The sequence below is a fragment of the Girardinichthys multiradiatus genome, chromosome 12 (genome assembly GCF_021462225.1).
Source record: "Girardinichthys multiradiatus isolate DD_20200921_A chromosome 12, DD_fGirMul_XY1, whole genome shotgun sequence".
Lineage (NCBI taxonomy): Eukaryota > Metazoa > Chordata > Actinopteri > Cyprinodontiformes > Goodeidae > Girardinichthys > Girardinichthys multiradiatus.
Window position 1 is genome coordinate 1,441,278 of NC_061805.1, and position 63,928 is coordinate 1,505,205.

Sequence of the window (63,928 nt, forward strand, 5' to 3'; positions counted from 1 at the left end):
CTGAGAAGGAGATGTCAGCTGTTTTTTTTTAAAATAATTAACAACATCAATGTGCAATTAGAAAAAGGTTAATAAAATAAGTCTGATTTCTTAACTTCCCAGTGTTAACTGATGTGAGGTTAAGAGCACAACTGTGCAGTCAGACAGACCTCTTCATGAGCAAAACAAGTCTCATCATTGAACTGAGGGGAAAGTACGGTTTAGGCATTTAGGTGAGGCAGGGGTAACATTTCTTGTGAGATGCACATTGACAGTAGAACAAACTAACTCCAGGTTAGTCTGCAGTTTAGCTTGAACCTCCAAGAAACAACTGCACCACCTCTTTCTCCTGCTATTTTTTTTAACCTTTGAATAACTGACCGGGGCATTAAAACCTGCAACTTAGCATCTGCTGTGTTTCGATTCGTCATCATAGGGACATTTCTTAATCTACTGGACTGGGATCCATCATCCTGCCATCCAACTGACATCACGGTGTGTCTGCTGGGAAACCTTAATCCTGATGCTGTGGTGCACAACCAAGTTGAAATCTGATGCAATAATAAAATTAGTGAAGACTACCACCACCAATAGGGTGGTACAACAGCTGGTCAACATAGAGACTAAATCCATAATAATGGATGGACATTGATGCTGACCAAGGACTCACACTGACCTAAGGTCTGCACATATGTTTTCCTAACAGAAAACACGAGGAAGATTTTTCCTACAGATTAAGACTGAACCTGACATAATATCCCTTGTGTGTCTTTTAATATTTTTTTTTCTATAATAGAAAAAAAACATTGCTTGCCAACATTAAATAAGAGTATATAGGATATGGGTAGTATTGGCCTTAAATGGTAGTAAATTAAAGGAAGGTCCAGTCTAGTAAGTGCCAACTGTTAAGCTCTCAGTTCTAAGGTGTTGATTTGTTCCTCTCTCTGCTGTGGAGACCATGTTTCCCTGCACAATCTGTCATTGCCATGATGACCTCCAGCCCATGGTGGATGCATCGGTTTAAACAACCTCTCTACGAGATGGTAGAGAGGCTATAGAGGAACCCCCCTTTGTCATATATTTGTTTCGCCACTGGGTCAAGGACATAAGTCACTGAGGGGTAATCTGCACCTTCTTGCACCTGAGTGTGGCTCAGGTTGGGTCCAGTCTTGGACTATTAAGACACAGTTGTAGAGGTGCAGAGACAACAACCCTGGAGGAGCCACTGTGGATGCAGCGGTCAGCTTGCCCAGCAGGTGAAGATTCGCAATCAGAGGGGATGCTCTGGCACGTAGGAATGTGGGTAGTATCTGTAAAATTCCAGTGATGCACTGTGGTGAAGGGCAAGCAGTCATGATTGTGTTCATTGTAATGCAGATAAATTGCTTTCTGTGATGGAACCAGGTTGCTCCTCTGTCCATTTACACAAAGACCCAATAACTATATGTGATTGAGCTCTGTCAGCATGTGGGCAAAAGTCTGATCGCTGGCATAGATCAGCCATTGTCCAGTTCAGAATTTTCAAGCCTCTGGCTGGCAGTGGAGACAAGGCTGCTGCCACACACACACACACACACACAGGGAGACAGAGACAATGGGAGGGAGAGAGGGAGAACCCTGAAATGAAAACACCTCCTTTGAAAGGAAAATCAGAGAAATCACCAATGTGGGGTGCAATAGGCACTTAATAATTCTCGTCCTTTAGGTCAATCGAAATTAACCAGTCACCCTGGGAAACCAACTGAAGCACATCCCTGATGCTCAACATATGAAAAGGGATAGTTTTCAAAAAAACATTCAGACCCCTCAGGTCCAAAATGAGCATAGGCTTGCAGTCTTTTTTGGAACTAAAGAATATTTTGAGTAAAAGCCCCCTGAATCTGGCAGGGGGTCAAAAGGCACCATTGCACCCTTGACCGATTCGTCCCAGGGGAGCCCAAGTCATAAGCCCTACAGTGTAGGTCATCTGTAATTTGACACTGAGGAGGAGGATTCCTGGCATTGGTTTTCAAGGACCGCCTTCATTTGGGCCAACTCTAAAGTGAGATGGTCCAGATTTAAAGACAGCCCATCAAAGCTTCTCTTGGACCTCTTTCTTTGGGCCCCTAGTGCTTCTGATGTTTCATTGCCTGGCCTACATGTTCAACCTCTGCCAAACATGCAGTCATGAAGGACAAGGGCAAAATGTTGAAGCAGGATGCTTTTGTGAGAAGCTCCCACAGATGATCCATCCCCAGACCAGAGGGGCACAGATCATGCACATCCTTAAGCTGGAGAGAAGCCAAACAGGCTCTGCAGCACAGAGTTTTTAGCAATCCTCTGCTCCAATGACTTAAAGCATCAGGTTAAGCTAAAATCACCTCTCTTGACACAGCAGTCAACAAGCAATGGATTAATGGACCAGGTTGAGTAGAGGCGTCACTATTGGTTTAACACAAAAAAAAAAAGCTGCCAGTTAGATGCTACGGCAAAAATTTAAAAATGAAGGCAAGTTGCACACTGAAACAAATCAGACTTAGGGCAAACCACACTGGCACCTGCCAGTCAAACCAAATACAACCTCTGTGAACGTGACACCAAAGAGTGAACGGAAATAGATATAACGACTCACTAGGCGTAGAACACACGTTTTAAAGAGAGACACAACCTGCAAGAAGGTTAGCAGGTGCAGCCTCTAGTAGGTTAGATGACCCTGCAGTTCTGACCGTAGTTAAGAGGCTAATGGCACCAAGCAAAATATTGGTATAAATAGGGATTAAAGCACTCAAGACTCACACCACCTGCACTTAGCAAATCTGTGCACAAGAAGATGAAAATGGACTGAGCAGTCAGTGTGATGTGACTATGTAGACTCACTGGTTGGCATAAAAAACTCGACCTGCACATGCGCAAGAATGATCATTCAGTACTTCAAGCACCACCTCGGCTTTTAGTAGATGGTGCTGGAACACAAAAGAGGTGGTAAGATGCAGCAAATTTTGTATTCAGCAGGATACTAATGGGAGCTTTAGCTGATAAAGTAATCAAATGGATGAAAGAAGTAGAGGTTATGTAAATCTTGAGGAAATTGTTGTTTTTGTCATAGAAAAACTCTGAATACTTGCTTCAGTTTATTTGTTGATTTCAGAACAGAACCTAGCACTGAGAACAGTGCTGTCCTCGGACTAAACTGTTTGACTTCTTTAGAAAAGCTGAATTGTACGCTACTGAAACAAAGCTGTTGAGCCCACCCATCTTACATCAACAACCCAGAATGAAATAGACACTTAAATGAATTGTGGCCACTGAGATTCAAAATTAGATTCCATCTGCATTTTATGGGAAGGATGCTCTTCAGCTGCCGCTACTGCAGGGAGGAGGATTACCAACTGGATCCCGTCTGCTCTGTGTTGTGGTTTGAAAATACCGCTTTTACATTTGGAGCTGTATAATTAAGTGTTCGGCTAAAACCATTAGTTATCTCCATGTAATTATAAATGATTGGCTGAAGAATGGGATCGCTGAGAATTTCAGGGAATTATCAGTAAGTGCAAGACAGGACGCTGTAGGAAAGTTGTAAAGTCGTTTTGTGCTTCACAGCATGCATTGAGGTCAATATAATGAAAACTAAACTCATTTCTTTTTTTTTAACTTTGCATCAGTGCTGTTGAATGTATGCTTCAGGCACAGAGTTGTGGAAAAGCACAAGGTTATTGTTTTCTGTATAACTGACCCTTTGGACAGGAAGCCATAAAAACAATGTAATTCTTATCTTAAAAAAAGTAAGAAAGCACATTTTACTGTGAGTTTTTTTAAGGGGTGGGGGAGCTCCACACATTTGTTATTTTTATTCCAGGGATTTGTTTGCACTGGTATTTTTTGTATGGGTATGCTTGTTATATGCAATCAGACCTAATTACTTAGATATACTGGAGTTGTTGAAAATATAATGCATTGTATTGTCAAAAGTATTTGCTCATGGTTCAACGTTGGAGCTCATATTTTTGGAAACTTTGAACTAAATGATGCAGTTTTCTTTTAAGTCTGGAACATTGAGGAAAATTAAGGTTTTTATCGGGGCAAACTTTGGCCATTCAAGTAGAAAAGCCCCAAACCCTCTTAGTGGGTTCTCAGTGTCTGCTGAGTGTGTGTATACATGGGCAGCAGAGTACAATCGACACTAGGCAATTGAATAATCAATGTGTCTAGCTAGCTAGATAGATAGAGTCTAGAGAGATCGAAGTCATTACATCATTGTGATATTCACTATTGTTTAATGTTTTCCTACTATTGTGAAATCCTGACCGTTGGTTCTTTAAAGCCATTTTCTTCAGCTCTCCTAATTTATGTAAAGTGATTTGATTTGCTACTGTATGAAAGGAACTAAACTTCCCTTTACATTTGTAAAGATAAAAGACTGAGTAGAGTGTAGGTCTGTTCTGGGCCCTCTCCATTTAAGGTATTCTATATAGTTAACAGACCAGCACCCCTTTGAGGCTGCTGTTAACTGTAGTATATCTGAGAAGAATGCTGACGTTCAACAGAGCCAAACAACCATATGGATACAGGGGACTATGTGTTGGTGATGTTTAGGGGCAAGTATGTTGAGAAAGAGAGCTTCATTTTTATACTGACAATACACCCGCCCCCAATTTTCAGAAGAAAAAGCTGTGACAAGAAAAGTGGCAACACTTTAACCATCCAGGCATCTGTGTTGCCAAGTAATCACCCACATGAACAGCAGCCCCCACTGAGCTGGGTAACATTCTGGGGGAGGCAGGAGTTTGTCACCAGGGCCAGAAAGTAGCTGACACATTTCAAACAGGCTGGGAGTAACAATGCAGTCATCCCTGACACAGTCACACAACACTAATTTCCACATGATGATGACTACATGGCAACACTAGGAGTGAGAAGAAAAAACTGACTTGACTGCTTTCAACTTTCCATCAGTGGCAGAATTTGACTGAAACTAACTAGACAGAAACACACTAGGACAAGATCACAGTAATATTTACTCCCTGCAGTCACATCAAAACTAGAACAAAAACCAGCAGTTACTGTATTTTGGGAGAAAGAGAGAGAGTGGTGCACTGGTTCATTTCATTGAATTACTTTAGTTGGCGACTTCAGGGAGAGGAGGGGCTAAGTATCTCTGATACTGCAGCGCTGCTACCAGAAGTATGACAATTTGGGCAAATATGAATGGGTCACTTTATCTTAATTTTGACGCAAATAAGTATATGTGAATATTTCTTTTCTTTTTAGTATCAATTACATCAAAATGTCTATTATATTGACAACCCTAGATTATTAAAAAATAGAAAGGTCTGACTGGTGACTCTGTGGCCTCAAAGCTGCAGTGGGAAGTTCTAAGAAAACTGTGGACTTAGCCTGAAAGTCTGAACAAGTACACCTTACAGGTCCCTCCCCATTGCTCTCTGCTGTGCTACAGCCCTCCCTGCACAGCTCCTCCCCCACAGCGGTGCCTGCCATGAATGCACAGGCTAGTAAGCAGGGCCACCGATGATTGCAGATAAACAGCTATGGCACATTCATTTTGAGGAAGTAACATAAATGATATGCTTAACATTGACTATGACCTGCCCATACTTTGACTACAAACTTGGTCTTCAAATCATTAGCACAGCGCTGTTAGCACAGCTGCAGCATGCAAGCAACCCTGAGCACATGGGGGAGGGTGTGAGAGTGCTCCAAGTTTTTACAGAATTAATTGCTGCACGATATCTGTGGAGTCCAAACTAATTGTCCTGTTCTTAAAGTAGAGCTCAAACACAACATTTGAATAGTTCTTAGTTATTAAAAAACACTGATGACAGTAATATCCCCTAACAGAGTAATAGCCTCTTTATCTACCATTATTCATGGACTAGGAACATATTGTCAGGCTTGTTCCTGTTCAAATGGAATCTAAAGTCAATTTATTTCAGTACTTCTAGTCGTAACAATTCAAGAACTTGGTGGAAAAAGTTAGAGAGGGGCAAGAGGTGAAAGTTTAAATCCCAGTGATCAGGATAATATGAGTCATGCTGGTTTCTTTTTTTTTTTTTTTACCGTGTCCTGTCCAGCAGAGTAGTGCTCAGAATTGTTGTCTGAGTGCCAAGAAATTACCCAACAGATTTACTTTCACAAGCGGAGCATCACAGCTAATGCTTTAAAGCTCTGCTTGATATTTATAAAATAAACTTTATAATAAACTTATTTCAATTGTTACGGACACGGAGACTGAAATGAAAAGGAAAAAAGAAGCTCAAAAAAGACAGAGATGGGGGGAAAAGGGGAGAAAAGGAGTAAAGAGTGGAGGAGAGAAAGAAGGATGAAGAGAATACAAGATTACACCCTGCTTGCTTATACATCTGCAGCTGTTTTTTTTTTTTCTTAACAAAATAGTACACGGTAATTCTGAATGTTAAATGTACTTAGTGAGAGGTGCAGCCCAATATAGAACATCTATGTATCTGTCGACATCTGAAGCTTAACACCTGTGAGTATGAGTGTGGACGCTCTTTTGTATACAAGGTTTCTCCACAAAAATATGCAATAGCGAGTGTGAGGACCCACAGACCTGCCCCATGGTCCCTGGACAGACACTGAGGAGATCCGAGCCACAGACATCTAAAGGCCCCCCCAAAGCACAGGAACCCCAGGAGAACCACCGCCGGGACTACCGCAACCCCCCCAGAGAAGAGCAGTGGAGAGTCCCAGGGGAACCACCCAGCAGTGACAGTGCAGAAGCCCCAGGGAGCCGCAGCGACAAGCCCACAGGCCCTGCCGGCAGCCGTCCACGCCCGAGCAGATCCAGCCATGGACCCAGAGGCCCAAGACCCCGGGACACACCACCCCCCAAGCAGAGGCCCGACAGACCCCAGGGGGCCAGGCCCCGGCAAGCAGCCACCGGGAGTGAGCCAGCACACACCAAAGCACCAGGCCCCAGACACCGAGAACCACAAGTACACCAGCGGTACAACCACTGGCAGGCGGTGTGGCGGGGAGGAAGCTGATCCAGGAGAGGGAGCAGTCCAAGATCCAACCTGTTGCAAAAAAACAAACAAAACAAAAAAACAGGCACACACAGTCACAATCACCCACTCCCACCCTCATGCATACACATAAAATCACTCACACCCAACCTAAGGATAAACAACAATGGACGTCATACACTCACTCACACTCCTCATGCATACTCTATACTCCCAGGTCCAGGTGCCGGTAGCCCCTAGGGGCAACCAGCCCCCGGACCCAGGAGGTGGTCCCCTTCCCTCCTGGGGCAGAGGCGCCAGTACTGCCCAGACCTAGGTGACCCCAGCCCAGCTCCCGCCCCCCTGCCCCGAACCCAGTCCCCAACAACCCCCATCCACCTCTGGAGAGGGGGCTATGTAAAAAAGAGGGGTCCACATGGCCCAAAGCAACCCGCCAACCGGAGCCGCCCCAGGACAGAGCAGTCACGACCCCCCAACGAGCTCCGATCCCAACCCCATGAGTCTCCCACCCCCAGTGAACCCCAACATGAACCTCCCCACACAGGGCCACCCCCAACAAGGACACCGATATCGAACAAATCCCCCCGAACCCAAACGCCACGAATCCCCACCCCCACAGGGGCACACCCCCACAGGTGAACTCCGTGGCCGAGAAGCCGATGAAGCCACACACACACAGCGCAAGCTCCACACACAGCCACGTTCTAAGAACCCCCACGCACCCCGCTCCCCCACAACACAGCGCACCGCAACGGCAAGGCAAGGGCCCCGCGCAACGCCACCCCCGCCCACTGGCGCAACAGGGCAGACCCCACCCAGCACCGCACCCACAACCGGACCCCCGACCCGCACCATGATGGGACAAACTCCTCCACCAAGAGGTCCCCGGCCAGCGGCAGGCACCCAGGGCCAGCGGCAGGCACCCAGGGCCAGCGGCAGGCACCCAGGGCCAGCGGCAGGCACCCAGGGCCAGCGGCAGGCACCCAGGGCCAGCGGCAGGCACCCAGGGCCAGCGGCAGGCACCCAGGGCCAGCGGCAGGCACCCAGAGCCAGTGACCCCATCACGCCCCCATCAGCAACAAAAAACACTACATCACTGCCACTGCAACGACCGCCCAGGGAGAAACACTATCCAGCTCAGCTCAACCATCGCCGCCCAGCCGATCCAAACGCCAGTGACCCCACGCCCTAGAAGTGGACACAACCCCTCCACCCCACAGGCCGCAGCCCCTCCATGCCACCCCCCCAGCCCACCGCCCCGATCCCCCCTCGGACAAGACAGCCAGCAGAGCAGCACACCAAATTCACAAAATGAAAGATTTTGTCTCAGAGGTTAAATACCGTATTTTCCGCACTATAAGGCACACCGGATTATGAGGCGCACCTTCAATGAATGGCCTATTTTAGAACTTTTTTCATATATAGGGCGCACCGGATTATAAGTCACATAGAATACAAGCTACTGCAGTCAAACGTTTGACTGGGGTTGCGTTATGCATCTACTAGATGGAGCTGTGCTAAAGAGAATGTCAACAAAACAGTCAGATAAGTCAGTCAGTCAAACTTTATTAATACACTACAAACCAGCGTTCTGATAACTCCATTCACTCTCATGGTAAGGTCTCCTCTACATAGAATTCTATTGAATAGAGCCAACCGCACGTTAGAAATGCATTGGAGTCTATGAAGTTGAAGTTGAAATCAAACGTTAGTTAAAACGTGAAAGGGAACTTTTCCCTGATTCAGTAAACACGTAAAAGAAACAGTTTGATGCACTAAATCAAATGTTAGTACTGTTAACCTTTCCTGTTTCTGTCCCCTGACCGTAGTCTGATGACACAGGGGAGACGCTTTCTCCAGGGCCGAAGTTACTAGTTTCCTCGGGGTTAACTCCCTCACTCATACGTTGCTGAGTTGAGCATGAAGAAACAGCATCAAAACACTGAGTTGTTGACGAGATTCGGGGTTCTTTTTAATGACTTTGCAGCACGTAAAAACACAGGGCTTACACACTCATACACCGCTGCTCCGGTCGCTGTCTCTACCCACCCCACACTCACAATAATACCGACGTCACTCCTTCACTCTTGATTCTCAGCTACGGCAGCACACAGCGCCACCTCTGTCCGGAGGAGTAATGTCAACATCTTCCATACACACACACGAAACATACACCCCACACACTGAGCTTCTAATCACATATAGTTCAGGCAATTCCTGCAACAGTACATTCAAACGTTATACACACACAAGTGGTGTTGGACTAGGAGTAAGCACAGTACAGGTGTTTACCGCTATTACTTCGGCGACACCCCTGACTACGGTAGCCGTAATGCTGCAAGCGGTGCGGCTTTGTAGTTTACCAGTCGTACTGAAACATTTTGACAGAGCGCCGTGTACAACCAGTATGGATCAACCAATTGACCAATTGATCCATATATAAGGCGCTCCGGATTACAAGGCGCACTGTCATTTTTGGAAAAAATTAAAGGTTTTTAAGTGCGCCTTATAGTGCGGAAAATACGGTAACAGATAAACATATCATTCAGTTCCCAGTTCATGTCTCCACATACGGTAAATACTACACAAATTATATCTCCCCCACCCCCAACTGTGTACTTCAGCCCCAGAGCAGAACATTTCAAGGAACAGTTTAAGCTGCTGCTGTGCATCTAGCTAACTCTTTGTTGTGCTGCAGCCAGCTGCCAGATTAATTGTCCCAGGGGCCTCCATGGTGCTGAGGTCAGCTACAGTGCCATCTTCCATCACTGAGGTAACCTGATCATACCAATAAGGTGTTCCCATGGCACCTACTCATACAGCTTAACATTTATTTAGTAATTTCAGAGTATTGTGATGACAAAAAATCAAAATTCCTCTTACAGACTAACAAGAAACACTCAACTCCATTTTTCCATGTTCCGCCCCATTTTCTCCACAGTGCCCTAACAAAAACATTCCACTGAGATAGACCCACAGACTGACTCATAAATAAAGGCGGCGTTCCCACAGTGCTGGGAGCATCAAATGAAATGAGTTCAGTTAAACTTCAAGGCGAAAATGGACACAGAAGAACAAGGAACATAAGAAAGGATATGAAAAATATGTTCATGCTATGGCTTGGGCTTAGCAGTGCTGTTGTTACAACGCTGGTAAAGAGTACAATCCAGTGATTGTGAAATACCAGAATATTCTAAATCACTGTACATACAGCTGGACCAAACAATATGCTGATGTTGAAGCAGAAGTAACTGGATCAGTACAGTGTGGTGAGTGTTCCCTGTAGCAGAACTATAGCTATAAAACACAGAATTAAATAGTCAATGACTAGTGACACTGGACACTTAAAATGTCTTGGACCTAATAAAACTAAACAGTATACTCGAGTTTCTCGGGGCTCCACCCTCCCCCTTGTCCTTATTCTTTGAGTTTCTTTATGATGCAACGTTCTTAAAACAGTCCTGTTTTCAGAGGTTACTTCATGAGATCACTCACCCAGACCTGCACTGTCACTTAAAGAAGTTATACATGTTTGTTGGTGTGGGGGTCTGAGCGGCGGGTGTGTCATGCCTCTCAATAAGCCTTTGTGGATTAAAGGTGAGAGCCACACCTCATCAGTGCAACTGCAGAACCACCAGATTTCTTAAAGCCAGAGAAAAACACTCCACACAAGGATTTCCTGTTTCCTTTCCCCTCACCCACTGATTGCCAGAATGATTGTATGTCTGTCTTGGGCAACTCTTTATGAATGTTGTTACACATGTGCCTTTATAATTTTTCAGAATGCCCCCTGACTATAACACGTGGACAAAAAACATGCAAGTTCAACTGCATGCTTTAAAACAATTGTTTAAACAGTGACCAAATGACACTAGGACCACATAGGACGATTCACTTCTCTCAGTTCAAATTATACCACATGCCCTCTAAAAGGCAATGCGTAAGAGAAACATGCTCATATCAAGCTGTATAGAATCAAAAGTGTTTAAATCAACACTCAAATTCAAGTAATTACAATCTAGGTCTTCACAATATCCGGCAACATAACTGATACTATTGCTAAATATTGCAGTAATATCAATTACAGTATGATAAACTCAGATTTTACCAGCTCTTTTCCTTCATCACAATGTCTCCACCACAAGCATCTCAGCCACTATAACCCTACATTCTGTGTGGGCATCAAAGCCTGCTAGAGTCCATCCAATGGGCCAAATATTTTATTGGAATGTACAATGTACATAGCATTTGAAATATACTATGCTACCCAATATTACTTCCAAGCAGCCCTTTGCTGTAATGCACATATGGATGTTGCAAAGCCAGTTGAGATTCTATACCTTATGTCATACAATACGATCAAAATCAGCTAACAATATAAGACTAATTGGTAAAATTAAAGCCCAGCTGACTGCATCGAGTCATTGACTTTGCAACTATCCCTTTCTTTCACTAGGACTGCACAATACTAGGAAAACATGACTTTAAAAATACTGTTGAATTTTGCAATGACAAATTAATTGCAAATGACCAACTTTACCTCACTAATGATTTTCTTTTCCATGGTCATGGCATTCCCACCACTTGTATGAGGTTCCTGGTCTTGCTCACTAAGGTTTAGGTGTTAAGCACAGTGAAAGTTCATCCAGGAAGACACAGTTTAATGAGTGAAATATTACAGCCTACCAGATATTACAGCCAAACAGCCCTTTGTGATTGTTATATTGCACTTATTGAAATGACACTGATGATTTTGAATTGAAATATTGAGGAGCTTCATGAATCACTGATCTCCATTGGCTCCCCATAGCTGCTAAAATAATAACCCAAGCCCCTTGTGCCTCTGCAGCAAGATGTGGATTCAATCATACAGGCCTACGCTCCATGCTTAGGGAATGTCATCTGGTATTGCCATACCTCAGAGTTTAGTCAGGATTGCTGTGAATTGTCAAAATGCTGAAGATAGCAGGCATATCATCTCCTCTCCTAAAACCTGTATCTGAATTTCAACTCAGTTTCTTGCAGTATAGAACCTTGAAACTTCTAACTCACTTTAGACAAAAGTTGCTGAATAAAAATACAGACATCAATCCCCTCTGTGGGTTGTTTATAATGCTTTTGTGCCATTTTTTCCCATGCCAGTCCTCTTATTATTACATCCATGACCCTTTTCCATGGGTTTCCTATTTTCATCCTTCTTATCAGCTCTACATTCAACAACTTTTGGTCAATATATCCACTATCCATCCTCTGCATATATCCAACCAATCTAATCATTCCCTCTCTAACTGTATCTCCAACCTGTTCAACCTGGCCTGATAAATTCTAATTCTGTCCAAATTTTTTATCAAAATCTAAATATCTTCAGATATTTTTGTTGCCACCACCATCTCCAAACCATCCCCCATGGCAGGTCTCACTAATACAGGTCCTTCTCAAAATATTAGCATATTGTGATAAAGTTAATTATTTTCCATAATGTCATGATGAAAATTTAACATTCATATATTTTAGATTCATTGCACACTAACTGAAATATTTCAGGTCTTTTATTGTCTTAATACGGATGATTTTGGCATACAGCTCATGAAAACCCAAAATTCTTATCTCACAAAATTAGCATATCATTAAAAGGGTCTCTAAACGAGCTATGAACCTAATCATCTGAATCAACGAGTTAACTCTAAACACCTGCAAAGGATTCCTGAGGCCTTTAAAACTCCCAGCCTGGTTCATCACTCAAAACCCCAATCATGGGTAAGACTGCCGACCTGACTGCTGTCCAGAAGGCCACTATTGACACCCTCAAGCAAGAGGGTAAGACACAGAAAGAAATTTCTGAACGAATAGGCTGTTCCCAGAGTGCTGTATCAAGGCACCTCAGTGGGAAGTCTGTGGGAAGGAAAAAGTGTGGCAGAAAACGCTGCACAACGAGAAGAGGTGACCGGACCCTAAGGAAGATTGTGGAGAAGGGCCGATTCCAGACTTTGGTGGACCTGCGGAAGCAGTGGACTGAGTCTGGAGTAGAAACATCCAGAGCCACCGTGCACAGGCGTGTGCAGGAAATGGGCTACAGGTCAAGCCACTTTTGAACCAGAAACAGCGGCAGAAGAGCCTGATCTGGGCTACAGATAAGCAGCACTGGACTGTTGCTCAGTGGTCCAAAGTACTTTTTTCGGATGAAAGCAAATTCTGCATGTCATTCGGAAATCAAGGTGCCAGAGTCTGGAGGAAGACTGGGGAGAAGGAAATGCCAAAATGCCAGAAGTCCAGTGTCAAGTACCCACAGTCAGTGATGGTCTGGGGTGCCGTGTCAGCTGCTGGTGTTGGTCCACTGTGTTTTATCAAGGGCAGGGTCAATGCAGCTAGCTATCAGGAGATTTTGGAGCACTTCACGCTTCCATCTGCTGAAAAGCTTTATGGAGATGAAGATTTCATTTTTCAGCACGACCTGGCACCTGCTCACAGTGACAAAACCACTGGTAAATGGTTTACTGACCATGGTATCACTGTGCTCAATTGGTCTGCCAACTCTCCTGACCTGAACCCCATAGAGAATCTGTGGGATATTGTGAAGAGAACGTTGAGAGACTCAAGACCCAACACTCTGGATGAGCTAAAGGCCGCTATCGAAGCATCCTGGGCCTCCATAAGACCTCAGCAGTGCCACAGGCTGATTGCCTCCATGCCACGCCGCATTGAAGCAGTCATTTCTGCCAAAGGATTCCCGACCAAGTATTGAGTGCATAACTGTACATGATTATTTGAAGGTTGACGTTTTTTGTATTAAAAACACTTTTCTTTTATTGGTCGGATGAAATATGCTAATTTTGTGAGATAGGAATTTTGGGTTTTCATGAGCTGTATGCCAAAATCATCCGTATTAAGATAATAAAAGACCTGAAATATTTCAGTTAGTGTGCAATGAATCTAAAATATATGAATGTTAAATTTTCATCAATACATTATGGAAAATAATTAACTTTATCACAATATGCTAATATTTTGAGAAGGACCTGTATGTTGTAAACCTTTCCCCTACTCTTGCAGGTATCTTTTTGTGACAAATCATCAGCACCTCTCATTTCCATCCACTCCACCATACCACCACTCTGTTCTTTGCCTCTTATATCCACTGCACGAAGCCATGGATTATTGACCACAGGCACTTTGAACTCAGCCACGCTCAATTCAAGTATAAATCATAAATAGTTCAATTACTACAAATTTTTAAAAAGTTGACTATACAACAAGTCTGACTCTCTCAGTGTTATGCACACATACATTCGATTTATGTAGAGTAACAGCTTCACCCAAGAAATCCAAACATAATTTAAGCATAGAGGTGCAATAGAGATTGAAGAAAAATAGCATTTTCTATTGATTACTTTTAATAGGTAGGTCTTGTTTGATGTGTTGTCATTGTGACTGTAAGACAGTCTGAAACTTTTTTGTAATGGCACAATTTGACTGACAGGAAATGGGGTTGAGAGAAAGGAGAAGAGATGCAGTAAAGGTCAAGGGGCTGGGACTCGAACCCGTGATGGCTGCATTGAGAACTGTAGCCTCTGTACATGGGTCACATGCTTTACCTCTGCGCCACCGCCACGCCCTAATCTAAAACTTAAATTGTAAATTATGTTTTACTCTGATGGTTCAAAAGATGCAATGTCTCAATAGTGTGGTTTTTGGGGCTTCTGCATTGATCACTGTTGTAAATTATTCATATAAAAAGAATCTGGGAGACAACAGACCTCCACAGCTCAAACACTTCTTCCCTAAACACTGAAGGGCAAAACACAAAGGCATACGTATTTTTATTAAAATGCTTGAAAGACTCTTTGTTTGCATCTGTATTGAAGCCCCTGACTTCAACACATGCTTGCTCACCATGCCAGTTTCCAAAAAGGAAATGAGAGGTTAGTCATGTGACACTGGGTCAGGTCCATACTACTACAAAAACCCTCCTCTCCCGCTGAAGCAGACCACGCCCTACAGTGTATGAGGGAAGTTGAGTACAACTGCTGATTGCTCAAACACACAAATCTCCTCCAGGACTCCCACGGTTACCCTTATCGGCAAGGAGCAAGGTTCCCTACAGTGAGATGACAGATAAGCCCAGCTCATCCATCTGCACAGTGGGGAGACATTTTCTTTGCAAATTATGTAAGGAAGTTGCTTTAGTTTATAAGAAATTGTTCAGACAACAGATTTGTGAATCTGGAACCAGTATACCACACCATTTTGTATCAACATTAGAAACATGATCAAACATGATTCCTGGAACAATGTTTGCAATGATCCCTCAGCAGGTTTAGATTTTACAACTTATTCTTGCTGATCAGGATAAACATCCTCCAGAGAGAAAGCTAACTTTAAAAGGTAGATTCTTAAGGCAAAACATACCTTTTAATCATTCTATGTTTTGATTACAATTACTTCAGCTGTGGAGGTCTTGCCATAAAATGTGCAATAATAAGTATTAATGTGACAAATGCATAGATTTCTTCATAGGTATTTGGAAATTGGTTACAGCTTTGTGTGTGTGTGTGTGTGTGTGTGTGTGTGTGTGTGTGTGTGTGTGTGTATGCATGTGTGTTTAATGACAAATCCAGGCTGGCACTCAGCTTGTCTCGGCTGCAGAGACCATGTGGCGCAGGCTGTACAACTCAAGGCCAGGAAGTTTCCATCCAACCCTGCACAAACGCATGCTCACGCAGACTTTGTCAAGCATTCCTCAAATTCCACATCTGATACATTTTTCTGGGTCTCACTTTAAACAGGCTACTAAAGGCAGACATAAAAATTGATTTGTAACATAGCTTCTGCTGTCCATATCTCTGTGAAAAGTGAGCTGGATCTGTTCCTCAAATGCATGCAGAGATGGGGAAGTCATTGTAGTGAAGAAAAGTAATACTTAAAAGCATCAGCAAGTCAACCGTAGCTTCAAAGATGTTAAGTCTGCACTGAGAGGATAACCTTTCATTTGGTTTTAGGCTCCTTTTGCAAACAAGTTAACTCTTGTTCTCTTTAATCTGGACATGTATGTGTTCACTTCTTTTCTTTCCAGCTCACAAGGGAGCCCATGAAATTGATGTCATGGACGTGAATTTAATATACCAAAACATTTCTTATCAAGCTAGAATTTGCTATTTTCGGTGCTTTACCTCATCTGGATCCAAAAAAATGGTTGGAAGCTTTGCCCTGTTAAAGCATAAAGCATAGAAATGAAAAGCCTTCATCCGTGTCCTGGCCTTATTTACCAGATTCAGTTTTAACTCTATCCAGCAGAGGGAGGGGTGTGCCCATCACCCATTCTGTTCTCACAGTTGATGTGTTGGAAGTTTAACACGGACTGATAGCCAGACATCAGAGTGAAAAATCGTATGAGTCAATGTCCTTCAGTGTATGTGAATGGTTGAGTCAATATATGTCTGGATTATGGGAAGAAAATGAACGGTTGGGGTACTAAGATGTTTTGTATAATGTTTTGCTGATAAAGTTTGGACTTGGCATTTGTTTGATCTGTAAAATGGCTGCTGGTGCTATTTCAGCTACCTGCCTGCCAACAACATGTTTCATAGTTATTTATCTTCCTAGTTTAAGACAATTTTTTTTTAAAGACACTGAAGTTCACATGAATAGCACAAGCTGGTGGTCTCTTATTTTCACAGTTTATTTTGATATCACCCATCAGAGGTAAGGTCGGTCATTGTACCACATGTAATCTGCAGTTACTTTTCCATTAAATAGAATAAAACAGAGAGAGGATCAAACATTTACAGAGTGAAACATTTGATATACAAATGTGGCACTGAGATAGCTTTCCCATTTGTGGAAAATCTAACTGCTTGTTAAGAATTGGCTCTAGCACCAGCCGTGGTCTAACGCTGGAACTGCTTTAGTGGAAAAGGAAAAATATATTTAGGCTTTTAATATCTACTGAAACATTGTATCTAACTACCAAGTGCACTGTTTTATACAAACAATCTTTAAAAGGCTTTAACAACAGTACACAACACTGATGGGAGTCAACTTGGTTTCCAGATTCTCCAAACCCACGTTCAATTGAGCTGGACAAACAGATCTGCTCAATCTCAGTTCCATCCCATGATTTAGTGCTATGGGATGCTTGGTGCCAGTTTTTACAGCAGACCCTTAGATAGATGAAGCAGTTGTTGTAGGGTCAAAGACAGAGGCACACTAAGTATTAGGGGTGTGTTCATAATGTTATGGCTCTTCCACACATACTGTTCAGGAAGTTTATCTGCAAAGATGGACTGTGCTGAAGCTGACTTCACCATGACAAGTTCCAACAGGCCCCACGAGGAGTCAGTCTTCATTATTCTTTTTAGTTTCAAGGTTAATTAGTGGAAATCTTCAGGCAGCTATTCATTGTCACTAATAAATACAGCAGCAGCCATCGTTACCCTGAAGAAAACAACAGTGAACAAGACTAAAACTGTGACAGGGTTTGGCCTTGAAAGTCTGACTCATTTCCACAGACTACAGCCTTTCTGTGAAGCCAACCTTGGTTAATGAACTGATAAACTCAACAGATAGAGCGGCACTGGCTCTTCCATAGCACAGAAGGTCACTTTCACCGGCCTGCATGACTGGAACTCAAACACTGAAACCTAAACTGTGCTGGAAGCTCAGCAGAGTATTGTTGACTTTTAGTTGTCTTGTTTTTTTCCAAATGAAATTGCTGTTGCTGCCTGAAAATTATGATTCAAATCCCTTTAAATGATCATTGTTTTTTGCTCTGATCTCTAAACGCATTTATCTAGCCTAAATTCAAATCTTTAAATGCTATACCCTTTATCAGTGAAAATAAGATATGTGCGGATGGACTTCCAGAAATTTTGTCAGAAACTGGGATTAAATGCATTTTACAGACCAATCTTTCCCGAGAAAAATCAAGAAAGAACAGATCCAGGCATGTTGGCCGTGTCTTTAAAAACATTTACAATGTGAAAGACGTGGGCCAAAAATGCATGTTGGAATAATTGGGGGGAGGGGGGGGGGTTCTACTGGATTAATTAAAACGTTTTTTTTTTTGTACAGTTTTTAAAGCAGAGGCGCAGTTTAGGTATTCACGCGTATCTGTCTACACTTCCCTGTTTCTTCCACGCTTCAAACGTGCTCGTAAAACGAACCTAATCCGTTCAAACAGAATGCATCTCTAATGAAATACTACACTAACATTTCACACTGAGCCTTTGAGGCGTTAAAGCGCACATGTACCAAAACGCCAGAGCCGAGCGCTCCACGCAGTCTGACTCCACGCTCCTCACCTGAGATAATATCCCGCTTGGCTTCATCCAGGTGACTGGAAACAACGTCCCCCATTGTAGAAGCGAGTCAATCGCAATCCGACTCTAAGGCAGGTCAACACGAATACTTCAAGGCAAACGCTCTTCTCCACCACAACGTCCCAGAGAGACTGTAACAGGCTCTAATGCTGTGGGTGGCACGGCAAAGAAAAATGCAAAAGAAAAACAAACTTCAAGACTTATTTGCAAACCTTCAGAGGATTTTTTTTCCTTCTGAAGAGACACACCCTCCGTTAAAGTAGGAGGGAACTCCCACCCTCCGACCTAACTGGGTGCGTTGAAGTCTTATAGGGCAGCAGCGGTCCTCATCCGGGTTTGAAGAGTTACCATCCGTACAGTTAATGGTTTCATTAATTCAGAAAAACTAATAGGTAAAATGTGCTTAGATTTTTTTTTCCCAGGAAACTTACTTTTTATGTCAAAGATTTTGTTCAAATTATTTTGCAGTTGCATCTGTTGAATTACACAATGTTCATAGTGTTTATTCTTGTTCATTTTGATTATTATGGATTACAGCACACAAACTTATCAGAAATGTAAAATATGACATAACACTGCTAAATATGTATAAGGTACAATACAGTGACTAGTAAAAGTATTCACCCCCCTTTGCATTTTTTTGTTTTTTGCCTCACAACTTGGAATTAAACTGGATTTTTTGAGCGTTTGTACAAGTTCCTTTACAGGACATGCTCACAACTTTAAAGTGGTATTATATTTTTCATTGTGAAGCAAACATCAAATGGGAAAAATAACAGAAAACGTCAGCGTGCATTACTGTTCAACACCCCCCTTATAGTCAATACTTTATAGTGCCACATTTTGCAGCAATTCCAGCTGCAAGTCACTTTGCGTGAGTCTCTATGAGCTTGCCACATCTTGCCACTGGGATTTTTGCCCATTCCTCAAGGCTAAACTGCTCCAGCTCTTTAATTTTGGATGGTTTTTGCATGTGAACAGCCATCCTCAGGTCTAACCACAGATTCTCAATTGGATTGAGATCTGGACTTTGATTAGGCCATTCTAACACATTTAATGACTGTTGCTTAAGCATTATGCTTCGGGCCATTATTCTGCTGAAAGATGGAACTCCATCCTAGTTTCAGATCACAGGCAGACTGACAGATTTTGTTCAAGAATGATCCCTGCATTTAGCACCATCCATATTTCCCTCCATTCAGACCAGTTTCCCAGTTCCTGCTGCTGAAAAACATCCCCACAGCATGATGCTGCCACCACCATTTTTAATTGTGGGGACGATGCTCTTGGGGTGATGGGATGCCTTTCCTTGGTGGCTGAAAAGTTCAATTTTAGTCTCATCTGACCAGAGGACCTTCCTCCACACATTTGGCGAGTCGCCCACGTGCCTTTTGGCAAACTCAAAACATTCTTTCTTATTTTTAACACTAAGTAAGGGCTTTTTTCTTTGACCTCTTTCATAAAGCCCAACTCAATGGAGTTTATGGCTTATTGCGGTCTTATAGACAGATATTCCAGTCTCTGCTGTGGAACTCTGCAACTCCCCCAGGGTGACCTTTGGTCTCTGTGCTGTCTCTCTGATTAATACCCTCCTTGCCCGGTTTGTGAGTTCTGGAGGGGAACCCTGTCTTGGCAGGTTTGTTGTGCTACCATCTGCTCTCCATTTAAAGGTGATGGATTTGATGGACCTCTGGGTGGAACATCAAAGTTTTGGATATTTTTTAAAACCCCACCCTGACTTGTACTCCAACTTTGTCCCTGACTTTGTTGGAGAGCTCCTTGGTGTTCATGGTGTGATGTTTCCTGCTTAATGGTGTTTCAGCCTCTGGCGCCTTTCAGAAAAGGTGTGTTTATACTCAGATCATGTGGCACTTACATTTATACCAGCATTTTTGAACAGCTCTTCTGAAGTTCCACATCAGAATTTCAGAAAGTCATATTAATGACTGGGATTTGAGCCATTGCAACACCTTGAATCTTCTCTTTTTCTGTCATTCAGTTGTAGATTTGCTGCTGTGTTTGGCAGAGTTCATTGTTGACAAAATTATGGCATGATCCCCAGGTCCTGTTGACATAATAACCAACATCCCATTTCTGTGGTTCTACTGTTGGTAGAACATTGTTACGGATGTCTTGTAGTTTATTCAGGCTAAAGTGTACAAACTTAAGTCTTTATTGCTGTCCAAAGCGATGGGCAGGAACAAAGTTGTCTCTAAGATAATTGGACTACTATTCCCTCGTTGGCATTGTTTTAACACACACCTGAATGCTCTAAAGCAGAAATCTTCTGCTCTGGCAAAGCTGGTTATCCTTGCTTTGATCAGGTAAACAATGCATTTGATAACAGATGGGTTAGTATGCCTTGAAATGCAAAAACTCTTGTTAAAGAGCAACCTGGATACACATACTTAACATTCATGACAGATCTAACTGCTGTCATAAGATAAAAACATCAGTTGGAATAAATGGGGCAGACCAATGTTTTCAGCTGCGAGGTAACACAAGTCACTGAAATTTGTTAAGAAAAAGTTAAAATATTTTTTATTCCAGAAATGAAATGCAGTTTGTCTTTGTTCCTATTAGCTCTTTGGATCATCCTAATCTTTTATGGTAGACATCTGGAATGCTTTAGAGGGACCCATTAAAGCTCCAGTTTGTAGGTACACACAGTTCAGCACTGGCTGCTAACGCCCCTGTAATAGCAAGCAAATGTTTCTGTTTTGGTCTTTTTTCAATTCAATTCAGTATATTTATATAGCGCCAATTCACAACACATGTCGTCTCAAGGCTCTTCACAAAAGTCAGGTTCATACATTCTAATTAATCCTAATCATTGAACAGTTCAGTCAGATTCAGTTATTTATTAAAATTGGATAAAAAGTTTTTCTATCTAAGGAAACCCAGCAGATTGCATCCAGTCAGTGACTTGCATCATTCACTCCTCCTGGATGAGCATGTAGAGACAGAGGACAGTCACTGGTGTTGACTTTGCAGCAATCCCTCATACTGAGCATGCATGTAGCGACAGTGGAGAGGAAAAACTCCCTTTTAACAGGAAGAAACCTCCAGCAGAACCAGAACCAGACTCAGTGTGAGCGGCCATCTGACACGACCGACTGGGAGTTTCAGAGAACAAAGCAGAGACACAAAGAGAACAAAGAAGCACTGATCCAGGAGTCCTTTCTATGGGAAAGAAAAGTAAATGTTAATGGATGTAGCTCCTTTAGTCCTTTCACCTAGAAAGAAAGAACAGATAAACTCTGAGCCAGTTTTCAAGGTTAGAGTCTGAAAGAGAGCACATAGAGTTAGTCACAGTAAAAGCTCAGTCAATTGCCTTGTCTAGAAGAGAGAAAGGGCTAAACACTGAAAGACAGGGCCATGTGGCTCATCGGTAGAAGGTGAGCATTAAGTTGTTGCCAGCAGAAGCTTGGACGATTCCCCTCTCCAGAAAGGTATCACAGGCAGACACAGAGTCAGGCCAGGTGTAGCTTCTAGGAAGAGAAAAGAGAGAGAACATAAAGTGAAAAACTGGAATAACAGCAAATAATGCAAAATTGGAGAGTAGTGTGAGAATGTAGCGAAGAGAGGGAAAGTGGTCGTTATGTCCTCCAGCAGCCTAAGCCTATAGCAGCATAACTACAGAGATAGCTCAGGATAACCTAAGAAACTCCAACTATAAGCTTTATCAAAAAGGAAAGTTTTAGGCCTTCCTTAAAAGTAGATCGTTTGTCCATCTAGAGCCCACTGATGGCCATTGTTATTCTAAAAACCACAACGATTGGGATACCTCTCTCTGTCAGATTGACCATAACCATTGGAATAGAGAGGGGGTCATACAGGTAGCAGAAATGGAGGGTGTGTTTGCACCTCAACCATAACTGAGCCGGTTTAGGCTAAACCTGACTCCCCCTTATTCCATCCAACAGGGAGGGAAGAAGACAGATGTAAAAAATAAGGAAGATAGCTCAGGATAAACTAAGCCACTCTAATTATAAGCTTTATCAAAAAGGAAAGTTTTAAGCCTAGCCTTAATAGTAGACAGGGTGTCTGCCTCACGGACTAAAACTGGGAGCTGGTTCCACAGGAGAGGAGCCTGATAACTAAAGGATCTGCCTCCCATTCTACTTCTAGAGACTCTAGGAACCACCAGTAAACCTGCAGTCTGAGAACGAAGTGCTCTGTTAGGAACATATGGACCAATCAGATCTCTGATGTATGATGGAGCTAGATCATTAAGGGCTTTATATGTGAGGAGGAGTATTTTAAATTCTATTCTGGATTTAACAGGGAGCCAATGAAGGGACGCTAAAATAGGAGAAATATGATCTCTCTTTTTAATTTTCATCAGAATTCTTGCTGCAGCAATTTGGATCAGCTGAAGGCTTTTAACTGCATTTTGTGGACATCCTGATAGTAACGAATTACAATAGTCCAGCCTTGAAGTAACAAATGCATGGACTAGTTTTTCAGCGTCACTCCTGGACAGGATATTTCTAATTTTGGCAATGTTCTGGAGATGAAAGAAGGAAAGAAGTGATTGACTAAGCAGTTTCTTTTTTAAAGACTATGGTCCAAAGACAACAACTTCTGTCTTGTCTGAATATAGAGGCAAGAAATGTAAAGTCATCCAAGTTTTTATGTCTTCAAGACATGATTGTAGTTTATCTGACTGTTTGGGTTCATCAGGATTCATGGATAAGTAAAGCTGAGTATCATCAGGGTAACAGTGAAAATCTATTCTATGCTGACTGATAATTTTACCTATAGGGAGCATTTATATAGTAAAGAGAATTGGCCCAAGTACTGAACCCTGTGGTACTCCACAATTAACCCTGGAGTTTAAAGATGATTTATCATTTACATGATCAAACTGGAATCTGTCAGACAAATAAGATTTAAACCAGCCTAGCAATGTTTCCCTATGAACAAGAGAATCAATTTGTGAAGGGGAAGAAACAAAATTATAGCCCTCCACTGTGTTTTTCTGTGATAATGAGGAAATCAAAAGTAGAACACATTCTTTAAAGGTCGTTACAGCATTGACTGATAATGATCTACTATAATGAAATTTTCTTTCGGGTGTGGAGTACTCGGTTAAATTAAACTCAAAGGTTATTAAAAAATGGTCAGACAGGACAGGGTTATGAGAAAATATTATGTCTTTACACTCCATATGTCTTTACATGCCATATGTCAGCACAAGGTCCAGAGAATGAAGACAAAGGTGGGTAGGTTTGTTAATGTTTTGTGCAAAGCAAATTGAGTCTAAGATGGCATTAAACGTTATATTTAGGCTATCACTTTCAGTATCAACATGAATGTTAAAATCCCCCATTATAATAACCTTATCTGTACAGGTCCTTCTCAAAATATTAGCATATTGTGATAAAGTTCATTATTTTCCATAATGTCATGATGAAAATTTAACATTCATATATTTTAGATTCATTGCACACTAACTGAAATATTTCAGGTCTTTTATTGTCTTAATACAGATGATTTTGGCATACAGCTCATGAAAACCCAAAATTCCTATCTCACAAAATTAGCATATTTCATCCGACCAATAAAAGAAAAGTGTTTTTAATACAAAAAACGTCAACCTTCAAATAATCATGTACAGTTATGCACTCAATACTTGGTCGGGAATCCTTTTGCAGAAATGACTGCTTCAATGCGGCGTGGCGTGGAGGCAATCAGCCTGTGGCACTGCTGAGGTCTTATGGAGGCCCAGGATGCTTCGATAGCGGCCTTTAGCTCATCCAGAGTGTTGGGTCTTGAGTCTCTCAACGTTCTCTTCACAATATCCCACAGATTCTCTATGGGGTTCAGGTCAGGAGAGTTGGCAGGCCAATTGAGCACAGTGATACCATGGTCAGTAAACCATTTACCAGTGGTTTTGGCACTGTGAGCAGGTGCCAGGTCGTGCTGAAAAATGAAATCGTCATCTCCATAAAGCTTTTCAGCAGATGGAAGCATGAAGTGCTCCAAAATCTCCTGATAGCTAGCTGCATTGACCCTGCCCTTGATAAAACACAGTGGACCAACACCAGCAGCTGACACGGCAACCCAGACCATCACTGACTGTGGGTACTTGACACTGGACTTCTGGCATTTTGGCATTTCCTTCTCCCCAGTCTTCCTCCAGACTCTGGCACCTTGATTTCCGAATGACATGCAGAATTTGCTTTCATCCGAAAAAAGTACTTTGGACCACTGAGCAACAGTCCAGTGCTGCTTCTCTGTAGCCCAGGTCAGGCGCTTCTGCCGCTGTTTCTGGTTCAAAAGTGGCTTGACCTGGGGAATGCGGCACCTGTAGCCCATTTCCTGCACACGCCTGTGCACGGTGGCTCTGGATGTTTCTACTCCAGACTCAGTCCACTGCTTCTGCAGGTCCCCCAAGGTCTGGAATCGGCCCTTCTCCACAATCTTCCTCAGGGTCCGGTCACCTCTTCTCGTTGTGCAGCGTTTTCTGCCACACTTTTTCCTTCCCACAGACTTCCCACTGAGGTGCCTTGATACAGCACTCTGGGAACAGCCTATTCGTTCAGAAATTCTTTCTGTGTCTTACCCTCTTGCTTGAGGGTGTCAATAGTGGCCTTCTGGACAGCAGTCAGGTCGGCAGTCTTACCCATGATTGGGGTTTTGAGTGATGAACCAGGCTGGGAGTTTTAAAGGCCTCAGGAATCTTTTGCAGGTGTTTAGAGTTAACTCGTTGATTCAGATGATTAGGTTCATAGCTCGTTTAGAGACCCTTTTAATGATATGCTAATTTTGTGAGATAGGAATTTTGGGTTTTCATGAGCTGTATGCCAAAATCATCCGTATTAAGACAATAAAAGACCTGAAATATTTCAGTTAGTGTGCAATGAATCTAAAATATATGAATGTTAAATTTTCATCATGACATTATGGAAAATAATGAACTTTATCACAATATGCTAATATTTTGAGAAGGACCTGTATTTAACACCAAATCATATAAAAGGTCTGAAAACGAATCTACAAATTGAGAGTAAGGACCTGGTGGACGGTACAAAACAACAAACAGAAGTGGTTTTAGTGCTTTACAATTTGGATGAGGAAAACTAAGCATTAAATATTCAAAAGAGTTGTAGCTATTGATTGGTCTGGGACTAATCAATATATCAGACTGAAAGATGGTTGCTACTCCTCCTCCTCGCCCAGTATTTCGAGGAATGTGAAAATTTAAATAATTAGTAGGAGTTGACTCATTTATAGTAACATAATCCTCTTGCTGCAGCCAGGTTTCTGTGAGGCAAAATAAATCAATCTGATTGTCACAAATCAAGTCATTAACTAGCAAAGTCTTTGAAGAGAGAGATCTTATGTTCAGTAAGCCACATTTAATTGTTTTATTTTTCTTTTTAGTCTGAGTTGTGTTTATTTTTATGAGATTTTGCTGATTTCCTAGTTTTAGATAATTTTTTAATCTATTCAATATTGGCCGTGGGCGAGACACTGTCTTAATAGGGTAATGGGTGGGTAGCAGTACAGAAGCTGCAGAGAGGAGTGTTAAACTACGACCCTGCTTCCTGGTCTGAACCCTGGGTTGTCAGAGTTTTTGAAAACTAATAAATTCGACCAGATTCCTAGAAAGAAGAGCTGCGGGGATATGTCGCCAGTAGTTGGTGTCCCGGAGAACGATTCGTCTCCCAACGCGGGACAGCAGATCTTCGAACTGGGTCCTGGATAGATGGAAGTACCGCTGAAATCGACCGTCATCCAGACGCAGCTCCTGGAGTAGGTGGTGGTAATCTCCGAACTGTTCCTGTCCCTGAAGAATCTGATGAACGCAGGTCTGTTGACGTCGGCGGCGTTTTTTGGCTCTCCACAGGTAAAACACCGTATTTATCCGTGAAATCCATGTCCGCCATGTTCAGTTGATACCAGCAAGCAGCAGATGGAAGCTCCTCCTATTTGATGGCGAAGTGTTGCTGCTTGTTGCCAAATGGCAACGCGGAGTTCACGCAGAATGTCAAGCGGGCAAAAGCACACAAATGACGCGAAATATTTGCAGAATCCGCGTTCGGTGTGAACGCACCATTACGCAGCATAAACGCAGACGGGTTGGTGGTGACCTGTGGGCTGGGATCTAGGACTATGTTTTCTACGTACCGTCACCCAGCCAGCCTGAGGCCCCGGCTGCACGGGCTCTGCTGGAGGACTGCTACGGGGAGCTACCCTCGGTGGCCCCGCGCTGGTTAAGGGGCCTCGGCTATCTGCTGGTTTTTCAACAGTGCGGAGCCGGGCCTCCAATTCCGACACACTCGCCTCCAAAGCTACAAAAATGCTACATTTATTACACATACCATTATCACTAAAGGAGGCAGAGGAGTAACTGAACATCTGACACAGAGAGCAGGAGAGAGAAGGAGACAGAAGAGAGAGAAACAGCAGAACGGGTGGCCATGGTGGAGCTAAAACTAACGCTAAGCTGGCAACCCTTTACCACTACTAGAAAAAATCATGTAAAACACGGAGAGTCCCCAAACGTTAAAAGCAGCAACAGAAAGTATGTTTTAACGTCCTTATGTATTAGAACAAGTAAGAGGTATCACAGTAGAGAGAAATCAGATCAAACAAGAGAGCTTCACACACCAAACAATCCACCGAGTGCAACAGCGAAAACAGGAAATGACGAATACGCCTTACTGTCCAGCAGAGGCAGTCTGAACACTACCATTTCTTTAGCAGTTAGTCAGCCGTTTCAGTGGTGAACAACTAACTGAAGCTCACTTTCTCATGTTAAATCCTGGATTTTGTGTCTAGTTGGTCAGCAGCAGATTGTAGCTGCTGGGGCTTCATGTTGGGGTCAGTTTGATCCAGTTTAATTTGAATCAGTTAAGTTCATTTTAGGTTCAGGATATTGATGTTTAAATGAAATCAATTTTAAAATGATTCTTTTCACAATTCATCGAGTGTTTATATGACACAGAACAGTGGAGAGGAACACTCAGCTCTTAACAGAGACACCTCTAACAGAACCAGGTTTAGGATGGAGGGTGGGTTGTTTGGAACATCTACTGTCCTGGCTGAGGTTCCCTGCTATATTTTCTAGTAGCTAAGGCTTTTGTTCTTTGAACCTTCATGTTCATCCAACATGACCTAGAAATCAAACACCTTTGGTCTTTCATGCATTACAGAAGAGGACAGGCGATGTGACAAAGCCAATGAAGCCCGTCCAGGCTGGTGGAAAAAGGAAGGACTCTGAGGTAGGAGCTAAAGGAGTATGGACACTATTGCAAGAAGAACTTGGACCCACTCCGACTAAAGCACCTGCTGCGAGTGTTAACTAAAGTGATGAAGGACACAAGAAAACAGATCAAGCATTCAGACTGATGCATATAAAGAACCACAATGTAAATCCTTATGTGCACCATTTCAGATAACAACGTTGCATTCTATTAAATGTGATGAGAATTATTTCTTGATTTGATGCAGCATGTTCATGGATGGCTTTATCATCTTTGGCCCGCTTTTAATTTGGAACGGAAGCCTGTTTGTCCCGATAAGCGCTGCAGCAGTCGGAGCTGCGCGCAGTGCGGACAGGACGCGTCATGGCACCGCTCGGACTGAAAGCAATTGCTGGAGAAAGTAAGAACAGTTTTTTGTCTTTATTTTTAGGAATACATTTAAGTCATGAGACAAATAATAACCGCGTTTTGTTAGAACAAAGCTCTGATGCTTCTGTGAGGTGTGTGGGGCGCACAGCCACATAGTCCAGAAGTGTTCGGATTATTGTCGATGAAGCGTCATCTTGAAACATTTCTGTGCTGGCTGAGCTGTCGTTGTCTCTGGCATCTTTGGGCCGGTTTTATCGGACTGCAGCGTACACGGAGCCCTTATTCTGGTGTTTGTTCGGAGAATAAACGCATTGAGACCTTGGTCGGTGTAAATCCTGCCGCTCTAATCTTTGTGGGATTAACTGCTGTGACGGCTTTCTCAGAGGAAGAGGAGGACAGGTCTGATTCTGTCAATCCCAAAAACAGATTAAAAAAGGCGTTCGGTCTCATTTTACTCAAATCCATTTTACTCTGTTTTAAAATTAAATACCAAAGATGTGTTAGTGTTCATTTACTTTTAGATTCAATCTTGAGACGCTGAAAATGTGTTAGAGTTTTAGGATGTTGGAAAAATGATCTGATATAGCAGCACGTTAACATCCTATATGAACCCCAAACTTTAAATTGAAATACAAATTGATTTCATTATCTCCTAAGTAGGATGCAACAAAATGAGACAGCATTTCTTTGGAATCTACAACCTACTCTCAAAAATTTATTTTGATTAATAGATATTGGAGAACACACAACAACAACAAAAGAAAAAAAAAAACAACAACAAACATTAAAAAATATAGAACCAGTGCAATAATGTAAAGTGTGTAATAGTGTGTAATCCTTGCAGCAGTTCAGCAGCTTTCCAGCCTGTGGCAGAAAACTGAGTAGCAGCCGAACAGCTCTGGTTTTGCATGATGGCAGCGGTGGGCCAAGGGTTGAAATACTCCCAACAACCAGCTCGGCTCTCTTCACCATCTTCTGCAGAGCTATCTGGTCTGCCAGACTGCAGCTGGAGTAACATGCTGAGATGTAGTACACTCTGCACCACAGCTCTGTAGAATGCTGTGAGGATGCATGATCTCTGTGGTGTTCTTTGACCAGGTGAAGTCATCAGAGATCTACACTCTGAGAGTAGCATTGCTTCCATATATTTTTATTCAAGTAGAAGTAAAAATTTGTCAACCAAAACATTACTAATGTAAGAGTATACATGTTTGTGGTAAAAAGGCTACTCAAATACTGAGTAACTGTTAAATCATAACATCTGATTTATTTTGAGTAAATTATTTAACCAGACGGATAAAATGATGTACAAATTCTAGGAATTACAAAAATAAAATAAATAGTACAAATAAATTGCATCATTACAAAATAACTAATTCAGGCAGAAGAAACACACATTCTCAAATCCCACTTTTCCACAAGATTAAGCTTTTGAAAGCAGTACTTAAATTAGCTAATTTATCTATGTTGAACAGTATATCGCACTTCCATTGGCAACATATACTTTTTACTGTATACACACTCGGCCTCCAAATGTGAGAGAGGCTCAGCAGACAGAACATAACAGAGCAATAAAGCTTGTGTACGAACAAGGAGTCTCACTTTACCATAAGCTGTATGTGTGTGGATGTGTCTGGTGGATCTTTGGTTAAAACATGTTTGTTTTTCTTTTAGTCATTAAAAGTGACGTAAATTACTTGCATCAAGGCTCACCTCTGCTGTGAGCCTTAATGCAATCCATTGTCTGCAATCTTTAAATGTATTAAAGGATAACTAGCTTTTTCTTGGTTGAGTATTTGTTGGTTGAACTTGACTGCTACAGAAATGATGGTTGAACATCCAAATCAAGAAATATAAAAGCTTCATGTGTTTATGGATATGTGATGCTAAAGGTTTTGTTCAGGAGGTGTCTGGCCTCTCTTTATGGACTTTTTGCAAAACCATAAAAGATGATCTAGATCTGTTGAGAAATCGAACAACCACTTAGGAAGTCAAGTCCCATTTTTTCTTTTTGGAAAACAATTGGATGAAAACCCTGCACATCATGTTATGTGATAGAACAACATCAAAGAGCATTCTTTCACTCTTTGACTATACTGAAAAAAAACACTTCCATAATTGTGCAACATACAATACAGTAATGTGTGGTTCACTATCAGATGACTGTGGTGTCAGGACTGTGTTTATCAGTGTGTGTGTGTGTGTGAGCTAGAATAATACTGTTTACATGTGAGGTCACATCCGCTGACACAGAAAGAGAACAGAAATAGCGGCAGGGAGCGGTAAGAGGATTGGGAGCAGATTAGTGGAATGATTGCAGTGGGTCTTCATTCTCCGTCTGACAGATTGAACAGACGCTGAAACACAGTGATGGAAACTGATGCATTGACTAAAGTTGTCTCCCGCTGGTGAAAGCCTTTCAGCATCAGTCTCACCGCTGGATGTGAGGGGAATTGTTTAGCAAAGTAAAAGACTGCCACAGTTCGAACTGTTAATTCAGTTTCTGCTCTGGAGGTTCTGCTGTGAAACAATTTAAAGATGTGGCCATAGTGTACATTATTAGCATAAAATAGCCCATCCTCTCATAAAACCACATGGTCACAAGCAAACGAGTTTGAATCGTTAACACAGAGATGAAGCAAATTGGCTATCTACTGTAACAAACATGACATACAGTGCCTGGCAAAAATATGTATTGTCTTAAAATGATCTGAAATAATGTGTAGACTGAAATGTGTTTGATAGCTGAAATATTAACATACCTTGGTTGCAGCTCCTGAGAGCATAATAATGTAAAATAATGAAAAATAAGGTCCCTCATGTTGGAGGGTCCTGGGAAAATCAAATCAAATCTTTAGAGCCTACACAAATAGTTTCTCTTTAAAAACAAGACCACCACCAGAGGTTGTTAGAAGTCTGCTGATCCAGACTAAAGCAGAACTATCGCTTCAGTTCTTCAGGTTAGACTTAGAACTAGCAGCTCCAGATGGCCTTTTGATGTGGTAGTGGGGGTCAAGCCAGTCCACTGCTTGTCCAGTTAAACTGGCTTCCCATCCATTAATGAGTCCAGATAAGAAATTCTGATCTTGGCTTACAGAGCGTTACATGAACAGCAGCAGCTTACCTTATATGACTTTAACATCATTAAATTCCTACCAGGTCCCTGAGGTTCCTAAGGTTCCTGAGGTTTCTGAGGTACTGTGATCCGGGCCCATTAACTGTTCATTCCTACTAGTCCAAAGAATAAAGGAGGAGTAACGTTTTCATCCGTTACTGTGACCATAACTCTGAAACTCTGTACCCCTGAACATGAGATCTGTGAACTCTCGAGTTCTAAACTGATCTCCTCACACTTACTTTTATATCATTTTGTCTTCTTTTTTCACCTCTGTTTTCTTGCTTTATTGTTTTAAAAATGTTTACAATTAAATCTGAAATAGAAATAAACTTTACTTACCACTATGTAGATGTTACACTGCCTTCTGTCATCCATCCTGAGTCTGACGTCTTGACCCAACAGAACTAGTTGCGCTAGCAGGTGCTTACAGAATGGTTTGGAATCACTTTGAGAAGAATTTTCTCCACAGCTCGCATTCTTGTCCAAATTGTCAGCCTAAGACAGAAAAGCTGCAGCTGGAGGTAAAAAATACTTGACATGTATCCTGACCTTTACCTCATCCATCCATTACCCAGACAGCTGGAATGTCATTTCCATCCCACAGCCATTTTAGATGGTGATATTACTAAAACACTGATCATGTTTACTTTGTTCACTTTCATTTTATAGTAATTATAAGTGTATAAAGATGTTAAATCTTATTTTGACTTGGTTTATTTTGGGTTGGCTTTCTAATGTTAGTCAAAACAGGAATATTTAAAAACAGGTTTTTGAAGAAGTGTAGATTTTTCAAACCTTACTATGTGGTGTGTTTTTGTGGACTGATGTCTGGAGATGACATCATAAATGCCAACCACTAGAACATTTCCCCCTCATCTATCTCTGCATTTTGTTTTCATACAATTGCAAATATATCGGGGCTGCACGGTGGCACAGTTGGTAGCACTGTTGCCTTGCAGCAAGAAAGTCCTGGGTTCGATTCCCGACCAGGGGTCTTTCTGCATGGAGTTTGCATGTTCTCCCTGTGCATGCGTGGGTTCTCACCGGGTACTCCGGCATCCTCCCACAGTCCAAAGACATGCCTGTTAGGTTAATTGGTCACTCTAAATTGTCCTTAGGTGTATGAATGAGTGTGTGCATGGTTGTTTGTGTGTTGCCCTGCAATGGACTGGCGACATGTCCAGGGTGTACCCTGCCTCTCGCCCATAGACTGCTGGAGATAGGCACCAGCTCCCCCGCGACCCACTATGGAATAAGCGGTAGAAAATGACTGACTGACTGACAATTGCAAATATTTCAAATATATCTGGAGTATTGTAGCCTGGGCCTGAAAAGGAGAGAAGAGAGCTGTTCAATCTGTACTTTTAGAGGTGGATACTACATTAAACTGTTCATGATAATTTACTCAGCATCTGTTCTTTATTTACTAGAAACCAAATGAAATAATTATAAATTTATTGTATGAAAATATACAAAAAACGATAGAATAGAAATCCATAGTGCAAAACAAAAGAAAGAAATGTTTGAATTTGTTATATATTACATGGATTGATTGATTTTTAGTTGCATGTATTGATGATTAAATGTGGACATAACTAGGAAACTCTACATTTTGTATGCTTTGGTATTTATGCTGTTATTTCTTTGATTTTTGTAAATGCCGACCACTGAAAAAGGGAACAAAACCAAGCTGTAAGAGCGCATGGTAAATTTAGATATTAACAACGCAGGTTGAGTCTAAAACAGAAACCCTGAAATGTTTGTTGTTTCTATTATTATTATGTCTGCTGTAATACTATTTTATTACACTCCTCATCATGTAATTCTGGGGCCCAACATGTCTCTGGAACTTTAGGTCTTGTTTCTGTCCAACTTTATTTGATTATCAGTTTGCACCTAAATGAACATTACCACCAGAACTATGCCGTGCATGCAACTTTACAAAAACACAGTGTTTCAAAAGTGAAACATAAATGTAATGTTGTGATGCATTTATTAATAATCTTGTCCTGAGGCTCTGCAGTTGCCAGTGATGCATTCAGTGTAATTGATGGTAACTCAGTATTGGTAACTCCTGCTGCTGTTTTGACCTTTTGCCTATCAACTTTACAGAGATAATGAACAATGTGATTAAGAAGGCAAGAGAAAAAGGAATGTGGAAGGTATTAGTTCTGTTCCTCTTATCACATTTTCAATCAAATATTGTTCTTCAGTCTGACCTTAAGTGAAATGCTGACCTCCTCCATGCCATGTGCTATGCTGTAGGTCCTGGTGGTGGACAAGCTGACCATGAGAATGGTTTCCTCCTGCTGTAGGATGACAGACATCATGTCAGAGGGAATCACCAGTAAGTAAGATGATCTCTGTCTGATTCCCTCTAACTGTTAATTCAGCTGTTTTATTAATTTAGGCCTTTAATGATTTATTAGAACTGTCTTTTTTCAGTGTGGAATTATTATACAACAATCAACTTCAATGATTTTTAAGAACAAAAATTAAATGGAAGGGTTTAAAATGTATTGCTGCTTTTCTCCTATCCCTACAGGGTGGGCTTTTACTGCCCTTTTCTGACCTGACTATGATGATGAGTGTTTTATCCTAAGCCATGTGGCCTGGTTACATACTGTAGTCTCTTACTGTGTTAAAAAAACTATCGATTACAATTCCTTTCTTGGCAAGGAAAGGCTAAACAGATTACTTATAGGTTTGTTGCATCACTGTACATAGTAAAAAGTTGTTTGTAAATACAGAAATCATGTCAGTTAATATTAGTGATGTGTAATGAGTCTTGAGCATTAGTGCCTTTGCTCTTCAGTTGTAGAAGACATAACCAAGAGGCGGGAGCCTCTGCCCAGCATGGAGGCCATCTACTTAATCACACCATCAGATGAGGTAATAATGTAGGACCAGTCAATTTTTGAAGCTCTCATCTCTATGTTTTGGAAGGTTAGAAAATAACTGGCAACTTATTCTTTGTTTTCATTTGTTTCAGTCTGTTGAGGGTCTAATTGAGGACTTCAGAGACCCTCAGTCTCCGAGGTACCGAGCGGCCCATGTCTTCTTCACCGACAGTGAGTAAATTTAACCCAGTCAAAAAAGACTTGTTGCAATTTGAACATTCAGATCTTCTTCTTTAACATAATAATTTAATAAGCGAATTTATTCAGGTAAAGTTTTAGTTCAAAGCAACTGGTGGTACCTGCTAAAAGGAAACACTGATACCATGATACTGTTACTGGACTTTGTTTCCATTTCATCTGATATGGTAAATAAGTGGCTGAGAGTTTTTAGAAAAAACAATTTACAACAATTAAAATAACAAGAAATCTTGTATGTTTTGCGAAGGTTGTTTTCATTCTTTAATTCATGCTGTGAGAACTGGAAAAACAAAAATATTTAAAGGTCCATAATAAAGCTTCATTCTAGCCCATTAACTGGGGGAGTGAAACTAACACGAAAACTACAGTCAGGAAGGATATTGGCAAAAAAATTACTTGATCTCCATAGCAACATAAAGAAAAAATTAATTATTCAAATACAAACTCATATTCAGGGTTAACCCAAATAAATCATCTGATTGATATTTGATTTCATAGAGTACATTCTATGATTTATTTTGGTGGATTTCTTTCTCATAAGTTCCTGATCCTGCCTACATTTCATCCAGAGTCACAGAAGTATACAACTGTATACTCACAGTGGACTGTATACTGTATTTATGTGCATGTATTCTTATTCAATATATCTCGATCCAACTTCAACCTAGTTAAGTACAGTAGAATCAAATAAATTAGTAATTAAACCTTGTACAAGAAATGCTTCCTTTCTCACAGGATTTAGGTAGGAATAACAGATTGAAATGTGATACTTTGCAGCAATCCCAGACTCCTTGTTTGGACTGCTGACCAAATCTCGCGCCTCCAAAGCCATGAAGGCCTTGACTGAGATCCACATAGCCTTTCTACCCTACGAGTCTCAGGTAAGAGAAAGACTGAGATAAACTATGGCAGGTGAAAACTCAGCCACAGCATCATCAGTGATGGATGGTGTTATGAGAGTTGGAATTTTCATTACCAAAAAAGGGTTTTCCACAACTTATTTAAAACATTTCTGTAGGTGTGTTCAATATTTATTTCCTGTGTCATTCCAGTTTACTACTCATAACTTAATTAGTGGACACAGTTACTTTGATCGGCTGTGTGCGTGGATCACTTTGTGAATTTAAACAAATCGCACAATGAAAAACTGGTTCAGCTCAAAAGTAGCAGAAGAAGAGCAGACATATGGATTTTCTGATTAAATCTGCACCCAGAAAATAACCAGTTTGCCTCTGCGTGTTCGCAGTCCTTCGGTCTAATCCCTTTATCTTATTGGCTTAACAAAACATCCCTCATAGTATGCAGCCAATGAGAGCACTAATAAAACTTCATACAACAAAAGCTAGGCTGTTCTTATTGTGTGACGGAGTGAAAAACAGCAGGACAAATGTGTAACAGTTGAAAAAAATGTTATTATCAGTATTTTTTTATTTGGACCAAAACCATCATCAAATTAAATAAAAAAATATTTGTTTTATTAAATGATCTAAATACTAAATAGTTAGGGTCTGTGTCACACAGTTAATTCAGGTTCAGATCACTTTAAATAAAACATGCATTCTCTCTATTTTCTGTACTCATTCTGTACTCCCAACATGCATGTCTTTGGGCCGTTGGAGGAAGCCAAAGTCTCACACATGAATGGGTAGAACAAACAAACTCCACGCAAAAAGGCCCCAGCCAGGATTCAAACCCAGGACCATCCTGGTCCATATAGACTGAGGAATAAAAGAAAGTTGTTCCTGAGTAAGAAACCGGGGTATAAAGTAAAGACAAGGCAAAAAATCTTATTTAACTTTTTCTTTAACAAACTAAGAATTTCAACTCATAACTAGTTGCTAAAGTCTAGTGCCACCCTGTTAGGGGATCCTTTGGCTTTCTTTAGTACAGTTTTACTTCCCTATCTTTTGGATTTTGCTCATACATTCTTTAGTACATTTTACAACTCAGTCAGGTTCTTATTGTGCCAGTCCATATCTGGTGTTGCTTCTCAACACTGCAGTGTAAAATAGTCACATGACATTAGTGCGTACAGCTACTGTGACCTATGTGTTTATGTTCTCTGTTCAGGTCTTCTCACTGGATAAAGTGGATTCCTTTCAGGACTTCTACAGCCCCTTCAAGGCTGATGTGAAGAATAACATGTTGGAGCGTTGTGCTGAACAGATAGCCACCCTCTGTGCAACGCTCAAAGAGTATCCCGGAGTCCGATACAGAGGGTCAGACCAAAGCATTACAGCTTTCTTTCTTTGCTTCTTCTTGCATTGATATGATGGAAGTCACAAGTTCAGTTTTTAGAAAAGACAAAATCTTCACTCTTGTGAGGAAAGTAAAGCATCTGGAAAATACCATGACATCATTCTGTTGTTGGGTTTTGTTTGAACTGAAACAAATTAAATGAGATAAAATGTATGAGACAATCTGCAGACCATTCACACTTTGAGAGTTAGCCAAATAAATACAAAGACATAAAATAGCTGGCTGTGGTCAAATATGTTTGGACCACAGCAAGAAAGCATGAATATTGTATTTCCATTTATACTTTCTTCCTCTCTGTCCTTTAAGGTAGTTCGAACTTAACATGTTGTCATTCTAAAAATGGCTTCATTATTACCAAACTTATTTCGATTGATTGAATGAAGAAAGTAACAAACATTTTCATGTCTACCTGTCAGTGTTGACCTGATAAGTTTGTTCCTCGGTGTTGTTTAGACTTTGAGATTTCTGTCAGTGTGCACTTAACCATCCAATAAAGGCAGCTTGTTATCTGTATCCTCTGCTACTGTGACCTATCGTTCATGCTAACCCAGGCTGATGTGTGCGGTAAAGGCTTGTTGTTCTTAAGTTTAGATCTAAAGTATAATTTTTGTTAAAATGAAAAAAGAAGAGTGGCACATATGTTTCACATGCTCAGTATCTATAATTTTACCCCTTAAGACCTTAAAAGAGGTACCAAAACTCCTCAAAGGTTGGTCTTGTTGTTAGAAAAACCTTACAGATCATTATGACCCGAACAACTAGGAATGAAAAGTGAGTTCATATCACAACATTTACCAAAAATAAAGGTAAAGGTAGTTTTAGTGTCTCTTCTAGGCATTAGTAGCTAAAACCAAAGGAGAATTATCTTTAATTCAGTTTTTATTCAATTCGGTTTTGTTTATTTGGGGCCAATTTACAGCTCATGTCGTCACAAGGCACTTTACAAAGTAAGTTTAATCGAATCATACAGATTTCAAGTCGGGTACGTACATTCCAATTAATCCTAACTATCAAACTGTGCAGTCTGATTCAGTTTATCGTTCTAATTGGTTAAAAAGGTTTTCTATCTAAGGAAACCCAGCAATTTGCGACAAGTTGAATGAGCATGTAGCGACAGTGAAAAGTCGCTTGCATTGACTTTGCATCAATCCCTCATACTGATCATGTATGTAGCGACAGTGGAGAGGAAAACTACCCTAGAACCCTGTTGTTGAAAGGTACCCTGTCCTCTTCTTGTGAAAACACCTTTAGGGTTACAGCAACCTGGATGACAGAGAATCTACACCAACATTTTAGTTGAAGTTATTTCGGGTTCTGTGTTCTACCTTTTTACCTTTATCTAACAGTTGGTTAGAGTAGCTGACAACATTGATCCAAATAAAATCATTGAGCAAGGGGACCTATAAGGACATTCCCAACATCTCAGCTTATTGAATTTGTCACACAGGCATACTTAAAAACCATTTGATAAACAGATATATAATATAAACCCACATGTCTATGTTTCATGTCAGGGAGTACAAAGACTGTGAAGTTCTTGCCCAGATGCTTCAGGAGAAACTGGATGGATACAAGGCTGATGACCCCACCATGGGAGAGGTACGGTATGGAGATGTTGTGGAATTTTCTTATCAAAGTGGGTAGAAGTTGACTCATAACAAGAGAAAATCCGGACTTTGTCTTTATAAGTTTTATTCAAAGGCATTCAGCGTTTGAAGACCCTGACACTGAGGTTAGTCAGTGAAACAGAGCCCTGATCAACATTTACACACAGTATTTATACCAGAACATGACAGTGTTATCTCAACTTCAAAGAGTCTGTGTTTTATGACCCCAGACCCTTCTTGAGTTCAGAGGTGACAAAGTTATCTAGGAACCCATCTGTCCTTCCCGAGACATCCCCCTAAAGCATGAGTTTTAACCATTAAACTTCTGATAATGGCTTTACAGCTTCCTCCTCTAACACAGATGTTCTGAGGAGTGAGATAACATACACTTTGGGACACTTTATAAAAGAATTTCCATTACAACTCCTTTCTTCTGATTACAAGATAATCACAACTAAAGGAAAATTCTTAAAAACCAACACCCCTCTCAGCTAACAGATAATCCAGAGCCATTCTATTTGCAAACTCATCATTCTAATAGCTTGCTGCTCCTTGGTCAGAACAATAAAACCTTTCTTAGATAAAGCAGTAAGATTTTCTAACTCAACTGACAACTCATTAATCCTATGGGCGGCGTTAGCAGCACCATAACTAGGAATAATTGTACCCAAAATCCCTTTCCAAGGAAATAAGGTCTACTTTCCTCCTGAGCAACACAAATATCTGGATCTTTAATCGGATTTCTATTACCCTGAATTCTATAAAAAGTTCCTGTAGACGCACATGTTAAATTAGTCTCACTAGAAAATCTACTAACATTTCTGCTTTCCCTAACAGTATAATTCCTCACCCAAGGAAAAATGACCTCCACCAACCTGTTATCTGGAAAGAAAGTAGCTAGGGTATAAGCAGTATCAATAGGAACAGGTACTAAAAATGGTTGATCATTAATAACACGTGGAATCAAACAACAAACATAGCAACTGTCATTTCTAATCTTCCTCACAGTTTGATGCATCCGTTTCCACCAGACATTATCAGCATGATCATAGTAGTCAGAAAAGTGATGAATCTCTCTTCGAATCAGCTGATGAGTATTATTAGCATAATTCCTCAGATTAGCCACACATTATCTTTGCTGCACCTTTTCCAAATGAACACAAGAGTTATAAAAAGACTTGCAATACCAATCATTAGCATCAGAACAGACCATCTTCCATATAGCTGCATCGTGACCTTGAAGTGGAATGTCCTTTCTTCTGGTACTGAAAGCAAACAGTTTTTTCCAAAGAAATCAAATTATAAACAAACTTAAAAATCCTGCTGTCTCTCCTGAGTGGCTTAAAGCTGCCCTGTTACCAGTCTGGTACAGGTGGGCGGTCGTAGGAAGCTCCTCTAGAAATATATCTAGAAACAGGAACTCTAACCTGCTGGAAGTTAGGCTTCCATAGTCCAACTAAACAACAGTGGAAATGAACACATTCAAATTTGTAATAATACCATAATGATAAATATCAAGCAATAAACATAAAAGTTAGAAAAAAGCATCCGAAATTTCCTTCTCAGAGTCAGTTTCGCTGTCAAAGTGGGAGAAAAGAATTTGGCTGACCCTCACTGTCCAGGCAAAGGAGCCTAGTAGCCACCAAATATTAAGAAATTAAGGAGAATAAGCATCATGGCGCATGTTTGACTGTCTCTCTGTTGCAGACGTCGCCAGTCCATCATCCAGAGGAAGGTTATGTGCAAATGTGTAGAGGTCTTCCCTGTATGTTTCCTATGTGTCTCTCACTGTGGTGTGTGTGCAGTGAGGCAAATGACCTTATGATTTCTAACTTTCAGGCAATGCGATGGCCTTAAGTAGATTCTGAAATAACGTTGCACTGCCCAAGGGATTATTGTGCCCTTGTAAGAACAGTGTTCTTCAACCACCTCTTCAATCACTCGCCAGTGATCAGCTTACAGTTCTTTGTCTTGTGGTGGTCCGCTGTCCTCACACCTTTCAAGCCGTGGATGATCCAGTTGGAAGATGACTTGTCCTGGAAGCCAGATGAAGCTGGAGGAGCTTTCCTGCAGCTTTCCTGGGTGACTAGTAGGATCTGATATGGGCCATTCCAGCCCTGGACGTCCAGTGTTTTCTCCTAAATTCTCCGACCAGAATCCAGTCGCCAGGAATAAAGGACTGGAGGGTGGAAGTGGCTGTTTCTGGTAATGCAGCCTTCACCATCTGTGAAACTTGAGAAAACACAGTGGACAGGTTTTGACAGTAAAACAACATCCTATCAACAAAGATGTGGAAGAAAATGATCTTGGCAATATCCCCATGTCCAAATTAGGAGACCTGCCACACAGCACTTCAAAAGGACTGAGATTTGCCTGTGTCCTTTGTCTCAATCTCATATAAGTGAGAACAATAGGTAGAGCCTTCACAACACTTGGCTAATTTTCAATTCAAAGTCCCATTCTCAACCCTAAGTGCTTAACTACATGAACTTCATCAAAACATCCAACAAAATCAAAAGAATTAATCTTCTGACTTCACCTGATATACTAGCAATGACCATCAGCTAAATATTTTGAATATCAAAAATGTGACCTGATGTTTGAGGAAGGCCTGATTACAGGTCAATATTTCATAGTTTCAGAAAACCCACAAAGAATTTCAAAAATGGTCTAATCTGTAGAGATATAAAATTTCACAAAAAATCAACACCATAATTTCAGAGAGGTTTTCATAATGTGGTCTTAGGGAGCTATGCACCATTTATATAAACAAAGTACAACGTTTCTCTCACATTGTCACTAAGTCCTCACTGGAGGTATGAGCTACCCTTTTTCCCATGAGTGCTACAACTTTTGGAACCCCATGTTACTTTATTCTGACATTCCTCTCTTCTGGCGCAGGGTCCAACCCATGCGACAATTCAGCAAAAAGTTTGTACAAAAATGTTCTAGTAACCAAGATCACATTACATAGAACCAAAGAAATAAATTCTGACATAACCATGTGTCTCTATGAATGTAATGAAAGCAACATAAATAAAATCCAGATGTTTTTAACTGTAATTCAGTTCCATTAACAACTAAACACAAACTTTAGTCATTCAGTTCATCAATGTCTCACTTAGAAATTAGTCACATATCATCCTGATTTGTCTTGTATGAAGATGAGTTTTAGATTAATAGACATCTAATGTAATTCAGATGCATAAACCCTACAAATTAAACCTAATAAATAATTCCCACCAAGTATAAAGTCATGACTCAGATTCTTTATCAAAAAAATATTCCTTACTTTTGGCATATCTTGAACTGTCAGTTAGCTTAATGGCACCAGGGAAACTTTCAATCTAATAAATCACCAATGATTCTGTATGTAAAACTAATTCTTCAAACTAGTTTAAACTATTTCATTAACCTTTTAATAATAAAACACATAAATCTAAAAGTCATGCTACATCCTTAATCATTATACAAATAAAAACATGTTATTAAGGCAACAATCACTACAAACATTTTGATTCTATTGTCTCTTAAACAGTGTTAAAACTCAGGAAGGGAGGTGCTGAGCGTTACCATGACAACAAAGGTATGAACCAACCTGGTAGGTGGGCGGAGTCAGGCAGAACTAACCTTTGATTGACAGCCTATGGGCGGGACCACAGTTTCTTCATTCCAACCCATCTTAATGAACCTTAAACTACAAAACTATTAACATGAACCTACCTCAGAAACAAGCTGCTTCTTAACTCTCCTGAAAACTCAAAGTTTTAATCAATCTGGGATTTAGAAACATTATTCTAAACATGGATTATTGTTTCATGCAACATATAAACAAACATTCATTCCAACAAAACAAAGACAAAACATCAAAGACAAACAAATAGCCAAATTTGAAGCTTCAAGAATTCAAAGAAATTTTTAACAATCTCTTTTCAGAATATGTTTTCTCAGCCATATCTTTTAATGCTATAATTGATCAATTTTGTTATGAAAATCGTCAGGATCCTTTTTAAAAATGAGTGCACATAGTCCAAAGAGATCTCAAAGTATTTAGAAGCACAGCAACAGTTTTCTCTTATATGAATCCAAATTCACTGATGCTGAAACCTTTTGCTAATTCTTTGTACTGTAACTCTATAATAATAATAACTACAATCCTGAGAGTTATTGTTATAATTCTCTTTTTGTTTGGCTCAATTTGATCGCAGCTGCATTGCAGAATTTCAGGTTAAATGCAAAGAAGTATTTTAATTCAATTCAAATTCAAATTCAAAGATACTTTATTGATCCCCAAGGGGAAATTAGAAAAGTCAGCGTTGACATTTTCATGTTATACCCAAACTAAACAAAACTGCAGTGTTTGACTTAATCAGAAATTAAGATAAGAAGCTTGTCTCCAAACTGGACTTTTTCCCACATAGCGTTTAAAAAAGAACAAACATCATTTTCTTTAATTTGGGCTATTTAAATTTTGAGAGTTGGGGAGAAACATTAGAAAAATTACTAGAACCCCTCTTTAATAATCCAAATGCTGATAAATGTTCCAATATTTTATCTCTTAATAATCTGAAATCACCTTGTGTACCTTTGTACTCATAGGTATTCCTTTAATCTTTAAACCCTAAGAAATCAAACAAGGAGACTTGAGTTTGAGCCGACCATCCTCTTACTGTTAAGAGAGCCTTTATTTCTTTTCTTTTCCTAAAATAAAGGATTTTACTTGTCTTGATTCCGTTATAAAAATCCTAGCCTTGGTTCCAAAACTAAACTCTTCAGCCCCAATCTGTGTTCCCCAGAGTAGAACATTTTGAGTATTATTGCATTTCAAAGCCACCAAATGACTGGAACTCATCATTGGCTTAGATCTGTTTTAATAAGTAATCAGCCTACCTTTAATTAAATATTATAATTTTATGGACCCAAAATCTATGGCTTACGGGCTTCAGGAGTCCAGGAACCACAAGTTGAGTACTACTGCATTGAACAATGGTGTTAACTTTCTGCAGAGATTGAAGGATTGGCTAAATATATTGTTTCTGCTTGGACAATAATCACATTTAAAATTATTAGTTCACAGCTCCTAATTTACCTCAAATCATATTTGCTCCTAACCCAGTTCATAAGAAGCTTCAGACAAACATTATGCTAAAAAAAACAAGAACAAAAACCAGATCTGTTTTAAAATAAAGAAAAAGCATGCTTAAAAAAAACTTGATACCGTGGTGGAAAATAACTCCACGGTTCTGAAGGCCTTTTCATGCAGAGTCTTTTAGGAAACATGAGATTAGTTTAAATTTTGTGTGGTACCACTGTCCAATCAGATTCTTTCTTACCTTCAAAAATAACCCAATTTTTTCATTCTCATTTTAAAGGTTTGTTTTACCAAGGAAAATAAGTTTAACAAAACCAATTACTCTCAAAGTTTTAAAAGTTTTAGCTGGTGATATCTTAGAAAACAACAAGTGTTTTAATATTTCTGTGCAGCACAGAACTGATCAGGTGTCCTTTCCTTCTCCAAAGGGAGAAAAAATAACCTGCAGAACCAAACCTTTCATAGTTTTTGTCAGGACCTGATATAAGGTACAGTGTAAATCAACACGCTGCATGAATCAAAAGAGGGAAGAAAAACCTAATATAACCTCTTCCCAGCAGCTGCTGTGAAAAACAATTAATTTGTACTTTCCATAAGTGTCAGTTAGCACTTGTGGACAAAAACTGCACCAAACTGTAAATACTGTGTCAGAAACTGTATGAAAACCATCTGCAGTAAAACTAAGCCTGTTTTAATGAGGTCTCTACCCATTAGATTTATGGAATACAAAATCTGACAACAGAAAATAATACCTGAAGGAGAAACCCATCAGGTGTTACGCATGCAATGGGTTTTAAAAATGCTCCTTCATGAGATCTGTCCTGAGAATAACATAGAAACACATGGTTACTGCTGAGTTTTGGAGATGTTGTAACTTCCTCTGCTTTTTAATAACTATAATAATTGACCCTAAATATTCCACAACGAAAGCGAACTTGTTTCTCTAAAAGAATTAACTGGAAAGTATCAAATGAGTTAAGTTATCACCCTTTTAAAGATACTTTTCTAACCCTAAAATAATATTTTAACCCGCTATATCTGTCAACGTCAAGCAAGCGTGTCACATGAGCAGCGGTTAATAAGCGTTCTTCATTGCAGAAAATAGGAAAAGATTTATGCAAATGTGTGTGTGTTTGTACGTTACCCCCATCAGTTTCTAAATCGCTCCACAGTCAGACTGTCATGGCACACAGTCCTCTATCAGTCCAAAAAACAACCAGGCCCTTCCCAGGTCTGTTGGTGAGACATTCAATCATTCTTTGTCCACTTTAACTTCTCTAGGAGGGAGAAAGAAGAAACTTTGCTCCGGTTTCTCTTCTGCCCGCATAAGATGCTTTCAGTATAAATCCAGTGTATCGCTCTTCTGGCTCTTGCAAACAGCATGGATCGTTGTCCATCTCAGTGGGTCCAGACTTCTTCTGAGTTTTTTTTTTGTAGAAAGTCACACTGTGATTTTCAACATGCAGGAAGGCAGATCTCTCTCTTTCAGGCCGTGCTGGAGAAGCGTCTCTGGTGTAGTAGCCATGGAGAAGGGCAGGTTTCTAAAATCCAGACTCAAAAACGCAGATGTTGAACTCAAATCCCATATATGTGTGTATTTGTGTGTGAGAGAGGCAGAAGAAAAGTTTAATATAGGTTCAGATTTTTGCACAAAGAAATAAAATTAGTCAGTCAGTCAGTTGTCCACCTGCCTGTCACTTCCTTCCACAACATGAACTATACTCCTTTCTAAAACAACTTTCTTTTCGACTCTCTAATGTCCCTTTTCACTTTTACCTTCTTTTCCGACTGATCGCAATATTTAAGAAAAACGTAACTTCCTTCAGGAGAGTTTGAACTTCTTTTGTTTTTTTTAACTTATTTACACTCAAACTTCCACGCTGTGAAAAACCAAACTTATCTTCCAAATTAAAGCACATTTAACACAATCATCCCCACTTTTTCCTTTCATTATTTTATAAATCAGAGTATGAAGAAGGAGATACCCCTGATGCCTCAAGGTTCAGCGGCACGTCTGCCGTCTCGCTTTTCTCCTTTATGAGGTGTAGAAAATTGCTAAAAACCACCCCGCAAAACCCTGTGTTCTGCTTTATCTTATTGTTACCAATGAGAACCTCCCTGTCATTCCTTAACAGGGTGACCGGGCCCTCAGCTGATGTCCTCCCTCACGCAACACTGGAACCTAATTAATTAGTTAGGAGATGATGGTTAATGTGTAATAAAAATAATAATATACATTATATCATACAGAGCAACTTCTCACCCAGACATATGTGAAGACAAATAGTTCGGATCAAATCGGCCAGAAGCCGCAGGCGGGAACCCGGACTTCCCTCCGTAATATGGAAGTGGACTGAGAACAACTCTCAGGCTGGCCAGGCGTCCGTGTCCCCCTCCTGCGGTCTCCTCTGGCACGTTAGATCCTGTTCGTGACGCTAAAATTGTTGTGGAATTTTCTTATCAAAGTGGGTAGAAGTTGACTCATAACAAGAGAAAATCCGGACTTTGTCTTTATAAGTTTTATTCAAAGGCATTCAGCGTTTGAAGACCCTGATACTGAGGTTAGTCAGTGAAACAGAGCCCTGATCAACATTTACACAAAGTATTTATACCAGAACATGACAGTGTTATCTCAACTTCAAAGAGTCTGTGTTTTATGACCCCAGACCCTTCTTGAGTTCAGAGGTGACAAAGTTATCTAGGAACCCATCTGTCCTTCCCGAGATATCACCCTAAAGCATGAGTTTTAACCATTAAACTTCTGATAATGGCTTTACAGCTTCCTCCTCTAACACAGATGTTCTGAGGAGTGAGGTAACCTAAAGGTCATACACTTTGGAATGCTTAATAAAATAATTTCCATTACAGATATGTTGCCAGTCAGAACAGTCATTACAGGCATCAATATCATAATAATATGGGCTTTTCCTGATGGTTTAGAACAGTTCTTTTTTGGAAGGAATATATATAACTTCAAGATTTTTTTAAACAATTTGGTGTACAGATCCATGTAGTATCTAATCCTTATAGGATCAGAATTAAACAGACAAGCTAAACTGTAATCCTTGGAAAAATGTCCTTTAGAAAGATGCAGAGAAAGCACAAAAATAGTTGGTTTAGAAATGAATAAAGCACAGTAACATTAATCTTCTGGAAAAAAACCTAGTCCTCAATTTTTTAGGAATTTTGCAGACTATGCTTGAAGCATGGTATGTGCCAGTTACACAATTATTTTATATTAACTCATTCGTTTCTATAAAGAAAAGTGATCACATTTTCTGATAGGATTAAAAAAGGATCTTGTTGATGGCTACAAAAAGTATGTAATTTCTCTGCATCTTGCTAAGGGGCATTTATCCAAATGTTACCGCTGCTCTAAGTACATATTTTAGACTGTGTATACATGTTTGAGCAGGGTTAATTAGGAAAAGCTTTGTGCACTGATTTTTGTTTTTAAAAATTATTACCATATTTGGTTGAATAATCATTCTACTCTGGGAAGAATGGTTGATGGTGAAATTATTTATGAGTGTTGTGTGTACTGAAAGGTGAAATATCTAAAGAAAATCAGGCCTATCAAGAGTGAACTAATAGATTATTAATATATTTCATCTGCTAAGACATTACATACTTTTTCTATCAGGTAAACAGAAATAAAAAGAGAAGATAAATGACACAATACCATGGTGGTAAAAGTAATCATCTCTGAGGTTTCTAACTAGAAAATGCTGTTTCTGTTAAAGTGCTTCCTACTAACAGTTTTATTATCAACACGTTTACATGGATGTGTTCTGAATGTCGACATTTCCTAAATGTTGTATTCAGGCTAACAAAAGAATTCAAAATGTGCATCATCTATATTCAACAGCTAATCATCAGATAATAATTGGCATCAACGCTGAAATCCCATGTAACATTGCAGATCTACATCCTCTACAGAACACTTCCTGTTTCTTCTAATGCTTACTTTCTGTTTGGACTGACTGTCAGATGCATTGGCAACTGTCTGTAACACTACCGCTCTAATCAAACTCATCAGTTGTCATCTGTAGCAACCACATGCCAGCTTCTTATAAATCAAAACATGTACTGCAAATTCATCAATTTACAACCAAATCGAACACTTCTTCAGGTTGCTACATTTTTGTAATCTGTGACAGAATCTGTTGATCATAGGCAATCAATGTAGTGTTTATCTGTCTGCACTGGTGCTTCCAGGGTCCAGACAAATGTCGCACCCAGCTACTGATTCTGGATCGTGGCTTTGACCCTGTGTCCCCTCTCCTGCATGAGCTCACATTGCAGGCCATGACCTATGACTTGCTGGGCATTGAAAATGATGTCTACAGGTACAGATGCTACACAAGGGGGTTGCCCTATCTTCAACAATTTTGCCAATCACTTATTTTATATGTTGGGTTATGCACATTCACAGTTTACTTTATTAGGTATAGCAATGTTTAAATGAATTGCAATGTGTTAAAAAGTGAGAAAAACTTAAAATTCTCATAATCACTGTTATTTTGTCAAGTGGACTTGGATCACAGCACAAAGCAAACAGTAACATTTACTGTAGCTATAAATAATGCTGGTTCACATCAGCAGTGTCTAACCATGTTTCCCCTCTCGGTCAGATATGAAACCAGTGGGATGGGAGAGACCAGAATGAAGGAGGTTGTTCTGGATGAGGATGATGATCTGTGGCTGACTCTTAGACACAAACACATCGCTGAGGTGTCGACGTGAGTGCTTTAAGCTCCTGTTAAAAGCACAGCAATCAAACAGAGAAGTAACTGTGCCAGCCAGAGAACACTTTCTATTTCAGGACTCAGGAGAGCTTCTCATGTCTTTTTCCCTGACTCTTCTCTACTTGGTCACTCTCTGAACAGGGCTGTAACCCGCTCTCTGAAAGAATTCTCTGCCAGCAAAAAGATGAACACAGGAGAAAAGGTAGAGGTCATGCCATGTTCCCGCTGTTTCACTGTTTAGCACACAGACACATGAAAGTACTGTAGAAGAAGAGCCAAAGTGTTTAGCAGTGAGAGCTGCATTTCAGCCGCTGTTCTGAGACAGAGCATCTGTGCTTTGTCTGTATATGGACTATGATGATCTGAGACAAAAACAGCGTTCATCCCCTAAACCTTTTAACATCTGAAGCTTTGAATTCTGCAAGAATATCTTGAAGTGTAGAAATGTTCTCACAGTATTTCTTTAAGTGACTTTCAAGCTATCTAGAGATACTTACTGTTGCTTCAGTCTGTTTCCTCTGTCTGAAGTCATGCACATTAAAACGTCATGTTAATGTGCACAAATCTACTTCCACATTTTCTTCACCTGTTTCCATAAAAAACGGACGGATGGATGGCATAAATATATAAACAGGCACATCATCTCTAATTAACTAATTACACAATTTGCACATGTAGTAAGAGGGAGAAAAAGTCAGTGAATATCAGTAGGTCATGGACTTACACTGCTCAGTGCCATTTCATCAGTAACCTTCAGACCAGAGAAACACAAATTTATTTTATTGTATATTTGTATATATAAAACAACACAAGGAACTCTACAAAAAAGCCAATTCAGTCCAATCAACAGATTCCAGATCAAGTAATAAATACGTTTAATTTTATCCTAATTTATTAAACAGTGCAGTCTGATTCAGTTGATTTTTGAAAATGGTTCAATACTTTTTCTATCTAAGGAAACCCAGCAGATTGCATTGAGTCAGTGTCTTTCAGCATTCACTCCTCCTGGATGAACATGTAGAGACGGTGGACAGTCGCTTGCATTGACTTTGCAGCAATCCCTCATACTGAGCATGCATGTAGCAACTGTGGAAAGGAAAACCCCCTTTTAACAGGAAGAAACCTCCAGCAGAACCAGGCTCTGTATGAGTGGTCATCTGCCACGACCGACTGGGGGTTTGAGAAGACAGAGCATACACATAAAATAACATGGAAGCACTGATATAGGAGTACTTTCTATGTGAAAGAAAAGTAAAGAGATAATGACGGTAACTCCTTTATTGGCTTCATCTTTGAGAGAAACAGCTGACCAGATACGCTTGGAGCCGGTTTTCATGTCTATAGGATGAAAGGGAGCACATACAGCTGGTTATAGTAGAGGCTCAGGCAGTGGCTATCTCTAAGACAGAGACAGAGTTAAGCACTGAAAGACAGATCCAAGTGGATCAGCTAGAGATGGCCATGCCAACAAATGCCCCAAATTTCAATGGACTCAAGCTATTTAGTAATCAACAATGGGCCAAAATTCCACCACAACAATGTATTGCCTGAGTTATTGCCGCAAAATTTGGTTCCTCATGATTTCTTGGGATGCTCTTAGTTTTTCCAGTGACTGCAGTTACAATTTCCTTTTTAAAGATGTGATTTCACTGGGTAACTAACTAACCACTGTTCTATCAGACCACCATGAAGGAGCTGTCTCAGATGCTAAAGAAGATGCCTCAGTATCAGAAGGAACTCAGCAAGGTAGGAGCTCAAGTCCTATGTGTATCATTTATGCAGTTACAGAATTTAGAAACAAATCTTAATTTAAAACTAATGTATGCTGTGAATGACCTTAAAAAGGTTGTTCATGCTTCAAATGTGACTGAATTAAAACAATTCTGCAAAGAAGCATGGACCAAAACTCATCCACAGCAAGTGAAAACACTCATCACAACCTACTGCAACCTCATGATTGCTTGAGCTGTTATTAGTTGTATGGGGCATTTAATTTTTTAACCTAGGACCCAGCTGTTTGGGACAGCATTTTCCCTCTAAGGAATAAAAAAGGGTAATTTGAAAACTGCATTTTGTATTTACTGTGGTTAGCTTTGTCTGTTATACATTTTGGTTTGATGATCTGAAAATTTAGATGTGACAGAAAAAAAGCTAAAACCTGAATAAATACTTTTTACGGCACTGTCGCATACTGACTGCTGATGAATTATCCACCTTAAAAAATAAGAACTGTTCCCTTGATGCACAGGTGTCAAACTCCAGTCCTCGAGGGCCGGTGTCCTGCAACTTTTAGATGTGTCCCTGGTCCAACACACCTGAACATATAAAAGTAGCAGGACACCGGCCCTCGAAGCCTGGAGTTTGACACCTGTGCTAAAGTCTAAGAAAAGCTCAAACTTACAGATCAGGTTAACTGGCCACTTCATTTTGCCCTGAATGTGTGTATACATGATTGCATGTCCTGTGTTCCTCTGCATTGTCCTGGGAAGGACAGACAACATGTCCAGGTTGTACTCCGCAGCTTCCCTGGAGAAAGTTATTTTCCAGCTTCACCAAAATTGGCACAGATGAGCTCACAAAACTCTCACAAAAAGTATCTGAAAAAAAAGTTGAATAATTTTGTCACATTTTGTCACATGTATAATCTTGTACATCCATTCAGCAGGTGTGACCAAAGGTGTTTCATTTACCACAGACGTATGGCTATACCCACTCTTTACCCACTGTCTTTACCCACTGATTACATCAAGTTGCCTTGGTACCTGAGCCCACTGATGTGATCAGCATTCATCTATAGCTCATCTTTAAAAAAATACATTTTAATTTTGGCATTCATTAGAAAAACTTTGCGGCAAAAAATTCATGGCACAAGTGTGCAACATTAGGCTGCAGCTACTAAGGGGAGATGACCGTATGATGCAGCTTTATTATAATAGTTTCACTGGTCACTGTTCTTTGTGCCAACATTTACTAACAGCATCTTTTCTGTCTCACTTCAGTATTCAACCCATCTCCACCTTGCAGAGGACTGTATGAACCACTACCAGGGCACAGTGGACAAACTGTGCCGTGTAGAGCAGGTACAAAGACCCCCCCCCCCCCCCCCACCCCAAAACCCACACACACACACACAATGAGCCAGGGTACTCAATTCTTCAACCCCTGGTGTTCACTTCATCTACTAGGGTAACCATAGACTACTCAGGTGTGAAGGTGTCAAAGCTCAGCGGGGCATGATGGAGGCACGCCTTAGTTGAATAATGTATGAATCACTTGTTTGCAGGATTTGGCAATGGGCACAGATGCAGAAGGTGAGAAGATCAAGGATCCCATGAGGCTCATTGTTCCAGTCCTCCTGGATGCCAACGTCAGCGTGTCTGACAAGATCCGCATCATCCTGCTCTACATCTTCCTTAAGAATGGTCAGACAGCATCTGTGCTTATTGTTGCTTTTTCATGACATTGGACATAAGGTGTTTTGTACACCACTGACATCCCTTCGATAGATTAATATGAGACAATCTTTCTGTATTCTGTACTAAAATCTTTTCATAATGTTTCATACGTGTGCATTATTTTTTGCATTTTGTTCTACTGCTTTGAAGTTAATCTTACTTTTTCTGCTCTTTGCATACACTGGATCTGTGACTGCATGCTTGCATGCATGTGTGTTGCATGTGTGTTGCATGTGTGTTGCATGTGTGTTGCATGTGTGTTGCATGTGTGTTGCATGTGTGTTGCATGTGTGTTGCATGTGTATCTGAACCCGTGTGTCAGGTGTGACTGAGGAGAACCTGTGTAAGCTCCTGCAGCATGCTAACATCCCACCTGAGGACAGTGACATCATTTCCAACATGGCCCACATGGGCATTCCCATTGTCTCCGAGGTGAGCTGTCCTGGACAGGAAGTGACCTTTGACACTATAAAACAATCATTCAGTTTATTTATATACACTATACTGCCAAAAGTATTTGTCTGTCTACTTTTACATGAACATGAACTTTGATGACATCTTATTCTTAATCTATAAGGTCGAATTTATTGATGGAGCCACCATTACCAGCAATAGCAAATTTGACTATTCTGTAAACATTCTCCTCAAGGTTTATAATGTGTTCACAGTTAGATGAGAAAACCAGAACTGCAGCCTCCCCTCCCCTCTAATTCATTCCAAAGGTGTTGAAGAAGGTTGAGATCAGGACTTTTTTATAAGGACAAACTTTATACACCTGCAGCCATGGAAGTGATTTGAACACCATAATTCATTGATTTGGTGCTGTGACCCAATACCTTTGTTAATATAGTTTAGCACCAGTTCACAACAAATATCCTTTCAAGGCACCTTACAAAATGACATCCAGTTTACACAGAGACAGGGTGTCTGTCTCACGGACTAAAACTGGGAGCTGGTTCCACAGGAGAGGAGCCTGATAACTAAAGGATCTGCCTCCCATTCTACTTCTAGAGACTCTAGAGGAACCACCAGTAAACCTGCAGTCTGAGAACAAAGTGCTCTGTTAGGAACATATGGACCAATCAGATCTCTGATGTATGATGGAGCTAGATCATTAAGGGCTTTATATGTGAGGAGGAGAATTTTAAATTATATTCTGGATTTAACAGGGAGCCAATGAAGGGAAGCTAAAATAGGAGAAATATGATCTCTCTTTTTAATTTTCATCAGAACTCTTGCTGCAGCATTTTAAATCAGCTGAAGGCTTTTAACTGCATTTTGTGGACATCCTGATAGTAAAGAATTACAATAGTCCAGCCTTGAAGTAACAAATGCATGGACTAGTTTTTCAGCGTCACTCCTGGACAGGATATTTCTAATATTGGCAATATTCTGGAGATGAAAGAAGGAAATCCTTGAAACCTGTTTAATATAGGATTTAAATTACATGTCTTGGTCAAAAATAACACCAAGGTTTTTTACTTTATTACCAGAGGTTAATTTAATGCCATCCACATTAATTCAATGACAAAACAGTTTCTTTTTCAAAGATTCTGGTCCAAAGATGACAACTTCTGTCTTGTCTGAATTTAGAGGCAGAAAATTTAAAGCCTTCTGAGTTTTTATGTCTCCAAGACATGCTTGTAGTCTATCTAACTGGTTGAGCTCATTGGGATTTATAGATAAATAAAGCAGAGTATCATCAGCATAACTGTGAAAATGTATCCCATGCTGCCTGATAATTCTACCTGTTGAAAAAATATATATAGTGAAGAGAATTGGCCCAAGCAGTGAACCCTGTGGTGCTCCACAAGTAATGAAACAAACTTATTTATTAGAGAAGATGTATATCCTAAGCTTCCCTGGATTAAATGTAAGCATATTGTAACCTGGAGATACTCCCATAACCTTATTTGCTACTTTTTATTTGTAAACAATAACCATCAGATCCACAAGTGAGACTTATGGGTCTAAGTAGAAGAGATTTTTGATTCTTTCAAATCAATTCAATCGAATCATACAGATTTCAAGTCAGGTACATACATTCCAATGAATCTTAACTATCAAACAGTGCAGTCAGATTCAGTTTATTATTCAAATTGGTTAAGAGTTTTTCTATCTAAGGAAACCCAGCTGATTGCATCAAGTCAGTGAATTGCAGCATTCACTCCTCCCAGATGAGCATGTAGAGACAGTGGACAGTCGCTTGCATTAACTTTGCAATTCTTCAAACTGAGCGTGCATCCAGCAACAGTGGAGAGGAAAACTTCCCTTTAACAGGAAGAAACCTCCAGCATAACCAGAACCAGGCTCAGTGGGAGCAGTCATTTGCCACGACTGACTGGATTAGATTAAATTATCTACATTTTAAAATGACCACAGCTGCTAAAAACGTACATAAAACAACCATTTAAAAAGAAAAAAAAAATGTTTCTGTCCAGTTGAATAGTTCTGCTTGTGTATTTGTCGCAGGGAATCACAAAGAAGGCCAAGAAACCCGATCGTAAGGAACGGATCAGTGAGCAGACCTACCAGCTCTCTAGATGGACACCGCTCATCAAAGATCTCATTGAGGTACTTCTCATATGGTGCAACTTTAATAATACTAATACTAATACTAATATTAAAATGTTTGTACTGTTTCATTTGTATTGTATTGCACCGACTATGCCAAAACAAATTCCTTGTATGTCCAAAAACGTACTTGGCAATAAAGCTTTTCTGATTCTGATTCTGATTCTGATTCTGATTCTGAATACTACTTCTAATAATAATAATGAGAATAATAATTACTAAGTATTTTAGATATATAGAATGTATTTTGCACGTGTCTCTACAGGATGCAATTGAAGACAAACTTGACCCAAAACAATACCCATACATCTCCCAGCGACAAGTTTCTGCCAAAGCCAGTGCTCCTTCGAGGTATGCAATTTTGTTTATGTAAACATCACATAATACAAGTAAAGTTACATACCCAATATTTACGCTGAATGATGTTTCAATAGGAAGAAGTTAGATGTCCCTGAGCTATAAATCCTTTGTTTAGTATTGTGCTACAAAGGCATTTTTTCTCATCGTTTAGTGCTCGCTATGGTAACTGGCACAAGAACAGAGGCCCCACAGAGATGAAGACAGGTCCCAGGATCATAGTCTTCATAATCGGAGGCATGGCATACAGTGAGATACGTTGTGTGTATGAGGTCACACAGGCCAATGGCAAATGGGAGGCTCTGATTGGTAAGTTTTGGGGTCTGGATTTGTTTTAGGATAAAATATAATAACGACAACTGCTCTGTGGGTCTGAATAAGCTGTCTCAAAGGTTAAAAATAACCTAATATCTGTTAAATTGCTTCTAATTTGTGACAGAAAGATAGCATTACAAAAAAAGAAACCTGATGAGTTTTTAAACAGCATCATCTGAGAAGGATGGGTTTAATAATTTACTCTTAAACAGGTTTTTTATTGTTAAACACATGAGAAACAAAACATACTGATGTATTTGCATTCTGGTTGTGTTAAAACCTTACTTTCCAAAATCTTGTTGACCATAAATGTTTGACTATTGTTCATAAGAAGGTGTCTAAACCTAGATGCAGTGGGACTACTGTAAACCTGTACTACATTCTTCATTGATACTGATACTGAGTACTGTAATACTGTGTTTGCATTGCATATCATGGGCAGTCACACACTCTGTGACAGCCTGTATGTTATTGGGACTTGTTGGAGTTTATTGACAGTCAGATGCATGAAGAAGAAAGGAACAGTTGAACCTGTTTAATTATCTGGATTTTTAAACATCATCAGATATTCTGTCATTTTTTTATATGTTTTTATTTACATTTTAATGAGACTCAAGTTTTATTCTTGTTGCGAGCAGTCTTATCTCTGCCTTATCTAACAAGCATGGCTACAGGATTTCATCTTTACTGAGCGTTAAAGATTTTCTCCTCCTGTAGGTTCCACCCACATCCTCACACCCCCCAAATACCTAAAGGATCTGCAGCACCCAGACTTCTTGGATCCCAACGCCCTAGCAGAGGGCCCAGAGGAAACACCTGCACAATAAAAGGCATTTTAAAGTAAATATACAAATTTAGTGTTCTCTTGTGTTAGCTGCTGGCAAACTGACAAACTTCTGCACCTTTCACTTCAGTATGTGCTGTTGTTGAAGATGACACCAGTCTTGTTGCCAACATTTTGAAGACTTGGTTAACTTAGCCAAACCTTGTCACACCGCTGGGTCAATAAATATCAATGATTCATACCCAGTAAATACAATTCTAAAGAAAATTTAGGTCATGAAGTTAATGGTTACCCCTCCTAACAGGAAAATGTGGAAAATCTGAGTTGAGCATTCATAAATATGTCTCTGATCAGAGACATATAAATAAAATGACACCCCAAAATAAAATGTTTTTTAGTTCTTTTAATGCAGGAAGTTGTCAGTGACTGTGAGGAGCAGAGTGTTTTCCAAAGAAAATGGTTATAGTATTCTTTTAGAATTAATCAGAGACAAAACACAGAACTCAAGATTTGTAAAGATTGGAATTATTTTTATTTGGTAAGTAAAGAACCCATTATGAAATTATCTTTATAATTAACATTTCTGAAAGAACTACTTGAACATGCATGTAAGTGTGGAGTTCAAACAAGTTAAAAACAGTGGTTCTGAAAGGTTCTATGGCTTACTACAGACTCATTCAACACTTAGTGTGGTAAACATACTGTTTTTCCATTAACTGTCTCTATTATCCGCAGCAAGTCGAAAACCAAATATTTGTCCTGTAAAAATGAAACATGCTAAAGAAGTTGCCAGATTAGTTTATTGCAGGTCACCTCAGCAACAATGTCAATCGATTAGCTGGATAGATTTTTGGTGAAAAGAAAAAAATGTTCTGTGACTAGTCATATTGCTGCTGCAAAGCTCATGTGTTAAAAAAAGCTGCATCCTGACCAATTAAAATTACCTCACAAAACTAGAGCTTCTTACCCCAAAAATATATTTGAGGAACATCCTAAGAAGGGCAGTTCCACACTTTTCAAGGGTTTGTGCTGTTAGTTTGATAGGCTAAAATAAAGCTCAGCCAGACACTTTAATAAGTGACAGCATATTGCTGCAGGAGAAACCCTGTAAGACAAACTATCTGAACCTATCTGTGTGTCTTAGTAGCCATTTCACCTTTCTTTTTTTTAAAAGATGTTTTCTTGACCTTTTTATATCCTTGTGCACTTGTTCTGTGTCTCCTGAGGCATCTAGATGTGTTTTTTTGCTCGTTATTTCTTATTGATGTTGGAGATCATTGCCCTTTTAATTCACTTTGGGTTCTGATTTTTTGGTAACTTCGTGTTTTCTAATTCAATTCAATTCAGTTTTATTTATATAGCGCCAATTCACAACACATGTTGTCTCAAGGTACTTCACAACAGTCAGGTTCATACATTCCAATTAATCCTAACAATTGAACAGTGCAGTCGGAGTTAGTTTTTTATTCAAATTGGATAAAAAGTTTTTCTATCTAAGGAAACCCAGCAGATTGCATCCAGTCAGTGACTTGCAGCATTCACTCCTCCTGGATGAGCATGTAGTGGACAGTGGACAGTCACTGGCGTTGACGTTGCAGCAATCCCTCATACTGAGCATGCATGTAGCGACAGTGGAGAGGAAAAACTCCCTTTTAACAGGAAGAAACCTCCAGCAGAACCAGAACCAGGCTCAGTGTGAGCGGCCATCTGCCACAACCGACTGGGGGTTTGAGAGAACAGAGCAGAGACACAAAGAGAACAAAGAAGCACTGATCCAGGAGTCCTTTCTATGGGAAAGAAAAGTAAATGTTAGTGGATGTAGCTCCTTTATGGACCCATTGTTATTTTATTTGGCATGTTTATGGTAAATGATAAACCTCTTGTCGTATTTTGGGCCATGTGAGTAAAAAGAAACATCATAGGCTCTCACTCCCCTCTCCCTGACCAGGGGTCCGTGATGAACGTGCCAGTCTTTCACTTGCATGTTGTACTATATGTTTATTTTAGGTTTTAAGTGGTCACCAGACTCATTGTATAGTCTGATAAATGTGCCATGAAGTTACTACCAGTGAAGCTTGCACAGAGCTCTACATTTGAAGCCTTCCTGAAAGGCTTTGCTATGGAAACACAAACTCAGTCATGCTCTCTGACCTTTTGTTGTGACAGTGTAATACATTTAAGACATAGTTTACATCATATACATTAATTGGGTTAAACTTGTACCTCCAAATATTTCTCATGAATCAAAGTATGGAATTCCTTAAACATCTGAAGGTATGCTGTGAAGGTGTCTGTTAGTAAGAGATCCACTTCTCTGGTTCAGTTCTGATGCTCCATTGCTGATTCTAGGAGTGTGCCTTAAATGCACCTTGCATTGGACCCAGAGTAGGAGAACTGGATAAATAAATGCTCCTCCTTTGAATGCATCTGGGTAAATTCATTTCTTATTGGCATCACTGTGCACAGATCAGTCGGCAACACTGAAGCTTTTACAGGTTTTCTGTCCTTGGACCATGTTTGGTGGACTTACCATGACACATTTGAAACATCCCATAGTGACTGTAGTTGTGTTGAGGTCATAACCCAGCTGTCAAATCATCACAGCTCGGTTCTTTGTCAGACTGGTCAAATTGGTAGGATCCTGGTCAAATTGGTAGGATCCTCATTTTGTTTGCAGTCAACCTAGAGAACAGAAGGTTCATTGCTGCCTCACACATTCACATTGCCATTAGTACCCTGATATATTGAGTCAGTGGTTGTATTTCAAATTTCATTGAGCCATTTACTTGCCGAATATTCTATGGCACATGTAAAAGGTGATATTGACATATGGATTTATGGTCCTAAAGGGTTTATTAATCAGGCAATGACAGGAGTTTAGAGTTTTATTGTCAGTTATAATTAAAATAAAGAGGTAATGTAAAACTATAAACTGACAAGCATGGGAAGGATGAGTGGAAATGATCTTCAGAAAAAAACAGAACTTTAAAGAGAAGCTGATACCGTACTTTGGTGCTGGATTCTGCAAGATGCCTTTAAAACACTTTGAAAATTCCTGATATCCAGGTCGTCACTGGTCAGACACATTGTGAAGGCATCAGATGGTTATTCTTGCAAGTGAATGTTTGGAACTGTTCAGCAAGGACCTAATGCATTCAGCCTGTCTGATTTTGCACAGGTCTCTTTTTCAAACAGACGTTTCTGACATCAAAAAGCTCCCACAGTTTTTCGGTCCAAACTCAGTCAACATTTGATTGTTACATAATGCATTTAAAGACTACTGGATTTATGATTTTTCGAGTCTGCAGCTGTACCCAGATGCTGAAAAGTAACCTGTATTTACCTGTGTGTCCTCAGGATCTACAGATACCCCCCCCCCCCGACTCGCCTTCTTAAAACCCTGCAAGAATGGAGAAAGAAGAGTGGCCGGGTTAATGTGTTCCTTTATCAGCACCCATAACTCAAAGCTTTGTGTCGCCAGTGTCAACCTCCCACCCCAAGCGTAGCACTTCATGTTGTATACTGTTGAGCCACTGTTACCTGAAGCTGTCGTTTAAATGATGAGTTTGTTGGATTTGCTGTGCTGAGTTTTGTTGCAGCTTGTTTGTGACATATAGGGAGCTTTTATGGATTCAGTAAGTTATGTGAATTAGTTTAGCTAACAGGATGGTATGCAGGGACCAATATACTTCTTTTTCAAAGAGATTTATATGTAACAAAATAGTAGAGCGTCTCTTAGAAGCAAACATGCTATAATAGTCATCAGATTCCCTGTACTATGATCCGTTTGACCACAGAAATGCCAGCAAAAAGCCATTCTGTTAAGGATGGTTTAGCTTTAGCGCCACCATTTGGGTTGTCTTTTGTATTGTCTCCATAGTCAGCAGTGTCTCCATAGTCAGTAGTGTTTTGATCCTGTAGTGATGCAGTTACCTTTTAGCTCCCTGTGTTTGTTCCTAATGTTGTTGTTTGTTTTTATTGTATGGTAACACTTTATTTGAAATCTATTATCAGATAAGACTGATGTGGTTATGAACACAAAACGATGTTGCTGTTATTGTTTTCTGCATTTGTGAACAGTTAATAAGCTAATAAAGTGGCTTCTGTTAAGAATCAGTTTGATTTTTGTTATCCTTGAACAGCTCCGCCTCGCACACACCTCCATTAATCTATTTTTCCAAGCCCATCCTGAAAGCCGTGCAGGAACAAAGTTTGAATGCAGTGAGAAGGACGCAAGCAGGAGGACAAAGTATTTGTGCATGAGAGAGGAAATCTCTCAGAGTGCAGAAACATGCTTTTAAAGAGAGCACTGCATATTTGCAGGCAAAAAGGATTTTTTAAATGTGAGGACAAAGGTCTGAGAAGTAGCAGTACAATACCTGGTAGTGGAAATACAACATCCTGCTCTTAAATAATATTCTTCCATAGGGGGAGGAGCTAAGTGTGCCAATGCACTGTGAGTGTACATGAGAGACAAAGGAACATACAGGGGTTGGACAATGAAACTGAAACACCTGGTTTTAGACCACAATAATTTATTAGTATGGTGTAGGGCCTCCTTTTGCAGCCAATACAGCGTCAATTTGTCTTGGGAATGACATATACAAGTCCTGCACAGTGGTCAGAGGGATTTTAAGCCATTCTTCTTGCAGGATAGTGACCAGGTCACTACGTGATACTGGTGGAGGAAAACGTTTCCTGACTCGCTCCTCCAAAACACCCCAAAGTGGTTCAATAATATTTAGATCTGGTGAATGTGCAGGCCATGGGAGATGTTCAACTTCACTTTCATGTTCATCAAACCAATCTTTCACCAGTCTTGCTGTGTGTATTGGTGCATTGTCATCCTGATACACGGCACCGCCTTCAGGATACAATGTTTGAACCATTGGATGCACATGGTCCTCAAGAATGGTTTGGTAGTCCTTGGCAGTGACGCGCCCATCTAGCACAAATATTGGGCCAAGGGAATGCCATGATATGGCCGCCCAAACCATCACTGATCCACCCCCATGCTTCACTCTGGGCATGCAACAGTCTGGGTGGTACGCTTCTTTGGGGCTTCTCCACACCGTAACTCTCCCGGATGTGGGGAAAACAGTAAAGGTGGACTCATCAGAGAACAATACCTGTTTCACATTGTCCACAGCCCAAGATTTGCGCTCCTTGCACCATTGAAACCGACGTTTGGCATTGGCATGAGTGACCAAAGGTTTGGCTATAGCAGCCCTGCCGTGTATATTGACCCTGTGGAGCTCCTGATGGACAGTTCTGGTGGAAACAGGAGAGTTGAGGTGCACATTTAATTCTGCCGTGATTTGGGCAGCCGTGGTTTTATGTTTTTTGGATACAATCCGGGTTAGCACCCGAACATCCCTTTCAGACAGCTTCCTCTTGCATCTACAGTTAATCCTGTTGGATGTGGTTCGTCCTTCTTGGTGGTATTCTGACATTACCCTGGATACCGTGGCTCTTGATACATCACAAAGACTTGCTGTCTTGGTCACAGATGCGCCAGCAAGACGTGCACCAACAATTTGTCCTCTTTTGAACTCTGGTATGTCACCCATAATGTTGTGTGCATTTCAATATTTTGAGCAAAACTGTGCTCTTACCCTGCTAATTGAACCTTCACACTCTGCTCTTACTGGTGAAATGTGCAATCAATGAAGACTGGCTACCAGGCTGGTCCAGTTTAGCCATGAAACCTCCCACTCTAAAATGACAGGTGTTTCAGTTTCATTGTAGTTTGCACAGGTAAGTCTATGTTTCTTTGGTGAAGAGGAAACATGCTCTCTGGGGTATAAATAACCCAATTTGTAACTCTGTGAGCTAGGTCAAAGTTGGACAGAGCCAACTTTAGCTTGGTTCAACTCTGCAGGTTTGGGGTTTTGGTTTGGATTGGATTAAACTGACCAATATTAAAAGTTAAGTTGAGTACAAATTGGGTTGAAATTCATATCCCATCACAAGGGTTATTATATTAGTAGTATTTTGATAACCTCAATCTTAAAACACAATATGAAGCTTTTTTTCTTCATCACAAGCGTTGTTGGTGTTTTCTTTTAAAAGGCCTATCATGAGTCAGTTAAATTCTAGAATTGTAGGATCTCTGCTCCTCCCCTTCTGGTTGGTTCTGGCAGCTCATTGTCTGCAGCTGCAACGCATTCTCCTAATGAGCTCATGGGCTTCTTAAGGTAGCTGCTGATACAGACCTTAGCTGGATAATCATTCAGAGGGTAGACCAGACCAGACATTTTGTTGGAAATAAAACATACTTTATTTAGAATACAAAGAATGGGATTAATATTAGTGTTTTTATGGGTACCAGCACATGTAGGAGTTGGAGGGAATGAGAAGGCGGACAGGATAGCAAAGAAGGCAACACAAAACAACATTAGCTTTATAATAAATATTAGTAGGTCAGAGGCAAGAAATATAATTAAACAGAGAATCAGGAAAGAGTGGCAAAAAAGGTGGGATGAAGAAAAGAAAGGAAGATGGTTTTACAGAATCAACAAGATAGTAGGAGAAGTAAGAACTGGAAGAAGGAGTAGAAAAGAGGAAAGATTAATTACAAGATTAAGAAAAGGACATACAGGACTTAATTCTACATTGTTCAAGATGAAGAAACAATACAGGAAAATGTGATTATTGTGGAGAGGAGGAAACAATAGAACATGTAATATTGAAGTGTCAGAAATATGAACAAGAAAGAACAATTTTAAGGAGAGAATTTGTAGGTATTAAAGAAAATTTTATTTTGAGAGATACTTTGCAAAGAAGTTTAGGTAGCAAACATATTAAAATTATAATTAGATTTTTCAAGAGCACTAAATTAATAAATAGAATTTGATTGTTGTAATAGTAAATAAGATTTAAAACCATGAAGAACCACACTCCATACCAGTCGGTGGCGGTAATGCACATTATAACGTTATTTGCCAACTGCCAAAAATAATACAAGAAGAAGACCTTTGCTGGAACATAACCTCAGTTATGTGGACTCCTGTCTGTCTGCCTATCCGTCTGCCTGCCTGTCTGCCTGTCGACCTGCCTATCTGCCTACCTGCCTGCCAACATCTGGTAATACTCCCTCCTAAGGACTGCACTGTAAATATTCTCATCACCAGTACTCTCTCTCTCTCTCTCCTTGGATTCCTGGGTTTACCTCCTCCTCCTCTGGCTTCTGGACAACTCCAACTCAAGATTCCTTAAACAAAGTCTACAGTAGAAATAAACTTCATTTACCGTCTTATCCTGTGTGCTGAGTCTGTTTCATCCTCTGGTTTTGTTCTACTTCGACTATCTAAGCAATTCATGATAGTATGTTCCAGCCATCTAACATGTCGAAGAACAATTCAGATGATGAACAGACTTCCTTAAAGGAACGCCTACAATCTACTGAAACCATGCTTCAACAGCTACTGCAACAACAAAGGACTACGGATTCTCATCTCACAGAACTTGGTGGTATGATTCATGCTTTAAGCGAAATCATAACCAAACTCTCACCTGCCTCTTCCAATCCTCCAGCTCGTTTAGAGAATCCTCAGCCACCCACAATTCTATCTTCTGGGATCCGAGAGCCTGACTTCCGTCCGTCTGAACTGTTTGATGGTAATCCTAATAACTTTGGTGGTTTTTCTCTCCAGTGTGAATTAGCATTTAGTCGTTCCCCCTCCCTTTTCCCTACTGCTGCCTCCAAGATTACTTATATTGTTACCTCGCTAAAGGGATCTGCTCTGCGCTGGGCGCACGCCTATTTGGCATCTAACCCTGTTGAGTCTCTTAGTTATGCCATTTTTTTCAGTCACTTCAAGAGAGTCTTTGATCAACCACTCCAGCAGGAGGCAGCGGCTAAGAAGATACTCACCCTCAAACAGGGAAGGAGAGCGTTGGCTGAGCTCGCCATCGACTTCCGGGTGGCAGCGCAGGAGGTGGGTTGGGATGAAGCGGCAATCAAGGGTATTTTTGTTAATTCCCTTGTAGATCAAGTAAAGGACCAGTTGGTTTTGAGAGATGAACCCGAAAGACTGGATGAATTAATCAACCTATTGATCCGCATTGACAACCGTCTAAGAGAGAGACAAACAGAAAGGAAGTACAATTCACAGTGGCAGCACTCTCTGGCGCCTCGAACCACTTTCCTCGACGCACCCACTTCCTCTTCAGAGGGACCTGCGGAACCGGAACCGATGCAGATTGGTCACACTCGACTCTCCCCAGAGGAACGACAACGTCGCTTTGAGGGTGGTCTTTGCCTATATTGTGGACAAGGAGGACATTTTATCACAAGATGCCCCAAGAAGGGAAAAGAGAGGGCTCGTCAATAGGTCAGGGGACTTTGATGAGCATATCCCATTCTTCCCCTGTGTCTCGTCTGTGTTTTCCGGTCACTATTATTGTTGGCCAAGAGAAGTTTCCTGTTGATGCTTTTATTGATTCTGGTGCTGAACAGAATCTTATTTCCTCGGATCTGGTTGATAAACTTCAAATACCCTCTCAGCCTCTCAACCATTCCCTTTCTGTCACTGGCATCACTGGTCAAACCATGTCTCAAGTGAGATTTAAAGTGCCTCAGCTTCACATCATCACCTCTGGTAACCATCATGAATGGGGTGAGTTCTTTGTTGTCTCTTCCATCTCTCCACAATTAG

The 63,928-nt window shown here is 40.4% G+C and overlaps 2 protein-coding genes across 2 annotated transcripts in view; one reads left to right on the forward strand and one right to left on the reverse strand.

Moving 5' to 3' along the window:
- The window catches only part of niban2b (niban apoptosis regulator 2b), a 56,554-nt gene extending 38,000 nt beyond the window's left edge, over positions 1 to 18,554 (reverse strand). Inside the window, exon 1 of the mRNA XM_047382123.1 lies at positions 18,257 to 18,554. Within this exon, the coding sequence (XP_047238079.1) occupies positions 18,257 to 18,311 (55 nt within the window). The 5' untranslated portion in view covers positions 18,312 to 18,554. The remainder of the gene's footprint in view (positions 1 to 18,256) is intronic.
- A 9,235-nt stretch (positions 18,555 to 27,789) lies between these two features.
- Positions 27,790 to 59,384, forward strand: stxbp1b (syntaxin binding protein 1b). The gene is made up of 20 exons (XM_047382354.1): positions 27,790 to 27,892; positions 33,092 to 33,141; positions 33,245 to 33,326; positions 33,795 to 33,871; positions 33,972 to 34,050; positions 34,855 to 34,958; positions 36,148 to 36,296; positions 37,851 to 37,935; positions 47,254 to 47,384; positions 47,670 to 47,777; positions 47,925 to 47,985; positions 49,464 to 49,529; positions 50,783 to 50,863; positions 51,067 to 51,205; positions 51,561 to 51,670; positions 53,711 to 53,812; positions 54,078 to 54,163; positions 54,324 to 54,478; positions 55,202 to 55,324; positions 58,626 to 59,384. Exons 1-19 carry the CDS (start codon positions 27,856 to 27,858, stop codon positions 55,309 to 55,311), a joined length of 1,812 nt encoding a protein of 603 aa, XP_047238310.1. The 5' UTR covers positions 27,790 to 27,855; the 3' UTR covers positions 55,312 to 55,324; positions 58,626 to 59,384.
- The last annotated feature ends 4,544 nt before the right edge of the window (positions 59,385 to 63,928 follow it).

Bases quoted from the DNA above. Each gene is read 5' to 3' on its own strand.
- stxbp1b (XM_047382354.1), top strand. From the start codon at position 27,856: ATGGCACCGCTCGGACTGAAAGCAATTGCTGGAGAAA. The intron at 33,142-33,244 runs GTATTAGTTCTG...GCTATGCTGTAG, and splicing joins GAGAAAAAGGAATGTGGAAG to GTCCTGGTGGTGGACAAGCT. The intron at 34,051-34,854 runs GTGAGTAAATTT...GATACTTTGCAG, and splicing joins CCATGTCTTCTTCACCGACA to CAATCCCAGACTCCTTGTTT.